General features: G+C 44.4%; 1 long non-coding RNA gene across 1 annotated transcript; it reads right to left on the reverse strand.

Annotated features, from left to right (window-relative positions):
- Window positions 1-1,624: 1,624 nt before the first annotated feature.
- LOC137756866 (uncharacterized) lies at window positions 1,625-28,658 on the reverse strand. Its single transcript, XR_011072272.1, has 4 exons — window positions 28,457-28,658; window positions 22,055-22,133; window positions 7,813-8,089; window positions 1,625-1,906 (listed from the first exon to the last, which is right to left on the reverse strand). It is a non-coding gene; the product is annotated as an uncharacterized lncRNA (long non-coding RNA).
- Between the last annotated feature and the right edge of the window lie 43,431 nt (window positions 28,659-72,089).

The raw sequence follows: 72,089 nt of genomic DNA on the forward strand, positions 1-72,089 counted from the left end.
TAAAAAATGTTTCTCAGGGACTTCCCTGGTGGTCCAGTGGTTAAGACTTTGTCTTCCAATGCAGGGGGTGTGGGTTTGATCCCTGGTGGGGAGCTAAGATCCTGCATGCCTCAGGGGCCAAAAAACCAAAACATAAAACAGAAGCAATATTGTAACAAATCCAATAAGACTTAAAAAAAAAAAATTTCTCAGAGTGTAACCTACAAATTTTCTGTGTCAAAAATCACCTGTGATACATTTTGTTTTTAATAAAAATGCAGAGTCCTGGGTTTGACCCTAAATCGACCTAATCAGAACCTCTAAGCTGGGCCCTAGGAATCTGCATTTGTAAAGCTCCTAGGCTCATTGTCTTGTACACTTAGTCCTCTGGTGCCCAGAAGAGAGGTCACACATGGGGGCTGCTCTCCTCACAGAGCAGCTGTATTTGCTTTGTCCCTAAAGTGTTTTTACATTTTTGCCATTGTTTTAAAATCAGGAACACACACACACACACACACACACACACACAGATTTTTTGGATTCTTTTGAAAATGCAGAAAATCTATAAACTGGGGCCTGCATTTCCACCTGGCAACAACTGGCTAGAGGTGACCAGTGGGCATTCCTAGAGACAAGAGCTGGCCAGTTTGTGACTGTCCCAGTTTGGCCCATTTCATTCCTCCAAGTTACATGCTAGCCCCCAAAGACTTTTAACATTTAGTTTTACAGTAATTTTATACTTATAGAAAAATTGCAACAATAGGTCAGAGATTTCCCGTACCCTCTTCACTCAGCTCCCCCTGGTGTTAACATCTTCCGTAACTGCGGCGACTTCGTCAAAACTAAGACCTTAACATTGGTGTAAGACTATTAACTAGACTGCAGACTTGATTCGGATTTCACCATTTCTTCCACTCGTACCTTTTTCTGTTCCAGGATCCAATCTGGGATTCCGCATTGCATTGAGCTCCGTAGCCTTTTCAGTTGACCATCCCCGGTCTAGCGCAGTGGTCCTTAGCTGTCCACTGCGTGCCTCCTCTCCGCTGGCCCTTACCCAGGTCCTGTCAGGCCCTCCAGGGTTAGGTGACTTTTCCCAAATGCTAGGCAACCCCAGACACACTTTAATGCCACCAGCTGCACTGGCTGTGAAATAACAGCTAGAGCTGCAAATGGAGGCATGACCTTGGCATGTGCAGTGTAGAAAGAAGTCTTCCCAACAGGGGCTTGCAGACCCACCTGCACTCACTAATGGCAATGCCTGGAGTGCCATCTTCTAATAAGTAGGGCAGCTGTATGATTTATCTGGGAAGATTATTACATGTCTATTGTGTTCAGGTGGGACCAGAGGTGCTGGATTTGTGGCCACACACCTTTGTATGCAGGTACTTTTTCCAAAGAGCTCCTGAACCCAGTGTCTTTTTGACGTGTGGAAATGCTTAAATATCTGAATCTCCCATCCTAGTAGTGAAATTTAGACATATAGAGCTTTCACTTTCTTTTCTGGCTCTGCTGAACATATAAATGTTCTTTCAGTCCAGTAGGACTAAACCCCTCGAGAAGGTGCTTTTATTTCTTGGCCAACCTTTCCTTGAGCAGCTATTCCAGTTCTGCGGTGCCTGACACCACTAACTAGCATATATGCTGATTTGCCTTAAATGCAAGAGCAAATCCAATTAACAAATCCAAGAGGAATACGCTGGAACACAGCCATTCTTCCAGGTGGAAATATCTTTCTGTTAGACATGCTTCTTGTACTCTTCATGCCCTGTCCTCCGTTTGTACATATAATCCATGGCCCGACTGGGGGAATTTGGAGTCTCATAAATCCATCTTCACAAGCTCTGGGGGGCAATGGCTAACGCGATCAAAGACTTTTTTTTTTTTAAGCTTTATCATTTCCAGGGCTGTCTCCCTCTGATTCTGACACCTGAAATAATTCAATAGACAATTTAAAGGAAAAGCTTTTTGCACACAGTGAAGTTCTGGAAAGGAAGCCAGTTAAGATCACATAAAAGCCAAGATCCAAACAAACCAAAATAACTCAAGGCTATCAGAGGGCTAGTTTGGGCTACTGGGATGGTGCCATAAAATGTCTTCTATCTTAAGCAGCTGTTAGTGCAAACCCAGAGTCACTCAGTTTCCTGGATGATTGTCTGGCAGTTTAACCACTGGGTTTTGTTGTGTCTTGAAGGAGACAAGACCTCCTAAGAATGCATGTACTGTTTGTAGACAACACTCTGCCTTTTAAAAGCATCAGTTCACTTCCAGTTTACTGGTTGGTACTTGTTCAACCTCAAAAGGTCAGCTCTACCTTGCACAAGACAAGAAAATTACCTTAGAAAATAACAGCTCAGATTTGTAAGAGTCTTGGGTTTTCAAAATACTTTCAAATCTATGATTCCACTCTATTCTCTCAGTGGCCTTGATTGGAGGATAAGATGTAGGATATGTATTATCATGATCTGTCAGAGGAGAAACTTCATTCCTAAGAGGCATTAAGTAACTTTCCTAAAGTCATAACCTTCCTAGCAACAGTCAGTCTGGAAATAGAAAAACTAGGTTTGTCTCAAGACTTCTGAGCCCTATTCTTCTGTCATGGTGCCCGTGGGCCACTTGGGCCCTTGTGATTTCTCCCTTCTTCCTAGCAAAAGGCCTCACTTGGGACACTTAAAGGTGTTACCCATTCTAGAGCTATTTGTATCTTAATGGAATTCAGAACTTTAAACTGAAGCTACAACAGTAGAATTCATAGCAAGTCAGAGAGTGGAAAGGGCCTCTCTTGATTCAAGGAGTCAGGATAATTCTGGCCGGATGCAGACATGCTTGTTGTTAATCTTCCAGAACTGGATTTCAGTTCCAAAGTCAGGCTCAGTTTCCAAAGTCAGGGTCGGCGATGAGTCCTGATTAATGAGCTTCTTAGATGTGCGGAATCAATTAGATCAAAGAAAATTAATTGTCCAAGGAGTCTATTGATTCCAAGCTAGTCTTTGTTTTATTTTTACTAGCTGAACAAAATCATTATACCACTGCTAAGTAAATGAATACACAAACAAAAGTATTTTAATTTTCTGCTAAAATAAAAACTTAATGGTTCTACTCTAATTCCAAAAACAATGCTTCCTAAACCAAACAGAGGGTGTTGAGATTGAGAGAAAAAGAGAAAGTACCAGAACCTGAATACATTTTGCTCTCACATTAATTCATTGTTAGAGAAATTTCCCAATGTCTGCCTACCTCCCTCTCCCTAGGGGTTTCCTATGGGTCCTCATTTTCCCAAGACCTCCTAGCACCTGAGGTCCCACTGATCTCTCTTCCTCCCAGCAGTGTCTTTGGGACCTTGGGGGAGGGGTGGTGCCTTGCATCTTGCCTCCAGAAGCTAGTTGCCCTCATGTGGTTTGCATGTGTTCATAATGACATGCTCGGAGCGTGTCAGCCAGTACCATCTGGGGCGCCTCGTGCAATGTCTGGGAGCCCGTGACAACTCAATCTCAGGCCAGAGGATGGGGAAATATATGGGATGATTACAATTCCCTTTCAGGCAGAGAGACTCTCTGGCATTAGGATGTCCACATCTGCTAAACCCATTATAGTCTCTGTTCCTCATGAGTATTACAATAAGAATAGTCATCAATCTGGCTAAATCACGGCTCCTTTCTGGCCACTATTCTCTGGTCTGATCTAGTCTGTACCTAACCACATGTTAGGGTGCATCAGTCTCTAATGAGGGCTGCTGGCCAGCCTTCTGCCTGCTTATGTTGGAAAAGTTAAACCAGGCCACTTGGTACTGAATTAACAGTCCCTGAAAAGTCCGAGGCCTCATATCATCCTAGGGGCTAATTGCTGGGGAAAGGACCTGTATCCTGAATTCAACACATCTGGCTCCTAAGCACTTAATGTCTGTACCAGGACTTCTCAATCTTTAGAATGCATAAGAATTACCTGGAGAGTTGGTTAAAACACCATTCTGGAGCCCCATTCCCCATGAATTCCGATTCAGTGGGTCTGGGGAGGCACCTGGGAATCTGGTGACCACACTTTGAGTAGCACTGTTCTATCCACTTGCAATGAAAAGTGTAGTCCCCATACCACCAGCATTGCTATCACCTGGGAGCCTGTTAGAACTACAAGTACTGTGGTGCCACCCAGGTCCACTGAATCTGAACTTATTTTTTAATAAGGGCATTCTTTGCACCTTAAAGTTTGACATGCACTGGTCTATACCATTCATTTAGCGCTGAACACGGAGTGGCACATCATGAACTTGGAAAGATCCTTAGTTCAGATGCTCTAGGTCCTTGCCTTCAAAATGGTAGGTTATTAATTCTATATTGCTTTGATTTATCAACTTTCTATGGATATCTGTGCCTTTCACCTAAATTGTAATAACCTCAAAAAGCAGTGGCCTTGTCTTAAAATCCTTGCACAAAATATCCTGCATATAGTAGGCACGTATCAAGCATTTGTCGGTCAATTGGTTGATTGTGAAAATATTGCATAGCCATCTCATAAAAGGAAGGTATGGTCTCTGTTTCATTCATAAAGAAAGCTGTATCACCAGCTGTGATCTGTGTTTAGTTTTTCATGTAAATTTACAAAACAGAAAGCTGAAGAACAATCTCAGATTTAGTGTCTGAACTCTCACTGGCATAACACCCATGTTCTGAGGCTGTGTTTGTGGGGAAGGTAGCTACAGTAAATAAAGAGTTGGCTGGGAAGTCCTTGTTCCTCTCAATTCCAACTAGTATTGTATTTGAAAAGGTTTACTTCAAGGAATGATGTAAACTCTAAATCAGGAGAACTTTAAAAACAAACAAACAAACCAAACCCCACTTGAAAACAGTAACTGATTTTGTCATCAGTCATTTCAAACAGACTAGATTATCATTCTTTGGGCATTTTGAAAAAGGATGAAGGCCTCATCAAACCTTAATGCTTGCATCAGAAATACCTTCCAATGCTAGCTGGCTTGCTCTCACCCAAAGCTGGAGACTTGGCTCTTTCATGCCCCTGAGAGCTGGGAGGAACAGAAGATATATTCAACAACAAATATTTATTGGTTGCCTACTAGGATTCAGTGTGGTCCACAGGCCAGCAGTATCAGCATCACCTGGGAGCTTGTTGGAGATGTAGAATTTCAGTTCGCAGCCCAGACCTACTGAAACAGAATCTGCATCTCAATTATTTGTATGCACAATGAGGTGTGAGAAGAACTGGCACAGAAGACCTCTATAAGGACAGGATGCAACATTAAAGTCAAGACCTCAGTGATAAAAAGAAGGTACCTGCTATTTGGCTGGTCAGGGGCAGAGCCATCAAGCACAGGAGATACAGTTTATTGGCCCAAGACATGAGTGGGGAGAATAGAAAGAAGGCCAGTGTGGTTGGAGCATGGCAGGAGAGGGGCAGATGGTAAGAGCAGTGAAAACCATAAACAGGAGGCTGATCTAGCATTCAAGAAGGAGCCTATCCTTCCTTGAAACCACTGCTGGGGGCTCGGATATTTTTTTGAGAGCAGAACAAGACAACCGATAGTCTTCAGGCAGGGAAGAATCATGATCTGATTCAGATTTGGGACATGTTTTTGAGATAAAAATGCCCAGGCTTAGTTGGTGAATTGGATGTGGGGTAGGGCTTCAGCAAGTGGGGTATGAGGAGAGGAGAGAACTTGAGAATAATTCCTTGACTTTTGGAAGATTATGAAACAATGGGTAATAATTAGTCAAATCCATTTCCCCTGCCTTCACTGATCAAGTTCGTTTTAAGACTTGCCTGTCCTCCAAGAGGCAGGTGGCCTAAACAAGAAAATGTTTGCCTGAGTTGTTTTCCAGGAAGTGGAGTCAGCTGTGTCTGGTTGGAGCTGAGCTGGATAAGACTGGAGAGGACCACGACCCTCCAACTGGGCACGGGCGAGTGTCCGCTCCGTGACCTTCTGACGTCAGAAACTGAAAAGAGGCTGAAAACTCCACCTTCAGGGCGTGCTAAGCGCCTCCATTTAGAACGGGCAGAGGCCTGGAGCTTAGTTACACTGGAGCAGAATGATGATTATTGCACCTTTCCCCAAGGTCCCCACGCCTGAGACCCCACTGCTTCTTTATTCGTTATTCTATAAATACCCGTAGTCCCTTGCCTTTGCGGGGGCAGCTACGAATCTTGTTCTGCCGTCCTCTTGGTTGTCGCCTAAACCTCGGCATCTCAACGTCTTAGCTTGCTCTCCAGCAGACAGAACAAACCTGCTCACAGCACTACTTGCTAAGATGGGGAATACGGGAAGAAGAGGGTGTTGGGGGGAGGCAAGGGTGAGGGGTGGAGTGGAAAGTTAGACTTCAGATGTTATGAAGGCATCCACGTGGAGAGGGGGCTTGGCAGTTAGAGCAAATCTGAGGAGGAAGGCAGAGCAGGCCCGGAGGCGTGTTTGGAATCTCTAGACTCTCAGATGCCAGCCATACTGTCCTCAATTTTAAGTTGTAGGCAAAGGGCCCTTCGGCAGAATGTCAGAAAACAAGTTCTAGTGATGTTGAGTCATTTTCCATATTATCCTCAATATTCTGTGAGAATACGGAAGCTCCACCTTTTCAGAGAGCCATGGAACCAACAAACCCAGTGCTTGGGGGTCACTCAGAAGTAAACAGAGGTAGACTCTGAGCATGCAGTGTTCTGAAATCCTGTTTATCCTTCATTTATGTGTAACTCCCCTAAGTATGATTATTCACTCTCCCAGACCAAAGCAAATTAGAATTGTGACCTTGTTTAATTGTTTGCCTCTCCTGCTAGCATATGGCTGCTCCATGCGGACAGCCTCTTACCCACCCGCGGGCGTGTAGTGAACGCTCAAAAATAGTCCTTGAATAAGAGGATGGGAGTGGGGGAAGGTTTCTAGAGACAAATACAGCAAGACAGGGACACGTAAAGGTCTGACATCTAGGAAATCATTAGAAAAACTGGTAGCGCTCAATAAATCTAAGACCCCCAAGACACTGACCTAGGAATTTTCCCAGCGCAGCTCATAACTCACCAGGCCCTGACGTCATTGCTTTACCCGTCATGCAGTAAAATTATACGTGCTGACGAAGATGACACTGAGTCATCGAGAAGAAGCTGAAATATGTTCAGTCACTAGATTTAAAAAAAAAAAGGCAAGGCATATGAAATCTTTAAAGTCATTTTTTTTCAAAATAATGGTTAAGATGTATATTTTGGACCTGAAGTCTTAGGATAACCCAACAACACATATACATGGAAAACTTTAGCGCCGACTGATACTATCTGTATAAAAGAGACAAAACTGCACTGTTCTTCATAAACAATTACCTTCTGCAAACTCTAGTATTTAGTTTTGTGATGACTACATGGTTCTAATTACCTATAACATCACCGAAGATGAACAAGGCTTTTCTGGAAAAATTACAGACTCTTGTTTTGTGCTAAGGAGGGCATTTTCCTTCTGAACATAGTTACCACTGCAAGCAGAGGAAGGCTGGAGGTATCTGCATGAGAGTAAACAAAAGCAAACCACCACCTGGGGATAGATGAAGGGATAGAATCCATGTGTGTAATTACCACTTGGAAAGCCTGCTGGTTATTGACGAGGCTGAGACACCAGGAGCACAAGCTGTATTCCTGTAGGTCTCAGTGTGGAGCAAACCCACACGTGCCTTGTACGCCATGGGTGCCCAGTAAACAGGAGAGAACAGATAAAGATACATTTCTGTCCTACTTCCTTTGGAAGGGTGAGGAGTAGAGGTGGGGTCTCGGGCACCTTCAGTCCTGTGAGCTTTTTCATCTGTAAGGGATCCGAATGGCTATGTTAAGATGGCCATCTCTGAAGAAACTTACCTAAGACTTTGGCGTTGTGGAAGTGTTGGTGCTGAGTTTGGGATGGTGGTCTAATGTCAGGTTAGCACAAAAGAAACGAAGGTCCTCTTGAAAGATGTTTACTAAGTTCTTTTCCTCAATAGCATTAGGCACAGCACACACACACTTCTGAGGGCTGAGACCACGTTCTACTGCAGGAAATCTAGGCTGCATTTGGGGGCTGAAGGTGAGATATGTGTTTGAGAAGCAGCTGCTTATTTCTGTCGATCTGACCTCGTGACAGTAGTTGTGAGACAATCTGGAAATAAAAATGTTTGAGATTCAGGCCCATTGCGCAGCATGGGGATGTGTTTCCCCAACATCCCTGCCAGGCAGCATTAGGTACAAGCACCACCTAAAAAATGCATGTAATATGCAGTTCAGAATGACTACTTCCCTAGCCACAGTGACTCACTTAAATCAAAAATAGAATCTCGAGAAGAACTACATCTAGGGGGAAAAGATCTGTCAACTCCCAATAAAAGAGGCCCACTGGAGCATGAGCTATAATCATAATAAAAGGTAATGATAATCCCCAGTAAAACTTTATAGAGAACTTCTGTGCTAGCACAACGTTAAAGCACCTTAATGGACCATCTCCTCTAAACTCCACGGCCCCATGAGGAAGGTACTATTAGCTCTCCACTGGCAGCTGGGGAGACTGGGAGGCCAGGTGAAGGCTCCTGCGGCAGTTTAGGTGAGAGGATGGTAGCTAGCAGAGTGGGCGTTGAGGCTTAGAGAGACTGAGACTTTCCTAAGGTTGCAGGACAGCGGCTGGTAGAAGCGGCAAGTGCTACGACGGCCTCCCTGTGCGGAGCCTGGGCTGGGCTCATGGTGGGCTCCGTGATTGTATATTGAATGGGTCAGGTCCCCACCCCTCCCCCCAAGCCCATCCCTAAGCCCACTGAAGCTAAATAAAGAAATATGGAAGACAGGCAATTAACAGGGCAAAGAGAGCCTTTTCAATTCTTCTCGTAACAGCTGGGCCAAAATGTCAAGTTTTATACACATCAGAATATGGTGCTTTGAGTATTAAAATACCTCCAGATACACAGACATGTCTTTATGGCTACTCAGCGAATAGAAGTTTGATAAGAGAGAGCCACCACGCCCAGGAGGAAAAAAAAAAGTCTGAAACTCTAAACTTTTGTGAAATTGGCTCAGAGACAAATGTCAGCATTTTCACCTCTTTTCCCATATGGCAGGAGGCATTTCACACTACTTTCCATAATAAATCTGGTAAGTGATATGAGTACTCTGCATGCCAAGAGACATATAATATGTGTATCAAAATAGATGTCTAGGTTGGCTTGTGACATGAACCAGATTTCGGCAACTGAAGTGAACAAATCTGGCCTGGCTCTGGCTCACTGAATGGGTGCACAAGATCCAGGATCTCTTTCTGCTTATATTCTTTTTTCCTTAATTTTTTATTAATGTTTCTCTTAGGTTTGCTTATGCTCTAAAAACCTCTGACCATCTTGATAATTTCTTCTTATTAGCAACCCCTTCATCACTTACAGCCTTACTGGGCATTGTTTCCAGCTGATGGTAAGAGCAGGAAGACCCAGGAATTTACTCCATCCAATCAATATTTAGTGAGCTCCAGCTCTGTGCCAGGAATTGTTTTAGGTACTGGGGACACTGTTGTGGGCAAAAGAAAACTCCCTGCTCACACAGAAAGGCTGACAATAAACAAATGAACAAACTCATGCAATATGTCAAGTGATGATAAATAATATAAAGAAAACAGGGGCAGGATGGATAGGGAGTGACTGGGGGTATCAAAGGCCTCCATGACAAAAATGCCATTTTACCAGAGACTACAAGGAAATAAGGGAGCCATGCTAGTGAGAGAGCACAGCAAGTGCCAAGGCCCTGGGGTAGACTTGTTTATATTCAAGGACTTGTCAGGAAGCCAAGGAGGCCAGACCAGTAAGAGAGAAGGTCAGAGTTAGCTAGGCCTCGTGGGCCCAACTAAGGGCTTGGGATTTTACTGAGTGAGATGCGAAGCTATTGGTGGGTTTTGAACAGAAGAGGGACGCGGGCTGACTTACATTTTCAAAGTTTATTCTGGCTCCTGTTGGAGTATCTACTGATTTGGTTGGGGCAAGTGTGGAGGCGGGGAGGCTTTTACAAAAGTCAGCCTAACGACGACAGTGACGGGGGCTGTTTTGAAGGCAAAGACTACAGAGTCTGCTGATAGATAAGATGTTGAGTGTGAGGGAAATTAAGATAATTTCACCTTTTTATTTTGGGGGGAACTTTGGTTACAACTACAAACTTTGCAAATACAATGTATTGCCTACAACAAAAAGATGGTTATACCCCAGCTGACAACCCATTTTGTGTTGCATTTTGTGCACATTTCAATCCATCAACAGGGTGATTGGAGCCCAGAGTATGAAGCAACGGGGCTGTGCTGGTGCTGAGCTCTCATCACAGGTTGTTCTGGAGCATCCCTAGGAGGCCCGTCCCTTTTAAGTCTCCATAAAGTAATTATTAAAAATGAAAATGGTATAAAAAAAATGAAAATGGGTGGCTCTTCCCTGGAGAGCTTTTAAAGGGATGACTCTATGTTGAATGGTCCTGTTGTAACACTATCCCTATAGAAAAGTCAGGAAAGAGCAAGCCAATTTTCAAGTGAATTTACAAAATTGTCCATTTGGGTGTCAACCGGGCAAGCTAAGCTCTACGGATAAGCTGCCTTTGTTTCTCCAGGGAATGGCACTACTTTTCCATGTGTTAAACAATACACAGGCCGAAGGAAGAAGAGGTGAACACCTTTGCCAGTGCTTGTCTACACCTTAAGCCAGCTTAGAGGCTTGTTGTCCATTTTCACTCAAGCAAGTAGCCTGGAGCGCCTTAGAGGTGGGTCCTGTATGCTGCTAATCATTTAGACTAGACCAAGGTCGATTGTTCCAGCTGGCCTTGATTTTTTCCTCTGGGTGATTGCACACACGCCTCCCCTCTGGGCAATTACCATATGTTCCCAGGAGCAGAACTAAGCCATGGGAACGCAGAGTGAAGTGAGTAGCTCCTGGGGACCACCTCGCCTTTCCTTGCCACTGCTGACCTCTGCTGCTGCTGCGGACTAGAGCGCAAGGCTGCGGAAGGTCCGTTACCTGGCAGTTTCTAGCTCTCCCAGCTCCCAAGGAGAACTGTGAATAGAACCAGCATCCAGAGGTCCCCGGAACTGGATTTTTCTTCTCTCCCCAAGTGAAGCGATCAGAACAACACAGGCGGGGTGCAGAGGCAAGCTCTCCTCGGGGAGCCTATTATTTTGTCCTCGCACACCTCTCCCTTGATCCACTTCATGCTCTGTCTCAGAGAGTGCAGACATAAAGTGGTTGGAGTTTCAAAATGCCATGGGGCAAACTTGGGATCTGGACCACGATGTGGGAACGGGGGTTCCCTGGGATACACCATGTGCTGACTCAGGGTTGGTTCCACTTAACGTGTTCTAGAACCAGGTATAGTGGCTTGAGGAAGAGATGACAGTGGTTGAGTAGTTGGGGGAGGCCCAGGAGGAGGTGGCCGGGAATGGCTCACAAGGACTCTGACAGCGTGACTGCCCCTGAGGACCTTGACAAGACTACACGGATCTCGGGGGCCCACGTCCTTACTTGGGCAGGCACGAGAAAGATGCAAGGAAGTTCCATAACCTTTGGCCCAACATCCTAAGGGGACGCTCTAAGAACACCTAACCACCAGGTCATATGCTAATAATGCAACCCAAGTATCTGCCTCCCTGATAACTTCCAGGTCGTCTAGTTTTCTGAGGTCCTTAATGTTCAGATGCATTGGCTTGATCTTTCCGCACCTAACTTACTGTGGCAGCCCAGATCCACCCCGTAACCCCTTCCTTATTTTCTCCAGTATCCTTTCTAGAAGGGGGTTGGTCCTGAGCTAGTTCACACCATGCCCCGGTCCTTTGCTGTCTCCTGGCTCCCAGGCATCATTCTTGGCTCCTGAGGCTGCTGTCCTCACTTGGTACCACTTCTGCCAACTCTGGACCCATCTACTCTTCCTTCATCCCTCAAGACACCACTCACTAAGGTATCCTGAAAAGCAGACACTGCTAAAGTTCTGGGGGAGGGGGGGAAGAAGGGAATTACAATGCAGAAAAAAAAAGTCCAAGAAAAAAATGTCAAACCCAAGAGACCTCAAGCGAACCGCCCTGTTTTTCAGCTCAGCCTCCCTGTCCTAAAGCTTCTCTCTCCTGAGAACCTTCTTCTCCATTCTGCTTTGTCACTTGTTCTGGACTGCCTGAAAGAGCCGAGGTTCTGTTAGTGTAGTAAGAAAAACAATTAAGTCCTCTGGTTCAACTTGGACTAGACTCTAGCCCAGGGAGGCCAGGGGTACTCACTGCCTGTGACCACGAAAGCTCATTAAGGCCATGGTGGACATGGAATAAAGCGCCTGTCTTGCCGGACTCACAGCGTGTGCTCTGGACCACTACCCCATACTGCTTGCTTCCTTTCCCTCCCTCTCCAAGCTCAGCAGGGAAATGGAGAGACAACAAAAGAAAGCTGAGGAGGAAATTCTCTTCCCCCCAGGAGAAGCAAACATTTCATCCAAGGGGACACACCCCATGCCTGTACACAGTCATCAGGTCTCTGCCTGGACCTTTATTTGCCTCGACTCCAGCCGTGGTCAGACTCGGGGTTCAGACCGAGTCTGGCTCTGGTGTCTCTTGGATGAACTGCATGGAGCCCAATCGGCTCCAGCTGAGTCGTTGAAGTCCTAGCGTTGGCTGCAGCCCCTCCCTGGTTACCGGGGGCTGCCAACAGTGTCCTGCTGCTTCGTCCCCGGACTCTCTCTGTTCAGTTCCCATGCTCCAGCTCTAAGAGTTTGTAAATGTTTACCACACACAGACCGAGCAAATGTTTACAATGAACCTTTACACAGAGCCCAGAAAAGCTCCCTAATCCAGAAAAGTGTCCTAGCAAAAAACAAGCCCACTGAGTTCCAGGTGTGCCCAAGCTGCCTGCTGCCTGCACGTTGCATGGCTCCTTGCAAAGGCCAGGAGGTCCGGCTGCAGCAGACAAGTGTCCGTGCCTGTGGTCTCTGTGAGGCTTTCACAGTGAGGACCTTCATTCAGAGAGAGTACAGTAATCTTTCATGATTCCCATAAATCAGAAAATTGCATACGTCAAAGAGGGTTAGGTCACTCTGGGGGCTCCTGTCTGGATTTTAAGAAACAGGAAAAAAAAAAAAAAAAAAGGCATGTTCTGTACAGTGAAAGAAGCAGAGGAGTGGGGGGGAATGTTATGAATTGTGTTCTGAAAAATTCAGCTCAACAGTTCTAATAGGGCCAATATCTAGGCTACAATATTTGGCTGGATGTGTTATGCAATTCATCTTCAGCAGGCAGACACACACACATGATCTGACCCAGAGCCAATTAGTTTTTTTATGGAGTTAAATCAGTCTGTTTATAAGCTGAAGAGGTTTCAAAAAGGCTATTTAAGGAGGGGGCCATGACTTTTCCACTGATATGTTTGCCTTTCCATCATTCTGGGTTGCTTTTGTTTGATTGCGGTTTCTAAGTCTAAGAGTGGGCAGTAATGGGCAGGACGATCCCAGCTGTCTGAGTGCTTGGATCATTCATCCTTAAAATGGGGGTGACAGATTGGGAAACCCTAGGCTGGGCAAGGGTATGTGGGTTGGAGGCCCGAGTTAGCTGTGCAAGTACAACCAAATGTCACCTGGATGTGGGTTTTAATTAGTGGCAAGGGAAGAGAACTTCATTTCCCAGCATGTCTTGGATCCCTTTCCCATATTTCTCTCCCCATTGGATCTAGGTCTAGAGGAAGAGATGCTCCCAAATTACCTGATCCAACACCTGCCGTGACAGAGATGCTACAGTTACCTAGAGACCCGCTCCTTGGCCTCCCATGCCAGCTTTTCCAAAATTACTCATCCTTTCTTACTCCACTATCCAAATACATCTTCAGCAAACAAATATTAGTGACCCTAGGGAAGAACATCATAGTGTTCAGCTGAACGATCTGAGCGATCATTTGTTAAGTAAACCACTTTTTACAAAGCGGAAGGCAAGAGAAGTAGAAAGTTTGCCCAAGGCCATAAAAAGGGCATCCGAGTTAGGGCTAGAACTCCGCTCCCCATACTCCAGCCTCCCTTATGGTCTACCCAGGAGGGCACAGCCAACAGTGAGGCACTGGTTTGTGAGGGTGGGAAGTGGATATGGCAGGCTGAGCTCACCACCCCAGTGTTAAACCTCCTCTCTTCCTAGTCACCATTCCTAGGAGAGGAAGACCAAGATCACCTACCTACCCATCCTCAGTCAAAGACCAGATCACAGAGCTTCTCTCCCAGGAGAAGGCTGCTCCAGAAGCAGGAGTTTCTGGACTATTTCTCCCTGCTCACCTCTCCTCCTGGCTCCTGAATGGGTAACGATGCCCTCTCCTAGTGCTCAGTAACCAGAAATCACTTATGCCTCTACCAAAATGCCTGATTTGTATCCAGATTTTATCCTACCATCTAGCAGGATTCATCCAAATGCTTGTAAATTATAGGACTCAGGGAAGAAGTAACTGACAACTTTGCTGACCACAGGAAAAATAAGCCCCCTGCCCCCCATCACCTGCCCTCCTCCCAGGTACTTTCTCTAATTGCCATTACTGTGCTTTCCCAGTACCAGATCTGGTCCAGTACGCTCCCCCTTGCTCTCTGCTCAGGATCTCCACCAGACCGGGACCCACAAAACTTCCCCATTTGCCCCCTCAGAGTTACGTGACAAATTTACAAAGGGCAAAGAGCCGCGTTGTTTAGATACAATGTCTTACCTCCTGTTCTGCATTCCAAAATGCTGATTGCCAACAATAAATCTGAGCACTGATTCAAATCAACTTTTGTCACCCATTGTCTCGAATCTGCCACTAATTATCTGTGTGACCTTCAGCGACCTTAAATTATAACTTTCTCACCTACAAAATGGGGGTGATAATAAGAACTTATAGAGTGACGTTTATTGGGCCCTTCCTGGGTCTCTGGACAGTGGGGATCCCCAGTGAACAAGGTGAGATGCTTGCCTTCAGGAAGCTTGTCCAGAGGTCTCCGTACAGAATGTGGGACTCCACGTCAGAAAAGTTGCCCACTCTTGGACTAAACTAAGAGTCAGTACCCAAGAACTCTAGAATAGTATCTTTTTGGTTGGAAAGCTATGTGTAGAGTAAAAATCTATTTTATATTTTAGGTACAGAGAAAATTGAGAACTATTTGAAAAAACTTGCACTGTTTTCCAATGATAACTTAGCAAGTTAGGGCAAATGTAGCAAACTTTGAAAACTCTGTAATATCAGGATTTGGGGGTGAAATATTTCTTGTGTTAGACCACTGTACTTAAAACAAGAATATTGATTAGGAGACAAGAAGAAACAATCCCTAAACAGCATTCTCTGAGTCAGACAAAAGGAAAAACACTAATTAAGTTCTTGAAGCTCTGCATGTAGAGCCAGAGTTTCCATGTCACAAGTATTTTCTCTGCACTTGCCAAGGTACCTAAGACTGTGCCAACTGTTATAGGAAATAAAGGAAAATGCTACCCATGGCTTTACTATCACTGAGCAAGAATCCGGATGGGAGGTGAAGACATACACAGGAAATGATACAATTCATTGTGGCAGCACCAGAAGAATTAGGAAGTAATGAGGGCTCCATGTCAGGAAGGGGCTTCAGGAATGGCTATGGCCAAAGAAGTCAGCAATGGCTTAAAAGAGAAGCTGGGTCTATAGGATGGTGGATTATGGATGTTTGTACCACAAAGGGAAAGGAAGGGGAAGTAGATGGTGCCTGACCCGAGGAGGCCTGTACAACCTGGTGTCTGGCTGCCTCTGACCTCTTCCCCACCAATCTCTCCATTGCTTATCACAGGCCAGCCCCACCGGCCTATATACTTTCTCGCCCTCCCCAGACATTTGTCTCAGGGCCTTTGCACTTGCTGCTATCTCTTCCCAGATTATTCATTCCCAGTATGCACGAGGATATGCCCTCCCTTCCTTCAGGGACTTGTCTGAATGGCACCTTCAGAGAAGACTTCCCTGCCCTGTCCTACCTCCCCTCAGCTCTCCCTCTCCCCATTCCCTGCTTTAGTTTTCCCCGTAGCATTTGTCACCATCTGACATAGTCTATAGTTTATCTATTTTTTGTCATTGCCTATCTCTCCCTCCCAAAATGTGAGAGTAGAGAATTGTGTCCTCTGTGCTCACTGCTCCTAAGACACTGTGGGGCACACGGTAGTCTCTCCCTGAGTATCTGGGGACTGGATGAATGCTGCTCTCTATGGAGCTGGAACTAAACATCAGTCTTCTCCCCAAAGGTGTTCAACGGCAGCATCCCGGTGAATTTTTTCCATGGCAACAGAGCCTTGATTATCATAAAAGTCAACTGGAAAACATCATCTGCTTTGCCAGCATTTGCTCTACTTCCAAGCCTGCTAAACAGCATCTATTCCATCAATCAAGAAATATCCTTATTGGCAAAATTTCTGCAGAATAATCACTAAGTATGTCATCAGCTACATAAAAGCCTCTTATTCTCCAGTGATTCTGTAGAGTGTGTTTTGTCATTGTACAAGTGGCCTGCATTCCTAGGCAATTTGGTAAATAAGGCACTTTTTGGAGCCAACGTAGAGACTACTACCCCCTCGAAGAAAGTCCAACAACTTGCAATATCATGGTCAAGTAGCCCAGCTTTCACCAAGTTCCTTGCAGACTGGGTCCTCCATTCTGTGGTAAATGCTGTTCATCAGGGAACCAAATTTTCCTCGAGACTTCCCCAGCAAGCACAGATAGGGCTCTATGGGGTTCTTACAGCAGGGCAAGCATCTGCCTTAAAGGGTCAAAGAGTTTGGGCTGCAGGCACACAGGAGGTGCCAGACCAGTTCGGGGGCTGTCTGCTGACCCTGGTAGCATGTGTCACCAGGACCAGACTGTGTTAGGGGAGACCACTGGTTAGTATCTTCACGTGGAAACATGAGGATTCCCTGGGTGGTTGGCTTAAGCAAATCCAAGAAATTAAAGGGGGAGAAAAAGGATGCATTCTATGAAAGAGCGTAGAGTTTGTTTTATAGTTCTAGAAAGTACCATGACGTTTCCTCTTCCCCTCCCCGAGCGCTGCTCCTACCCCTTCCTTGGCCATCTAAAATCAGGAGAGACTTGCAGAGTTAGAAGAGCTTCAACCTCTCCCCCCAGGGGGTGAGGCAATTCTAGCTCAAAGGACTGTCTCCCCAGGAGTTAATTCTCTCCGAGCTCTATGCTAAATCTCCACTCCAGGGAGTAGTTTCAAAGGCAGTGTGAACCTTTCTCAGGGATTTATGTAAACCAGCTAGTGACCCAAGATTTCCTGACAAAAACTCCCATCCCCAGGCTCAGCTGTGCTCACAGAACTTTGCAATCTCATCTGCTCAGCAACAGCAAAGTCAAGGAACCCTAAAGGGGCTTTCTCAGCCAAGGGGAGCTGTTGGCCTCTTGTTGCTCTTTCTGGGCCCTGCCAAGAATGACATCATCTCTCTGGATCATTAGCAGGCCCTATCAGCAAACACTATCCCATCAGTCACATCAAAGCTGCCCCACATATGTTCATGCTGGTCAGGGAGCCAGTTTCTATCAGCTTCGTGCCCTGCTTTAAAAAATCCTGAGATGGTCTGATGAACTGAAAAAGCCACTGCTAGAATAAGTTTTTAAACACAGAGGGAAGATTCAGCAGGACACTATAATAACAGAGTATATGAATATAGAGTTTCAGATATACTGCTCCTCAAGGTATTCCTTCTGAAATTTTAAACATTATTTATGATAAACACCTGCATTAGCCCAACCAACCAGTAAGGTGAGATCCGCCACGAAGCTCATAAAGAAATGGATATTACCTCTCTTCTCTGGGTCAAATATCCCCACTTGTGGTGGGAATAGCCCAGAGAGTAAGGGGTTCACTGTGTGGTTTTTCTGGGGTAGAAAATAGCAGAAATGATGTACTGCTGGAAGACATTCTCTATCCTGTGGACACCCTGTAGATTTATCTGGGCTGATCGGTATTGGGGCCAAGATGGGCACTTCAGAGACTATTAGCCCAGAGAAGGACCCTAGAGATCACTCATCCCTACCTTCTCATCTGGAATTCAGTTCAGTTTAACTGCAAAAGGGGAGTCTGAGGCCTAGAGAAATTCAATGCCCGCTGGACATATAACTAGCTAACCAAAGGCCCTGACCTAGCATGAGGGGGTTACTAGCAAGATGAACGGTTCAGCTGGTAAAAAGAAAAGAGGCAAGGGGTGTGATTCATTATTTAATAATATAACCACCCAGGCTACCAGGTTACCAGGGAGCAGTGTTCCTGCCTCTAAGACATAACTGACCTCCTTCTGAATCCACGGGAACCTCTGCCATCTCCAAGTGCAACCAGACACACTGGGCTAGTGCTTGGCTTTCAAGAAGGGGCAGGTGTGCCGGGAACACAGCCAGGGCCTCGTCGTCACCCTGGTCTGCTTTCTCCTCCCACCTCCTGCCTTGGAGGGTCTGCTTCCCTCCTGCAGCCAAGCTCATTGTAGAGAACGCCAGGGGACAAAAAGGTCTTCTACCCCTGAGGTCAGTCTGTCTGTCAGTCCGCTGCTGAGGGCCTACTCTGTGCTGGGCTCTGGGGATTCTGTGTGTTTCGGCAAGGACAAAATGGAACCGCATTAAAACTGCATAAGCGACATCAATTTCCTGAACCTTAAACAGGAATGCATCTGACAGCATCACTAACCGTGAAAAACACAGTGGGTTTATTGATTTGTAGTGTTATAGTTTTTTTTTTTAATATTTATTTATTTGGTTGTGCTGGGTCTTAGTTGCAGCAGGCGGGCTCCTTAGTTGTGGCTTACTGGCTCCTTAGTTGTGGCATGCGAACTCTTAGTTGTGGTGTGAGGACTCTTAGTTGCAGCACGCATGTGGGATCTAGTTCCCCGACCAGGGATTGAACCCGGGCCCCCTGCATTGGGAGCACGGAGTCTTATCCACTGCGCCACCAGGGAAGTCCCTCTATTGGATTATTTTTATTTTTATTTTTTTTAACATCTTTATTGGAGTAATTGCTTTACAATGGTGTGTTAGTTTCTGCTGTATAACAAAGTGAATCAGCTATACATAATTAGTGTCATAGTTTTAAAAACACAGACGAGCTAAATGAATTTGAAGCTATACTTTCTGAAGCTTTTGAATTAGATAGAATATTGTGTTCATCCAGGACCTCCAAGACAGGACCAAACATGCCAGGATTTATGAGGGGGGAGCTGGAGACAGCTGGGAACACCGCTATCAGACGGTGAGGCAGGCCTGACCCTGAGGGCAGGAGAGGGGCAGGCAGGGGGCAGGTGGCGTAAGGAAGGTCTGGCAGGGAGGCCACAAGCCCCACTCCGGCTGCCACAGGAGTCAAACGACGCCAGGGAATGGGCACTGACAGGGGCGCCAGCGGGAAGCGTGGCCTCAGTGCAAAGGTGGGGCAGGACCTCAGAGGGCAGCAGCTGGGCCCCTGGTCAGTTACATTCCCTCTAGAGGGAGGTCAGTGAGGCACGTTCCCCTGGCCGCCACGAACACCAAATACAGTGGCTGCACTGAAGAGTAGTTGCCAGAACCCAGCCTGGAACCTGTTTTTGAGTTCTGCCTCTGCTTTTAGCAGTGCCAGCTCGGGCACAGTACTTAACTCTGTCATGACTCAGTTTCTTCAGTTCTAAAATTTGGATTCAAATGGTACTGAATTGAATTCTCACGGCCCTATAATTAATCGGCATAAAGCACTCGGAGCAATGCCACATTCAGAGCAGAAACGCTCAGGGAATGTTAGCTTTTCTTATTGGATTCCAGTTTAGTTGTTGTCTGTGATGGGTTGAATTGTGGCCCCCCCCTTACACACACCAAAAAGGTGTGTTGTAGCCTTAATCCCAGCACCTCAGAATATGACCCTATTTGGAGATAGTCCTTACAGAGGTCATCAAGTTAAAATGAGGTTTTGAGGGTGGGCCCTAGTCCAATACGACTGGTGTCCTTATAAAAAGGGGAAATCTGGACACAGGGACAGACACCCATAGAGGAAAGGCGATGTGAAGAAACACAGGAGGAAGCGTCCATCTAAGGCCAAGGAGAGTGACCTGGAACAGATGCCCCCTCACAGCCTTCAGAAGGAAACGAGCCCGTGGAGACCTAGATCTTGGACTTCTGGCCTCCAGAACTGCAAGACTGTTTCTGTTGTTGAAGCCACCCGATCTGTGGTACTTTGTTATGGCAGCGCTAGCAAACTAACACACAGTCCATTCTTACATTCTGAAACTAGCCCTTTCTGACAAAGTTTTGAGTGAGAACACCTGCCAAAAGTGGGTGCATCAGTCCCTGGCTTAAAGGGACTGCATCTCTTCCAGCATCTTTAGCTGGGTGAGCATTTCTGGGGTCAGACCCCATCAGGCAGCACCCACTTCCCTGCAGCCACACATGCCCCCGTGTGTGGGTCCCCGCCCCAAGGGACAGAACAGGTGCCTTGCTGTTATTTTCAACCACGTACAATTTAACCCGCACTGGCAGACTTGGAAACTGACATTTGCCCATAATTGCTGTGACGTGGCGCCAGCATTGCTAGCGAATGACAGTGCTGGGCTTTATCAGAATTGGATGCTCCAGGCAATGAGATTACAGAATTCAAGGTGAAGTTTGCTGTGATTTCACGAACTCAGCCCGAAAACGTGTGGCCAGATAAATTGGATTCATTCAAGAGATTTGGGGGCACTTTTAAAACCCAGCCAGAATCTAATTTCTCCATCTGAAATTCAGTATGATCTTATTTCTTGTGAACAGTTGTCTCAGCGAAGAGACTTGGGGTTGAGGAGGATAAAGAAAAAAAAAAAGTAACATTTCTCTGACGTTATCTGTGGTTGTCTAAGAGGCGGAGCAAGTTTAAAGAGCACTGATCCGAGTTTCAACCAATTTGATTCTTTGCATTATTGGAATCGGGTTCTCACTGTGCCTCCTATACTGTTTAAAATAAGGATGCTTTACTCCCCTGCGGTAGACTGGAGACACTCCTGAAGATGTCACAGCAGAGGTTAAGGCTGGAACCACCTCTGGGGACCGTGGCCCACCCCTCTGTTTGGCTGGACTGGATGTCTCCTGGGAGAATCTGTCCAATCCAAGAAGCTTGTGAGCAAAGGAATAGGTGGCCCTGATGTCACTTTACCCGTGGCAGCTCCTGCCCAGTCTCTTAAACTGATGAGTGCCTGTCACTCTGGATGAGTCATGGGGTAAGAAGCTAGTCCAAGTGGGGTGGCTTTTTTCGTTTCAAGAAGATTGATTTTTCAAAGGGTTTGCAGGAAGAACTGAATGCATGAGGTTGGAGGATATCCTGCAAACATCAGATATTTCCAGGATAAAAGAAAATGCCTACAGGAGCAGACCCTCTCAGTTAAGTAGGTCTGGCCACGGGAAGGTGAAGCTGTGGGCGCATAACTCTTCCTCCCTTCCCACCTTAACTGTGTCTCCTGGCTGGGCTTCCCCTTGATAAATTTATTACTTATTTTAGCATCTGAAGCCAGAGAGTGGATGAGTAAGATCAACCCCTGTGTCCTAACAGATTTAGAGCAAGAGGGTGTGGACGAGAAGAGAGTAAATCATTGGTTCTCAATGCTGGCTGAACTTTAGAATCACCTGGAGAGCATTTAAAAACCACCTTTCCCAGCTGGAGCTCCAGAAATTCTGATTGAAAAGGGCCGGCTGGGGCTCAGGCAATGGTAGCTTTGAAAAGCTCCCCAGGCTACTCCAGTGTGCAGCCTGGGTTGCAGACCCATGAAGTAGCTTCTCACCTGAAGCAATGAGGTAATGACCCAGAAAGACTGGATCTCCACCCCGCCCCTTGCAGCCCCAGCCCAGTTGGCCCTCACTGATGGAGAAGCTTCGAGAAATGAAGGGACCCAGCCTAGCTGAGGGAGTCCCTGAGGCTGCCAAGGGAGGGGCCCTTTAGTCCAGTCCTGGTACCACTGGAATCAGGAGGTCTGCAGGGACTCCCTCCAAGGGCAGGGATTGGGGTGAAAAGGGGAGTGTGGAACTTGTTATGCCAGAGAAGAGAGGCCCGATTGTTTCTGCCAAAAAAGAGGAAGGTCGAGGCAGATGTTACAGAGTTTGAACCTGAAGCCAGGAATCTGTGCAGCGGCAAGAGGGTGCCGTGCTGTGGACCTTACCTCACGTCCCAGCACCACTACTCAGTGAGGGGCAGGTCACAAGTCACAAGGGTACAGTAATGGTGGTCTTCTTTCCCACCTAAAGAAGAAACAGAAGGACGTTATTTCCCCCTTTGACGTGGATGTTTTTGCATATGGTTCTATAGGACATCAGTTGCAAGCTGTGTCGTTTCTCTCTTCTGGAAGTTGAGGGGCGTTTCTTTGTCATTGGCAATGCCCTTTCTGGGGACTGCCCCACCCAGCTGGGCTTACGCTCCCCATGCTTCGGTGTCTGCGAGGGCTGGCTCTGCTTGAAGCGTGGTCACCCAGGCTGAGAGAGGATAAGGGTGACGTTGATGGGTGCGGGGCCGGCTCAGTCATTCAGTGCACCATCTGAGTCTTGCCTCAGAGATGTGCTTTCTTCTGCTGACGTGAGATCTAGGTGTAACACACAAGCAGTTAATGCCTCAGATGTGAGAGGAGCCATCGGTGGAGGTCTGTGGACTGCAGCCTTGCCTTCTGTATTGCATTTAAGCCCCATCGTGGGAAAATAAAACCAGATTGGCTGTTAAGTGCTCAAAGAAGGATTCCCGAGGAAGCACCTAATCCCGCTGCTTTTGTCAGCCAGGCCTTTAATCCTTGTGCCTCTGAAGCCTTGTAAATGAGGGGAGAGAGTGTCCTCTGCTCCCTGGCTCCCACCTGGGATAGATTGGGAAGAGGCACTGCATTTTCTCACCTGCTTGTATTTTGCTTCTGGGGGTAGTTCCTTCTACCTTATCTGGATTGAATATTTCTTGAAGCTAGAAATGCTTTTGCCACCTGCCCTGTCAAGGCATTCTAACTCAGATGGAACCACCCCAGAGAACTGTGTAAATGCCTCCGCAGCCCTCTGTGTCACAGGGAGAGAGGCTGACCCCTCGCCGGAGCCCTCCAGTTCTCCCGGAGGGCATCCCTGGCCTCTTGTCCTCCATGTAGACTGTGACTTGAAAGAAGAGGCATTTCCTATAGCCGGTTGGAAGAGACACTCGGGAATAAATCAGAGCTCTGTAAGAGCAGGAGTGCAGCTTTGAAACTGCCAGTCGCTAATTTTCCGAAGGAGACAGAATTGGTTTGGCTAAGTTGTTGGGCTCCTATTGGCTGCACCCATCAGAGTGACCACAACTTCAGAGGGGAGAGACAAGCCATGGCAATGACAGCTCTGGAGAGGGTGTGGGCCAAGAGGGCGGAGCTAGAGGTAGAAAGCCACTCTCTCCTCTGTCCCTCCTTCCTGTTGTCAGAGAGGTTCAGGTCACACTCCGTCCAGCCACGTGGACCCACCCAGCCGGCCTTCCACTACTATTCTAAGCCCCCGAGTCAGCCCATAACCCACGTGGGCCACAAACAGTAGAAAAGGAATGACCTCTGGGGAAGTAGAAAGGGGTATGAAACCACAGGACTGTGCTTTGGGAAAGCAAAGTATTAGAATAAATCCTTAAGGATCTAATCTCATCCTCAGAAACAGTATTCCCAAACCATATAGGCCTCTGACAAGTGTTGGCTCCGTCCCCACTTATTAAAGCCGGCTGCTGGCCATATCATCAGGTTAAAGGCACAGCGAAGAGGTGCACTTGGAGATGGGCCACCAACAATTTCCTGACCGTGGAACCTCACGGAATTGGCTCCAGCCAGACCCTCCTGGGAGAGAGGGGGCTGCAGAAGTGCCATTAAGTAGCTCAACGCAGTTATGTTGGATGACAGGGAGGGCAGTGGGCCCAAGAGGGCTTGTTGGGACTTGAGCAGCAGGGACCCCAGTTATACAGACCAGAGTATGAACTGGTCCCACAGACTACGAAGTAGACTAACTCGGGCAATGACTTAATCTTCTACTCCCCATTTTCCTCATGCAAAATAGGAATAATAATGTTTCTATCTCATAGAGCTGCCATAAGAATTAGTGAAGTAATCTGTCTAAAGCACTTTGCCTAGATGTAGAAAGTGCTCAATAAATATTAGACATTAATATTATCAAGAATGAGGCACAGGTTGGAAAAGAAAATCTATACATTTCTAAACACCCAAATTAGCCCCTTTCCAAGTGATTACATACATGAAATACTGTACTATTACACATCTCCTTTTATAAAAATGTCCTAAAATATGCTCACCATGCCTGCACACTGGTCCCCACGTGCTTTCTTTCATACTCCCTGGTAAATGAGGTCTGGTTGCATGTTTTCAAAGCCGATTTTTGCTTTGAAATTATGCATTTAAGAGAACTATTGGTAAGGAACATTTTGGGTAGTTTGGATACCACGAGTCAGCAGAAATTTGAGTTCCCAGGATTATTGTCTTTTGTGTTGTTGAAAATTCGAGCAATTCATGAAAAAGTCTCTTTCAAGGTATATTCAGGTCTGGAGGGACTAAAGCATCAAGTGTATTCAGGTCTGGAGGGACTAAAGCATCAGGTATATTCAGGTCTGGAGGGACTAAAGCATAGTTTGTCTAAATGATATGTCTTTTAGGACATTCCTTAAATAATTTGCTTTGTTTGAGGCTCTTTTAACAAACCACATGTAATTACGTTCAAGTATTCAGCAAGTTAAGCCTCAAACTAGCAAATGCCAAGAAATTCGAGGTTCTGATTTCCACCCCAACTCTAATTCAGCAAACGGGCCTTTGTTCCTCCCCTAAAGCATGATGCCTTCAGAAAAGAATGCAAGCTGCAGTGTCCATGGCTTCTGGCTTCTCTCTGTAGCATTCCTTTCCATTATTTGGGCAGGTCTTTTGATATTAATCAATTCTAGTATTTATAAACAGTCCTGTCTAGGGGGAAAAGGCATATACATATTTTAAGACTGTCACTATGTGCTAATGATGGGGTGTCATGAGATTTTTGTTCAAAGTCTAAGGATGAGTCAGAAACGAAAAAGATTCTAAATCCCAGTCCTCAATGGTTTATTATTCCTTATTTTGACTAACTTGCTTCTAATGTGTATTCATGCCTCCTGCATGCAGAAATATTGCTCTTATTAATCGCGGACTAGATCTCCATTGAATTCAATATTCTTCTTTTAGACCATTGCGACCCCAGATGTGGTTTTCTTCCCCTTACAGTTGCTTAAATGATCACCAGTGTATAAGGCAAAAACTGAAAGAAATAAGGCCATGCCTACAGGAAATCAGACTTCACACAAGTGTGATGTGCAATTAAAGACAAAATGTGTAACTATTCTCTCCATGACCAGTCTCTACGCTGGATTCTCCTGAGCATTTGGTGCTCAGGGAGTAATGTGAATAGAAAAGCAAAGAATGGCTGGGAGAAAAGAGCTTCATCCATCCATTCAGCGAACAGTTAGTGATGTCTAGTCTGAACCAAGTACTCTTCCAGGCTCTGAGGATACAGACAATGTTTGCCCGCATGGAGCTCAGGGTGTAGTGTTGGGAAACAGACAATAATGTAGGTGTGTATGACGTTTGAAGGTAAAGTGTGTGTTATGGCAGGTGGACATGATATGGAAAAATAAAATACAATGAGGAAGACGGATAGCGGTTTCTGTGAGCACAGGACAGTTGACTACAATTTATAAAAAGGTGGTCAAGGTAGACCTACTAGTATTTGAGCAAAGGCCCGAAAGAACTGAATATATGATCCATGTGGATATCTGAAGAAAAAAGCTTTCACAGCAGCCATGGAAACTTGCAAAGAAGAGGCCAGCATGACTGCAGCTAGGGAGAGGGCAGAGTGGCAGCAGTTAAGGCCTGAGAGAAAGGAGGGGCAGTTTAAATCAGGCACCACAGGCCATTTGTAAGGACTTGGGCTTCTATTCCAAGTGAGATAGAGCCATTGCCGTGTTTTGAGCAGGGGTGCAGGACCCAACTTCTGCTTTAATTACATCCCCTTGGATGCTATGTTAAGAATGGGCAATATGGGGCAAAGGCAGAAGCGGGAAAACCATCTAGGAAGGCTCTTTAAAGACTTGGACCGGAGGTCTGAGAAGCAGCCAGATCGTGGATTATTTTAAAGGAAGAACTAATGGGACTTGCTAAAGGATTAGATGTAGGTTGTGAGAGAAAGACAAGAGACAAGAATAACTCTAAGACTTTTTGGCATAAGAACCAAAGGGTGGAACTGTCATTTTTTGAGAGGAAAGAAAGTGAGAAGGGGGTGAGGATTTGAAGATGGATGTGTTAAGTGTGAGATGCCTATTAGACATCCAAATGGAGATGTTGAGTAGGCAGTTGGAGAGATAAATCTGGGATTCAAGGGAAAAGTTGAAGCTTGAGACATATTTTTAGGTTTTTATCAGCATTTGGATGATATTTAGACCCATGAGACTGACTGAGATCACTCAGGTAGTGAACGTAGGTGGAAAAGAGAAGATGTCTGAGGACTGAGCCCTGTGGCACTTTTTAGCATTTGGAAGTATGTACACGATGCAACTCTGGACAATGGTGTTATTCGTGAATGTCTTGTCCTGCATAGTTCAGAAAACCCTCTTTTGTCAAATCAAGCAATTTAACATGGTCTTTCTCCAAATATTCTCAACTAGAGTGCTCCTGTAATAAAATAGTGCTTAACACTAAGATGACAATAACTCTAAAGTTTTCCATCTTGCTGGTACTGAAGGAGTCTTTAGTCACTGGCTTTCAGAAGCAAGTTTCAAAAGCTTCTTTGTCAATGACTAGGCTAGTGTTGCTTATCAAAGCAAAGACAGAGCTCTAAATGTCTTTTTCATTGTGTACATGATGGCAAGGGGACACTGTTACAAAACCAAGAGTGCAGATGCCAATCTTATGTTTCACTAAGAGATAGTGTATTAGCTATCTATAGCTGCCTAAAAAATTGCCCCCCAAACTTAGTTGCTTACAACAACTATTCATTATCTTACAGTTCCTGCAGGCCAGGAATTCAGGTACTTTTAGCTGGGTCTCACACAAGACTGCAATCAAGGTGTGGGTTGGGACTGTGGTCTCATCTAAAGGTTCAACGGGGGCATGATCTGCAACTGGTCAGAAGCCACCTCAGTTCCTTGCCGCATGGACCTCTCCAGCTTAATTGATTAGAGAAAGCCTCTGGGAAGAGCCAGAGAGAGAGTGCTAGCACGAGAGTAAGGGTGAGCAAGAAGGTAGTCACAGTCTTCTGTAAGCCAACCACAAAAATGACATCCCGTCACTTATACCGTATTCTATCAATCAGTCTCAAGTCAGTGGGCCCAGTCTATATTCAGACTACCAGGAGGCAGGAATCACTGGGGGCCATCCTAGAGCTTTGTCTACCACAGGTAGCATGGATAATTTTTAACACCAATGAATTTAGAGTTACACCATTCCTTTCAGTATGGTAGAAGCCGTTTGTCCTTTGAAATTGGTTATGATATCCCAACGTTTTTTAAACTGCAAGTTGCTACTATATATAAAATAGATAACTAATAAGGACCTACGGTAGAGCACAGGGAACTCTACTCAATACTTTGTAATGACCTATATGGGAAAAGAATCTAAAAAAGAGTGGAGATGTGGAGATGTATAACTGATTCACTTTGCTGTACAGCTGAAAGTAACACAGCACTGTAAATCAACTCTAAGCCAATAAAAATTAAAATAAATAAATAAACTGCAACTTGTAACTTCTTAGTCATGAAATAAATTTAGTAGTCATGATCAGCATTTTTAAAAAATAAAACAGAATGAAGCAGAAACTGTCAGAGTACACTGCAAGTAAAAAGGTTTAGAAGAGGTTCTAGGTTGTGATATAAATTATATCTCTTTTTAAGGGTCATGGTCAGAATTAGTGATTTCCATAATACTATTAAATATGAATGGGCCACCAAAACAGAATCTGGTAAAAACAGCCACCCCCAAAACTATACAAAGGAAAGAATGTCGGAATCAAAAAAGCCCCAATGTGCTCAGGTGAGCTAAATAAGCGTGAGCTTGCAGTTCATGCTTAGAGACCCCAGTTCCCTCCTGGGGTCTGTAAAGAAAAATCAATAAGAGACTGTAAAACCCTAAACAGACATGACAGATATGACATCTCGCCTCTGCAGAGGCAAAGCAGACACACCACAAACTCATGAACATACCCTATACAACCCTACACATCTTGAAAGTTCAAAGGCAAGAATTTTTCTGACCAAAAAACCAGCTGTGAGTGGCCTAAAAACAGTAGGCTTGCTCAAGACGGATGAGGCCAGTTTTCAGCTGAATCACTCCCTTCCCTCTCGAGGGAGGCAGCACCACTGACAGGCACGGTCTCCCTGCCACAGACAGAGCGCAGTCAGTGCTTTCCCAAGGCCTTGACAGGTTTGGAGACTGAGATCCAGCCGCTCTGCGCCTGCCTCCTCCCCATCTCCAGCCCCTGGCCCATCTAATCGTCCAGGCAGCTCAAACGTTAGCAGTGATTCCCAGCAGGGTAGAAAACAAAAGACTGTCCAGCTTAATTACCTCTTTCATCTGAAATGTCCCTTTTGAGATGAATGCTCAGATTCTGCCGTGGAAACAGCAAAGCGAAGTCTTCATCTCTCATCCATCCTTATCAGCCAGACAGCAAACAAGCCAAGTTTTGATTTGAGTCCAGATCTGAAAAATCTATCGTATGCTTGATGTTTCACATTTTCCACAGTGCTGCCCTGCAGATCTTCCTGGTTTCATGTGAGAGTGCTTCAGAGCAGAGCACATGAAACCAAAGCCAGGAACTGGGGAGACACGCTGAAAGTCAAGGCATCTTGGCAGTGTTGACTGGGTAGGAACGGAGGTTCAGTTAATGGCATGTGCAACCTATTAACATTGGGCTTTGAGGGAAAAGGCAAGGAGAAAGAAGAGACTGAGGAGGAAGGACTCACTCTGTGGTCTGAGTCTAAGCTTTAGGCTCCCCTAATTCCTAGAGATGAAAAGAGCGAAGCGTTTCGGAGGCTTTGCATAAAGTGAATTTGGAAGTATTTCTGCATTTTCATTTAGTATTTAATAACCATAGTCTGAACGATTTCATTTAAAGTTGGGTAATGGGCCAAAAGATTTGCTGTTCTACACATCCCACGTGTTATATAATCACAGCATAGGTGCCTGAATGTTTAACATTGTTTGCTGATATAGTACGTTATTAATTAGTTAATTCCAAAATAACTTTGACATTAAAGTGGAGGTAGTGCCTAGGTTTTAGACCAACTAGAAGTTGAGAAAAGAGTTATTCCTCCTTTTCTGAAAAATGAGTCACATTCCTGAAAGCTTTTTATGTGATAAAATCTGAGAGACATAGCAGGAGGCTTATTTTTTTGCCATGAAGTAAGATGAAAGGGCCAAGTCATTCTTAGATTTATAAATATCTCGAATAGTGTCTTCATAAATGGCTGTTTTTGATCTCATCAGAAGGGCCCCTTCTTAAAGCATTTATATTTAAATTAAGATTAGATTTAGATAAAGGGTATAGTTAGATTTAGATTAAGAAGCAGACTAAAAATAGCCTATTTAGCTCTATCAGTGAGGTATGCTTTGGGCTGCAATTAATAGCAAGACCAACTAATGCAGGCTTAAACAAGCAGGGATTTACCTTGCCTACCTTAGGATTTCTTATTATGTGATAATGTCCAGAGCTGGTCACTATGTTAAGAACCCAGGCTCTTTTTACCATCTGCTCCACTATCCTTAGAGCATTAGCTTATTGCCCCACTATTGCAAGATGTTTGCTACATCTCTACCCATCATGTCCACATTCAAGGCAAAAAAAAAAAAAAAGATGTTGCCATTAGAAACATTGGTCCCTTTTGTCAGGAATGCTAACAACCAACAAAAGGTCTTCTTGTATCTCATTCTCCCAGCTCAGCCTCAAAGCAAAGCCTAGCTTTGAGGCAGGCTGAGAAAGCAGGTAGATAGCTTTTCCATTCTTTAGCATGGAGATGGGTGGGAGAGAAGGGTCTTGGGACTGAGGTTGGGTCAACAGGGAATCCATTAACAGAAATGCCATTGACCCAAGCAAGAGCAGCAGTTAAGTCAGCTCTAGATGACAAGGCCTGCAACCTCACCTAGGACCTCTGCTACTGCCCACATGGAGGACAGAGATTTGCACCCACATAGGTAGAAATAGAAGTAGAAATCTGGACTGTTAAAGGTCAAAGGGGAAGTTCAGTACTATTTGTGGTTTTTGTATGGGACACTGTTATGTAGCCTAAAGTTGAAGACCCAATTTCATGGTTACAAATTGAAAGTTACATAAGTTATCAACCAAATAAAAAAGAAATCAAATGATGTTCATTATAATGATTATGTGCAGCAAATGAGATAAGCCTGTTTTCAATGAGAATTGGTTTAAGCCATGACATTTCTTATAATCATTTCTTACAGTTCCCATCTATGCACTCATTCATTCAAATATCAACTGGGTCATTTAATTATTCATCTAAATCATTCAATATATATTTGTTTGTGCTTTTTTCCAGGTGCTGGTCTAGGCACTGGGAATACAGGTGTGATGAGCAGCAGCGGGCAGTCCTTGCCCTCATGTTCAATCACAACCAGAATCGTTGATATAAAGTACAAGGTATTATGATATCAAGCCTTAGGAGAGGAGCAGGGGTAAGTCAGAAAAGTCTGCCTGAGAATGTCAGGTATCTTGAGTCCCGGGAGACGGCCAGGAGTTGGCCAGGCAAAGAGAGATGGAAAAAAAGCAGTCTCCAAAGGGGAACAGACTCTTTCAGAATCTGGAAAACAAGCAGGAGTGCAGCATGATTAAGATTTCAGAAGAGAGTTCCTGAAGAATGTTTCTTCAAGCTCATTTTGGGGAATGTTTATTTTTTTTTTACTACACCTAAACTATAATAAAAATGATTGAGAGTGTTAGCATGTCAAAAATATATATAAATATGATTATCACATTTTACATTCACATGGAAGTCTATCCCATTTACTGAAGATGAAAGCTCTTTCATTTCCAACAAAAGCTCTAACTATCAAAATGTGGTTCTCTAAGATTGACGTTATTTATGGTTTAAGCATGAAATGAAAATAAGTTAATGAGTAAATTAATCTCAGGAGGTTTACCTTGAACATACTGTAACGTATTCAATTCATTACAAAGATTCATTACAAAGTCAGTATGGTTCTTACAACCTAACAACTTGGGACATCCTGCTAGGGCCATAGTGGGAATCTCAGTAATTATAGTTACTTTTGACCATTAATGTTCATGCTGGTTCAATAGCCAACTAGAAACTTCAAAATCTAATAAATGAATGATAACATTGATTATGTGCTAAAAACATTCTAAAAGCCAGAGGACATGTGACTCTGAAGACTTGGATGGAAGGAAAGGAGTTTGGAGACTTAGAAAGGAGCTCAAAGTATTGGCTTAAGTACTAGAAGAACAGAGTTGAAGCAAGCAGCAAATACAGAAGTTATGTTTTAGGAAGTGGAAAGGGAGGAGACAAATGGGAAATCAGAACTGAATTGACAAGACCACAGAGGGAGGTGACGTGGGAGGACGCAGACATGGGGAGGCTGAAACCCAGCTGCTCTGGCCAGGGACTGTCTCCAGGCAGACAGAGAGAAATAAAAGCACTGAGAAAGGAGAGGAATTCTCACTGTGTGCCCAAGGGGAGCAAAGAGCAGGGTTAGGAGAATCTATACTACTCTCCTAAACACTAGTCTCTGTAGGGTTGGGCTCTTGGTTTGGTGACATATAAAGTCAATATTTCTGGAAGAACAGGGCTGTTGAATCTGCTCATGAATGGCCTTCTTGCCTAGAGCAGAACTGGCTTTTCAGAAGGCCAGGCTATGAATCTGGGCCGAAATCTGTTGCCACCAGCTGGCTTCATGCTACAGAGCTGAACCGCCAGGCCCCTGGCACTGCTGCCAACTAACTCCTTCAGACTCTAAGGAATGAAGCCAGCCCCACCTCAGACCTACTCCACTCCCTGCTCCCTAACAGAAGCTGACTGAGAAGTTGCCCTTTTCTGAGGGTTTATTTGAGACTTTAAAAGCATAATTTCAAAGTTTCAGCCAGGTCTTATGTATAAAACTGTACATGGTTAACAACAGGTCAATTTCTAATTTCCTGCAGTCTCGGAGAACACAACTTGGAAAGGAGAGTGCGGAAGGGATAAGAAATGAAATCTAATCCCTATACTCAGAGAGGTCATGCAAATTCTGGGACCATTAGGACGATATTTCCTCTTCTTAGGCTTTTAACCTCGAATGCCTTTAAGAATAAATATTTATTCTTGAAAGGCCTATGTGTGTGTTCGAACAATTACCAGCAAGACAATAAGAAAAATACGAGATGGATCTCTAACTCACATTGATGGGGATGCCTCCATGTGGACTGGATGAATCATTCCCGAGTGTGTCTCTGAGACTCAGAACACCAATGGAAGGAATCTGGAGAACCCAAGCCCACTCTGGTGATAGTGGTGGACTATCCCTCTGGAGTTCCCTTGTGTATCACTATGGACTGAATAACTCCAACTTAAGGAAATATACTATTAGAGAAAGAGAACTCAATCTCTTGAGTTTGAGTTCAAACTCAAAACAACTTCATGGGTAGAGTTGGAATTTCTCAAAAAGCGAATGAAGATTATAATGCAGATTTTATAAAGGAGGTTCTCAAAGAGATGAGGGAAGACATGAGGGCAGACACATGTGATCTACTCCCTGTTAACCCTTTGGAGACTTCCTTTGTAATCTGGGCTGAGTCAGGACCATAATGTAGTTTCAAATGACTTTCTTTATATATTGCCATTCCTTTTGGTTCTCTCAGTGTTTCACAAAATATGATGAATCCACACAAATGTGGATCATGCTTTTGCCAAGGGATGTAAGAGACAGGGCCTACCCTATGTTGCCTTCCCTCTCCATGCAGGCCGTTGTGGAGGTAGCAGAATTACAACATTGAAACCACAATCCATTATTGGACACCAAGATCCTCAGCAAGGGGAGCAGTGACCTTCAGGGGAGCTGGAAAAGACACACTTTATGGAGGAGCAGCTGGTTGTTTTGTGGACAATTTGGGAGCTGAACTGAGAGAACTTCCCTTTCTCAAGAATACCAGAGGGAGGCAATCCTTAAGGGAAAGAGAAAATTGATCCTCGGTGTGGCCTTCTTAAGACAAGGCCACCAATTTCTTGACATTCCTCCCATTGAGAAGTGGGGTTTATATCCTCTCCCCATGAATCTGAGTGGGCTTGTGCTGCTTTGACCAATGGAGTATGGTGGAAGGGATGTTACATGACTTCCAAGGTTAGGTCATGCAATGTCATGGGATTCTGCCTTGCTTGCTGGCTTACTCTTGGAATCCTGAGCCTTGCAGAGAGGCAAGCCTTGCATAAGTGCTCTGGATGACAGTCCCAGCTGAGCCCACCCTTCCAGTCATCCCAGCCCAGGCACCAGTCGTTTACATGAAATCTCCAGGTGATTCCTATCCCCAGCTGTGCTAATCAATCTCAGATGAGGCCCCAGATATTATAGAGCAGACACAAGCCATGCCCCACTGTCTCCTATCCAAATTCCTGCCCCACAGAATCTGAGCGTATCATAAAATGGGGGTTGCTGGATGCCACTGACTTTTGGGATGATTTGTGTGGTCGCAGTAAATAACCAGAACAGTTGGGTTACACACATGATTTAACTACCTGCCCTCCTCTAGTTTCCCAAGTTTTGCATTCTCTGCCCTATTAATTTTTTCAGGTCCTAGTCAACTATGCCTGTCCTGGCCATTGTCTCATGTAACAATCCTCTCAAAGGGCAATTTGACTGCATCAGTTTCCAGTGAAGTGTGTACTGTGCTAAAAGCATGTTAATAAAGTTTTGAGTCAGCCTGTTGAAAGGAGGAATTAGTGTATTGGTCACACCAAACCTCAGAAAGCCTGACATACCCACAATGTCCTTCTAATGGGTTACTTCAGCAAAAATCACCCCAAATGAGTTCCACTGTTTTAACCAATAGTAATAAATCAGGAACCTGACCTAAGAATAGCTAAGAGCAAACTTTAAATTGGCTGACAGTCTCTAAGCTAGACATGTCAAGAAGAAAGATGATGGCTAACTGGTCCAAGGAGATTCTCTGGGAACATCTAGACTCAAGAGAGAGAGAAAGAGAGAGAACACTTGGGAATTGACAGTAGTTGGTAAATATGTAAAGACACAGAGAAAACAATACATAGCAGCCCTGAGATATTAAGAACCATCCGAGATGGACACCAGAGTAAATGAAAGTCATGAGTAAGCAGAATCTGTAGGATAAAGAAAAGGGGAATCAGGTCAGGTGCTGGTGTCAGGAACAACGGAGCAAAGTAGGAAGATGGCACTAGGAACAAGTGAGTACTGATTTCAAAGGGTGTTGCAAGACACACAGGTCACTAGAGCTGCACTTTACCCAAGTCTTTATTCAGGGATATATCTCCGGAAAATAACGCTGTTCTCGTGGGAAGTGAATTTCCATTCCATCAGTTGGTGCCAGGATGTATTATGATGCCATTTCTAGGAGTCAGTTTAGGTGTAAAGCACACACTGTATATTTTTCCCACCCATTTTCCCATCTCATAAAGGGACACTATAGAATCTAGTATGGGTTTGATAAGATGCTGTAGGGGTCCCTCAGCAACCTCTCCTGCAGACACCATTGCCAGAGCTGAATTCCCACCAAGCTGCAAGTTCCCAGGAAGCAGCAGTAGCCACAAAGGCCTGACCTGGGAGATGCTCACACAGCAGATTCCTTCATCTTTCCCCATCTGGTTTCTGTAAACCCAGCATAGGACTATCACAAAGCGGCCAAGGAAGGGCCATGGAGGCCCCTGGACAACTCCCCAGACCCCGTCCTCTAAGATGGTCAGCAGCCCCAGCAGAACAGAGTTGGGAAAAGGCCACAGCTAGTCAATCCGACACAGCACCACCGGGAGAGTCCACTATGGAGAGACTTAAAAAGGGACGCCAAGTCATTTTGAGACTGTCTTTGCCCTGAACTGAGCTCGTGCTGACACCTCAGAATACAGACCAGCTCATCCCCAAAGATTTTCCCTGAACAGCGTCCCATGTAGCCCGTACCACAGCCTTGGTCTCCTCCAGCAGCTGTAGGATGAGTGCTCGTGGAGTCGAGGCTGGAGCAGGGCTGTCCACTTCCTGCCCTGAGGGCCACATCCCCCGGCGAGTGTCGGAGAGAGCCCAGGCCTTCCCCAGAGGATGCCGAAGGAAGAAACTCTGCCCATTAGCAGCCTCAGGGTAACTAACAGAGACACCGATTCTGCAGCACTGTACTGTGCCAACAGGGTAACTAACAGAGACACCGATTCCGCAGCACTGTACTGTGCCAACTTTCTGCTCACTGTGGACCCGGGCATAAAATAAACAATGGGGCCTCTTCGTAGAGACCTTGTTGTTTGGCAGCTGTACCTCCCTCCTAAAGGTAACCGGTCCCTCAGTCTGAGGACAACAAGGGTGTGTCTGAAAACGCTCAGCTAATGGATAAGAATGATTTGCCCAGACATGCTGTTAACCAATCTGGTGGCTTCATGTGAGTGAGAAGAAGGGGGCTCAGAGCAGAACCAGCGCTGCCAGGTGGATGCGTGGAAGTTTGGGAAACAGGAAGTAATCCGTGCCTGCCCATGTTTCCATGAAAAACACGATTTAGTAACAACAAACACGTGCCCCTGGAGATAAAGCAGGGCAGGGCCTGACTGTACATGTGCAATGCACAGGGTTATGGATGAGGAGGAGGAACCAAGGAAGGGCCAGTTAGTGTTTTGGGCAAACAGGGTGACTGGACAGGTGTGGTGCGTGTTGTGTACACACGGCAGTGGACGGGGCTGTGACGGCCTCCATCAGCTTCAGGCTTAGTAACTTGAGCTGTGCTTCCAGGACTGATTGGCGTTCGTTATTATATCCTTTGGCAACAGCGCTCCCTTTGTTAATGTCCCTGGAGGAAATAGGAACCCTCTCCTGGTTTTGACTGCTTTCACTGACCCTTTGCCCCAAGTCAGTCATGGCAAGGTGGTGTGTATCTCGGGTGCACTTTCGCAGTTGTGACCTGAAACTGAATGCTTAATCTTCGCGGAGCGCAGGAAGGAGACTCACGCTGCGGGTTGTAACCTGTCTCGGGAGGCCGAGCCTCAGATGTCGAGGGCTGGGGGATGGAGGCACATCCTCGCTGCTCTAAACAAATGGCTCCCGGTGCGTTTGTCCTCAGCATGCTCTGCTTAGACTTGTGAATGAAGCTCCACCCCTGCACTCCTCTGCAGGTTCCCTTTGCCACAGGATATCATCTGGCATACCCTTCCTCGGAGGACAAACCTACCTTACTAGGGTGAGAGGAATGTGGGGGGCTCACAATATAGTCATTACAACTTCTCAAAGAGCCCTTCCTAAAAGGAGAATTCTAGGTGGGAGGAGTTCGCTGTACCAATCTCCCCCAACTCCTGTTTACCTAGAGACTTCCTCCCAGGAGACTTCTGCTGTTAAACCATGGAGCTTTGTTCCCAAGAGGAAGCAGTGCTGGCAGAGGACCCCTTGCTCACGGTGACAGTCTTGGAGTCAGACCCCGCTTCCCTCTGCTGCTGCGTCTCCCTGCTCACTCGCAGGCCAGCAAGGGCCATCTCCCTTAAGCTTTGCATGTAAGGCCACAACGTGCACCTGTGCTCTCCAGGCTCTGCCCCCAGGATCCAGCCAGGACTGTCGCTGAGACAACTCTCTACGCTCAGGCACACCGCCCTGCCGTCCTCACCTCTCACACCCGGGGAACCCTCTCCACCACCTGCCCAGCCAGCCTCCTTCCTGAGCACCATCTCCTCGGGCCAGTGCATATGATTTTATCAGGCCATCTCTGACTCATTTCATTTTATTTTATTTTTTGGCCACGCCACGCGGCATTCAGGGTCTTAGTTCCCCTACTAGGGATTGAACCCGCGCCCTTTGCCGTGGAAACGCGGAGTCCTAACCGCTGGACTGCCAGGGAAGTCCCAATCTCTGACTCATTTTAAATTGTTATTTACGCCATGTGCATTTACAATTAACAGCAAAGGGGACTTCTTTGGGAGTTGTGGCAGCCACCCAAAGCAGATGTGTAAGACCTCAGGGAATAGACGCTTCCGGGCAGTTGACCTGCAAGAATTATAGTTTATGTTTAGGAAGAATGAAATGAGGGAAATGAAGTAGAGAAAATGAAACAGCGGGGGACAGAAGCATGAGAGTGGTTGTCACAGTATCAGGTCCCTACAACTCTCTGGCTTGAGAAAGGAAATGACTTAACTTGGATTTGCCTACATGATAGTGCACATAACATGGAAGTGCTGATAACTTCCTGTATATGGGATCATTTGATTCTCATTCTGGCCTAGCCTCCCCGGAGGGAACCCTGCCCTGACAGCCTGGCACCAACGCCCAGCCCCAAACAGGCTCCAAAACACAGCAGTAGACCTAAATGAGGCAGGGTCTCTCTCATCAGAGTAAACCCTGTATCAAAACCCCTCAAGATTTCCATGGTCAGGATACAACCCTGAGAGGGATCAAGATCAAATCCTGAATCCTCTCCCAGCATCCACACCCCAAATCATGTTCTTTTGTGCTAAGGGTTTTAAAAGCATACAGCTGAATTGCTCAGACCCATTTAAGCTGACGAGGGACGTGGGCTCAGTCCTAGGACAATAATTAACTGGACTCACTTCTTATAGTGCCAGCTTGCTCCAACCATAGAGAACATTGTCAATGTCCGGGGGGAACGAGCCTAACGGCCTTGAGGAAATAGCTGATAGTGCTGGCATCTACTGGAGCTGCCGCTGTGCCAGATATTTTATATGCATGGTCTCTAATGCTTCCAATGGCACTCTAAGGTTGGTGTGTCTATCTCAATTTTGCAGATAAAGAAACAGATTCCTATAGGACGAGTAACTTGTCCAAAGTCACACAGTAAGTTACGAGGTTAAGTTCCTGTCATAGGTTGAGATCTCCAGAAGCAGTGAGAAGATGCAGGTGAAAGTACTTTATTAGGAGCGATTCCTAGGCAAAGTGGTAATAGAGTAGAGAAGTGGGACCAGGAAGGAAAGTAGGCCAAGTAAAGGTGCGATGTCAAGGAAAGTCTCGAAAGTAAGCCCTGAAGACAATATTAGTCTCAGAGTTGATCCAATCAGGGGCAAGAGAGCTGGGGTATTTAAACCTCTGAACCAGTCAATTCTCCTAAGGATTGCCCCCCAGGGAGATGTAAATTCCCAGATATTTCCCCCCTCTGCTGGCAAATTGTTCCATTAGTCTGAGGGAAAGCAAAAGGGAAACAGGGATTGGCTGCTGGGAAGAAAGCAGACTGAGAGCCAGGTGCTTGCAAATGGTGGGGACCCAGAGATGGTGTGGTGCCCAGGCTTCTCCACTGGGACATACCCCTGCCACAGACACAGTCATAAAGCTATAGGCCTTCTGCATCCAGGGACTGCCCAGTTGGGCCTTGGCTGCAGCGCTGTAGGGGACCAGGCGGGGTGCTGGCAGAGAGGAGGAGAGGGGAGTCGGGGAGTCCATTTATCTTACGTCACACAGTCATAAAGAGCCTCAATTTTAAACTTTTGCTTCTAGCAAAGATAAAGTGAGAGAGCGGAAAGATATCATCATTTAATTTTAATTTCCCAGACCCAGACTGTCTCTAAGGCACTATAAATTAATATTTTCTACATTTCCTATAATTATCTTGTAATTAGCAACTTTATATTATGTGACACTTCCTTCCGTGATGGGACATTTTTGTCTCTTTTTAGAATGTAATCAATAGATTATGAATAGAATGTAGCAATGATTTAAATCATAGTAGTCATGACATTCTCATACGTCACGACATCCTTCTAATAGTCATGATTATCAATGTTTAAAGTTACATTGTTTTGCTATAAAACTTTTGATATTTCACATCAGTCAGATATTTTTAAACCATACTTTTGTCGTGTATAAAAATCAACAAAATGTGACGTTTCGTATTAAAAGCATCATTTTCTTCAACATAACTATAAAAAAAAAAGTCACAATTCTTGTTAGCCTGTTTCGGCATTTTTATTTAACATATTGGAAACCTTGATATAAGAGGGAGGCTGAGCCTCTCAAACCCTGAGTGAGCTGCCGAGGAAGCAGTGGTGACACACAGCCATGGTGACACACAGCCGTGGTGACACACAGCCGTGGTGCAGCCACCTTCCTGGACAGAGAAAAAAAGCCACCAAGATGTCAGGCTCAGAAGAAGGATGTCCCCCGTGTATGCAAATGACCACCGACCATACACTCCTCAGGAGCCAGACTGGAAGCGCGGGAAGGTACCACACGCTCAGGAGATGAAATGATAAAGCATCCTAAAGACCCATGGGCCATAGGGGACAGTTCCAGATGAGGCCAAAGGCCTTTGAACCTGGAGGGGCTGAGCCGGCAACCTGAGCTGCTGGAGGTTGGAAGCCAGCACGGAGCCCATCCTGCAGCAGCCTGGGAACCTCCAGCTTGGGACGCCCCAGCAGCATGGCCAGGGCTGTGGGCCTCACTCTTCACGCCCACCTCACGGGGAGCTGCCTCAGACCGCAGAGGCCGAGGGGGCCGGGCATTTTGAGGGGAACGCAAGAGTGCATTTGACACTGTTTACGGCAATGATCTGCAGACTTTTGCTGAATATCTGAATTGTCCAAAAAAGAAGTTTTTAACACATCCCTAATATCGGCAGAACAAGATCTTTTGACCTAGATCTTTCTGACACGGGCTGGCAAGGTGATGTATGTGCTATGGGACACATAACACATTATCAGATTAACTTAATTTCAATTTTATCCAGCACGAGCCACTATCCCCTAAGTGCCGAGCAGCGTGCTAGGTGCTGGGATCCAAAGATGAACGATCCCTATTCCCTGCCCTCCGGAAGGTTATGGTCCAGTGGGGTAAACAGTCCATACGTTTGAGGTAGAGGTGGGGGGCAGAGGGGTAGACCTAGAGGTTAACAATAGGTCACAGAGGACCCTCAGGCTAGAGGGAAGCTCAATTTGGCCAGCTTTATAAACAGATTACATAGAATTATCATCTCAACCACTTAATGTACTAAGGGAAGTGGAAATTCCTAACTCTAAAGGAAAGACCTTCTTCTAAGGTACAGTAGAAACGTACATTTAGACAAGAGGAAAAGGAGCTCTGGATGAGAGCTCAGGGGTGAGAGAACTTGTTGAAGGAAGCAGAACTGTGTACCAGTCTCCATACAGACCCAGCAGAGGCAAACTCTGAGCCCCAGTCTCCGGTGGCTGAAAACTGCTGTAAAGCTCGAGGGGCTGGAAGGCCGATACGGGGGCCAATGTGCATGCTTGTCCCTTGTATGTGAGCTCTGCCCTCGGATCTCAGAAGAGAACCTTCAGAACAGAGTAAATCACCAACTCTTTTCCCTTCTTGGTGAACTGATCTTCTATAAGGCTTTCTTCGTCCTTCCACCCCCACCCCCAACCCCTGCCCTCTCCATTCCCCTCACCCAAAGCTTGGAGTCCCCTGCCTGTACCCATCTCAGCCTCCTCCCCAATCCCTGCCTGACACGGAAACATTAGAAAAGCAGCAGAAGCAGCAGCGGCAAAGATGGCAGAAACCCCCCCAGCGAGGGGAGAGTGCTTCCAGTTTACTCTGGTGGTCCACTTTATCAGTCCCATCGCTTCTCCTCTGGGAATGCAGGACCTCAAATGTTAGTGACTCACCCAGCAGGCTTCGTATTGCTCAGCTACGAAGAGCTGGCAAGCAGTTCCAGTTCATTGCAGCTCTATTTACAATAGCCAGAACATGGAAGCAACCTAAGTGTCCATCAACAGATGAATGGATAAAGAAGATGTGGCACATATATACAATGGAATATTACTCAGCCATAATAAGAAACAAAATTGAGTTATTTGTAGTGAGGTGGATGGACCTAGAGACTGTCGTACAGAGTGAAGTAAGTCAGAAAGAGAAAAATAAATACCATATGCTAACATATATATATGGAATCTAAAAAAAAAAAAAGGGTTCTGAAGAACCTAGGCGCAGGACAGGAATAAAGACGCAGACATAGAGAATGGACTTGAGGACACGGGGAGGGGGAAGGGTAAGCTGGGACAAAGTGAGAGAGTGTCATGGACATATATACACTACCAAATCTAAAATAGATAGCTAGTGGGAAGCAGCCGCAGAGCACAGGGAGATCAGCTCGGTGCTTTGTGACCACCTAGAGGGGTGGGATAGGGAGGGTGGGAGGGAGACGCAAGAGGGAGGAGCTATGGGGATATATGTATATGTATAGCTGATTCACTGTTATAAAGCAGAAACTAACACACCATTGTAAAGCAATTATACTCCAATAAAGATGTTCAAAAATTTTTAACAAAAGGAAGCCGTACCTTTGCTCACTTTATTTTTCAAAATCCTCTCTCATTCAGATTGTCCTCTCAATTCCCCTGAAATAGTGACCTTTATTGTCCTGTTAACATATTCGCCTCACAGAAAGCAAAGAAGTGCTGATTATGGCCCTCCTCTGACTGTGGCGAGAGCAGTGATTCAAGGTTGCCCTATGGATGAATGCTCTCCGAGTGGAGTTTCGTCAGTCATCTCGTCAGAATGATTTGGGGTGTGAACGTATTCAGATTCCTGCTCCCCCATTCCCTCGTGGGGGAGTAGGGGAAGGAGGGCGATTCTGTTTCAGTAAGTCCAGGCAGGTGCTTAGGAATTTGTATTTCTCCAAGTGTTCCTGGCAATTCTGCTATGTAGTCACACCGGGGACTCATCGCTCCAGAGCATATAATTAGCTTTCCTTCCCATTTCAGACACGAGCTGGTTTTCTTAAAACTTGTGGACTCTCAGACTCTCTGAAAGCCCTGTTCTCCCTCCGAAGGGAGTGACGCGTTGAGATGTCTCCCCCGCTCGGCGGCACACATTCCACCTCTCCGTCCCTGTTCACAGCCAAGGACAGGGCTCATCGCCCAGCTGGGGGGCAAGTTCTGTCAGCCCGACAGCTCTGCAGTCACCTTTGTAAAAGTCATCATCAAAATGTGCAGAAATGACCGTTTGGAGTCGCTATCCTGTTTCTCTGCGATGTGACACTCGTCCAAAGGGGTCATGTGTGGAGGAAACGTGCCCCTTTGACAGAGGTGTTATTTCAGTGGGTCTCCTCTTTCAAAGCGTTCCCCCTTTATCTGCACTATCAAATTGTTCCCGGTTCCATAAAAGCAGGGCAGCTATTGTGATGGAAATGTATATACACTGCGTAAATGCTGAGCTTGTTCACTGTTTGAAAGAAGCTGCTGGAAACTGACTAGATCAGGTGTGTCCTGGGCCTTCATCCAGGCGGCCAATTCAAAGCCTGGTCCTGAAGAGAATCCCTCCTCCCTCTTCCTTATTCAGGTTACAAAGGCCACCGAGGAGGAAGCCTGAGCCTAGAACCAGCTGAGCCCAGAGCGAGTCTTCCCTCACCCTCTCAGAGTCCTGAGCGGGTGGTGCTTGGTGGTGAGGGCCTGGGTTTGGGGGCAATAATCTCACTCTTCATCACCTGGGAAAATTCACTGATCCTTTTTCAAGTACAGCAACACTTTTTTGGTATTTACTTTTCCCACCCCATAGGTGGATTTCTGCTACCGTGTACCAGATTTCATAAGAGATTAAGAACTACTCCTGACACACTCCAGAGTGAATACCTAAGGTCTGGTCTGTGGGCAGCAACCCATGAGTCATTCTTGATTGAGAATGTTTCTGAGTGGGCACCACAGGAGGAGAGAAAAGAGAGTATTTCTAAATTTGGCAAGGGCTTAAAGTCGCAGTGGGAATAGAAGTGTTAATGCCTGAAGCACAAGTCTTACAAACATATTAAAGACAATCATAAACACAATCACAGCTTCAAGGGATTTTTAACTAATGTGTCCCTGTTGCCAAAACTTAAAATTAGATGTATTGACCCAAGAATAAACCACACTGCCCAGTATCTTGCCCAGAGCAAGGTGGAGACATCCATTTCTCTCATAAAATATGAGTGGGGAAAAAAAAATAAATGAGAGGACTAGAAATTGGGAGATGAGTTCACATCCCAATTCCATCATCAGATGTGTTTCTGCCCATGTACCTCAACCCCACATGTATTTCTGAATGAATGGTAACAGTGAACGAAGGCAGATCAGAAGGGAGTTTAGGGATAACTTCACCAAGTCCCACATTTGATAGATAAAGAAGCCAACCACTCCAGAAGTTAACTGTTATGACCAAGGGAACCCAGCAATATTTAACATAGCCTGGGCCAAATCCCATGCTTTCTGATTTCTAATCAGTGCTCTTTCCCATGGTGGCCTCAGTTTTATCACTCAACGCTTGAGGACATGAATGCTTATCCTACCTACCTCATAAAAGTCTTAGAAAAATCAACGGAGACAATATGTGGGTTGGATTGAATTATCTCTAAGGTAAAGTGGTATTTAAAGACTGTATATTGGCTCTTTTCCTGTTTTCCTTATCATAATGAATGGCCCCACCACCCATTCTGTTACACAAGATGAAAGCCTTGATACTTCCCTTTCTCATGCCCTCAAATCCAATCCATCACTATATCCTATTGAATTTCCTTTAAAGGCATCTTGAGTCCCCTTCCTCATACCATACACAAAAAATTAACTCAAAATGGATCACAGACCTAAATTTAAAAGCGAAAACTATAAAACTCTTAGAAGGAAATATTGGAGATCTCTGTGACCTTGGGTTAGGCAAAGCCTTCTTAGATATGATAGCAAAAGCACCAGTGACAAAAAGAAAAATTAGATAAATTGTACTACATTGAAATTTAAGACTTTTGTGCTTCAAGAGATACCATCATGAAAATTAAGAGAACGCCACTGAATGGGAGAAAATATTTGCAAATCATATACTTAATAATGGGCTTGTGTCTAGAATATATTAAAACCTCTTATAATTCACTAATAAAAATACAAATAACCCAATTTTAAAATGGGTTATGAGTAAGGATCAGTCCAGGCAAAGTATAAATAAGTCATCAAACTATGAGATTCCTGGAATAAAAATGCTCTAGGAATTCAGAGAAAGGAACAACGCATGCAGGCTGGAGGAACAGAGTTTGAGCTCTGTCCTTTGGGGGATTATTAAAAACATGATCTCCAAGTTTTAGGACCTGTGTGTCCAGTAAAAATAACAACCAGTGAGTAAGGTTTGAAGAGAGAATGATCTGGAATTCTGGGCACAGGCGTCTGTTGGAGGAATAGTTCCTACGGAGGCCTTTGGGGCAGCACAGAGCAAGGAACAGAGGGAGACTAGGAGACAGAGAGAGAAGGTTGCAGAAGCCAGATTGATTAGGGTTTTTAGGTCAATATACTGGCTTTTTTTTTTTTTTTTTACTCTAAGTGAGATGGGGAGTCAGTAGATGATTCCAAACAGAGTGCAGTGCTCTGGCTTCAGTTGACGTCAAGGGCAGAAGCAAGGATATCAGTTAGGAGATTATATACCATAACTCAGCTGAGAGATAATGATGACTTGGATCAGAGAATAATAGTGGAAGTGGTGAGAAGTGGTCAGATTTCAGAACAGTTTGGAGGTACAGCCCAATGTATCAATAGTTACCCCAGAGGACATGGCAAAAGTAGGCCGATTTTCAAGGACTGTGACCAGCATTTGAAAATGCCTCCAGGGCAGGATTTTTCAGAGCTTGGGAAGTGGGAGTTTGGGAAGGATTAGCTCCCGTGACTCCAGCCATAACCCCACAGCGATTCCCAGAAGACGCCAGGTCAGACCATCTTCATTTCATCCCCAGGCTGCTCATTATGGTCCTTTCGGCTTTCTCTTTTTTTTTTTTTTAATTTTTATTTATTTATTTATTTATTTATTTATTTATTTATTTATTTATTATTTTTGGCTGTGTTGGGTCTTCGTTTCTGTGCAAGGGCTTTCTTTAGTTGCGGCGAGTGGGGGCCACTCTTCATCGCGGTGCACGGGCCTCTCACTGTCGCGGCCTCTCTTGCTGCGGAGCACAGGCTCCAGACGTGCAGGCTCAGTAGTTGTGGCTCACAGGTCTAGTTGCTCCGCGGCATGTGGGATCTTCCCAGACCAGGGCTCGAACCCGTGTCCCCTGCATTGGCAGGCAGACTCTCAACCACTGCGCCACCAGGGAAGCCCACGGCTTTCACTTTATCTGATCTGTCCAAGCTACGCACAGACAAGCACCCATCCTAAGGCTATTCCTCATCCTTTACATGGTCATCCTATCTAACATGGTAAAGAGATTAGTATACACAGTAATTTGCTTCATGATTTAAGATGCTGAACTACTCCTAGATTGAAGAGCAAACTGTTTAACTGTGGGAGAGCTATCAAAGGCCAGATCCAGAAAGCCCACTACCAACTCAGCTGGGTTTTAAAAAACACCTATTGTTTTATAATAAGTACCTTCGGAACTTTAAAATCACACCGCATTTTCACTTCTTATAGTTCATAAACCATGTCCCATGCATCAACCCAGATCCAAAGGTTGGCCTGATAAACCCAGATGCTAATTTTTTTCCAAGAGAAAGGAACAAACCTTTGCAGATTCGTGCCACACTCTTTTATGATACCTTATTACTCTTCCTTTTGAGAAGAAAGCTCAGATTCAGAGAGGTTAACTAACACGCCAAAGGTTACACAGCAAAGAAGTGGCAGAATCGGGAATAATAGAATCAGTAGCTCTGCTCCATCACACATCCCAGATCTGTACAACATTCCTCTGCTCCTCAGAACCCATCAGCCCTTTAGCTCTCCTGGTGTGGTCAAAGGAGGTTCCTCTGGAGCAATCATATGTGGATTCAGAAAAAGCAGGTTCCTCCTAAACCCTTTGGGATATGAGACATGTGACCCCAAAGAATGAGTCATGACTTGCCTTTATTTTTTTGGTCCTGCTTGGATTTTAAATATTTGAGATGTTTTGATCCACAACTTCAAAGTTCCTAGAGCAGGGCATGTGGAGCCTGGCACAATCTTCAGCAGCAAAGACATGATCAACTACCGATTTCCATTTCCAACAAACAAACTTGTGCTTAATAATAAGGCACAGTCTTGTTGGGGTGGGCGCGGGGGAGGGGGGGGGTTCTGATTTCATCCCCATTTTACAGATGGGGAAAATGAGATTCAGAGAGGTTAATTCACCCCAAACTCACACAACTAGTAATAATAGCAGGGCCTTTGCTTCGTGCAACAGCACAGGATTATTCCCATCGCTTCTATGAATAACAAATAGTCAGTGTGCTTATCTAGAGCTTCCTGCGAAGGAGACTTATGTTAAGTAATTCAGCCCTCACAAAAACCCCATGAGCGGGGTACTAGTCTTACCATCCCCATTTTACACATGAGGAGACTGAGGCATCGTGGTATTAAGTAGCTTGTTCAAGGTCACAGACCTGGTAGGAGGCAGGTTCAGGATTCACATCCAGACAACCTGGGTCCACCGACCATATGCCATTAACCACTCCGTCATGATCCTCTCTCTCTGTCTCTTTGTCTCTCCTTCTCTCTCGCACACTCACACTCACCTGCTGTGTATTAAAATTTCCTCCATCACCTACCTTTACAAGTGGCCCTGCCAGTGGAGGAAGAAAAAAGCAAAGATCTGTAGATGTGGTTGGTTTGCAGCTGCCAAAGGGGCAGGTTGGTCGGCAAGCAGTGAATAGAGTGCACAGTCTGGGGGGTCCTGGCATTGTCCAAAGCCGGGCAACAGGGCATATTCTCCAGAGGGGTGTGAGGGTGAATGTGCGTGCGTGTGCGTGCGGGGGTCACAGCAGGGACTATGGCACCAGAGTAGTGAGTAACGCATAAGGAAATGGAGCCACACATATCAAAGGCAAGAAATGTGTGCACAGTGATTAGGAAAACACAGTCATTCTGACTTGGGGACGGAGATTGCGGTTCTCTTTCATGTGGAGCCAAAAAAACCTTAAACTTATATTGACTGTGTCTGAGAAAGCCCCAGCCACAGGGACACAGGTGAGCGTGACCACAGCAGGAAGTGCTATACTTCTAGCCGCAGAGCTGCATCTACACCCCGATGATAATTGAAGGACCTCAGTTATTAGCTGGGACCCGCACCCTCGGCCTGCTGCCCCCTCGGGTGCCCCTGTGTCCACACAAAGCCTGATGAATCCTATCGGGCAACTCACTTGGAAAGATCCCAAGGCTTCCTTAAAGAGCCAGGGAGACCTTCCATTCTGGACCATCTGTCCCGGCACAGAAATGCTGGGGCAGTGGGAAGTGGTCCTAGGAATGGCTACTGGTTAGGACAAAAGAACAAAAGAAACACAGAAGGAAGAGGAAACAAGCATAAAAAACACCTCCCAAAATGCAAACCTTGCACAGTGCTTCTGACCCAGGGGTCCCAGTCACACACTGTTTTTAGTGATTTGAGTTACAGCAGGAGGCAGGGTGGGAGTTCTAAGAATGGAGCATTAGGAGCACCCGTGAGGAGAGAACTGGTAAAGAATATACTCAGCTATAAGCGGTTTTGATCTCCTCCCAACCCCTCCCCACTCCCCACTCTAAACAGAAGAAATTCATGAATCTCGAGCTGGGCTGCTGTTACCTGCCTGGGACTGTTCACAGAGTTAATGGAGTTTTAAGGGGGCAGAATGAGATAGAACTGGAGTGTAATGAGAAGCTGAGATTCTCATCGGACAGGACAGAAAGGGACTGAAGGAGAAAGGGACAGTTCTGCTAAGGAGCTAAGGAGCGGGGAGGGGGAGGAAGGAGGGTGGGAATCACACCCTGGAAGCTGAGTTGAGGAGTCTGCATGTAGTGAGTGGAAGGGAGGAAGGGCAGGACTTTGGAAGCAGGAAGGGGAGGTGGGACGTGAGGAGAGTGGAGTGGGGAGGGAGACCCAGAGAGAAATTATGCTCTGGTGATGAATTGAATATCCTTCTCATAGTTTTTTGTTTGTTTGATTTGTTTCATTGTTTAAAACCTCAGTAAACAGTTAAATCCTTTTTCTTTTTTAAAAAATTTATTTCATTTATTTTTGGCTGCATTGGGTCTTCGTTGCCGCACGCGGGCTTCTCATAGCGGTGGCTTCTCTTGTTGTGGAGCACGGGCTCTAGGCGCCCGGGCTTCAGTAGTTGTGGCACGCAGGCTCAGTAGTTCTGGCTCACGGGCTTAGTTGCTCCGCAGCATGTGGGATCTTCCCGGACCAGGGCTCGAACCTGTGTCCCCTGCATTGGCAGGAGGATTCTTAACCACTGCGCCACCAGGGAAGTACTTAAATCATTTTTCAATTAATTTGCAGATTGGGTGGATGTCTTCAAATGAGGGAGTGAGTTCAGATGAGTGACAAGGCAATTTTATTAAGGTTTCATTCCGTTTCAAACTCCACGGGCTTCCTTGGGGTGTCCGGATAGACAGGGAGCAGGGCAAGGCTAGCAGACGGAGTCTGGGTCCTTCTTGATCTCAGCCAGAATCACTACACTCCATTTAAAAAAAATCAATTTCATCAATAACAATGATTTAGTCTGTGTCCCTTACCCTATCGAGAGATAAACTGAGCCCTGGAGGCTGTGATTCACCCAAGCTCGAGCCGCTTAGTTCTCGAGGCAGCACCAGCCCTAGGTACACGTTCCTGCCTCTGGACACACACATATTTCCGATCCATCCTATGCTCTGCTGCCTATCTGGGAGTGGGCAGTTCAGGCTCTCACTGGGAATGTGAGGGGAAAAAATTAAAACCTAGAGTAAAACTATTCCACAACTACTACATCTAATATATACGAACGCCACCATACAAAATGGAACGCGAGCTACTAGAAAGAAAAAGTGCACCGAAATCCAGCACACTTATTTTTACTCCCAGAGCAATAAAATTTGAGTCTATATATTTGTTTACTTAATTCTAAACTCAACCATGATCTTCTTCAGACAATTCCCTACTTAGTCCAGTGACAACCTGGAAGTAAATGGCATCTTTCCTTGACTCCCTGGCTGAGAGCTCAGCTTTACAACCAGCCCCAGCAGCTCCTTAAAGACACCTGCTCTTTCCTTCCTAACGTCTCAGATCCAGCAGCTGCTATCAACCAAATGCCATGGAAGCTCCTTTCCTTATTTAATAAAAACAGAGAGTTATGACTCTGAGAGGTGACCTGACCAGCCCCAGGCTTATTAATCTCTGACTCCTATTTCTCACCTGTTCTCTTCTTTTTATGGAAAGGTATGTGCTGAGGCGTCTCTGCTCCCCAGCTGTTTCTAATTATCTTCAAAGACTCACTCAGAGTCAATGATTCAGCACGACTCAGGAATCTGATTTTGTAAAAAGGTGAGATTGTTTGGAAACACCACCAGCCTACGCTAAACAAAACTGCAGCATTTAACGTTAATTAAAAGTTAAGGAGAAGCAACAATGAAACAGCTTTCTTCACACTAAAAAAAAAAAATCCAAAATATGCAGGCAACTCAAACCAAATCTGAAATGTATCAATTTAATTTCAACCAGCATCAATCAGTAGGTTGAAAGAATTATGTCCAATTTAAAAATACCCATTTGACCGATCCAAAAAGATCAGGTTTGACTCTCATCTTTGGGCACCTTGTACCTTACTTTCCCTCCTAGCACCATGGCTGGGGGTAGCCTTTTTCTCTTTACATTCTACGTGGGCCAGTCTAACCCCCTACCCCACGTCCTGTGCCGGGGACTGGAGGTTCCCATGTGATTCTGACTCACCTGCACTAAGCTCGCAATCAAGGAGGGAAATAGAGCCATGGCACCTAAACAGAATAGAAATACAATCACAGCATATTGAAGTGTGCTCAACTGTGACAGCAAAGATGAGGAAGTAATTTATTCTCCCTAGAGGCATCGTGAAGATTCTCTGCCCTCCTTAGAGGACTGGGTTTTCTATGAGTGGTAGGATTCTCTGGGGACTTGGGGCAGAAGGAACAACATGTATAAAGACATAAGCTTATGAGAACACAAGATCCAGCTCAGAGAAGGCTGAGATTCTCTTCTGCTGCGGCAACACTGGGCAGGTGTTGGGTAGCCAAGGGAGGTGAAAATGGAAAGGAAGATGGAAATAGTATTTGCCACATTTAGAAGATATGACTTTGTTCTGTATGGATCATTTTTAAATATATGCATTTATCTTTTCTTTCCAAATTACAAAAGTAATACATACTCAGTGTAGAAATTGAAGAATTTTTAAATGGTGGGAAGAATCACCCATAGTCCTATACCTCCAATGAGGACAGCTGTTAACATTTTCACTCAGTATTTCAGATACACACACAGTCAAGGGACCAGATGTACAGATGGCCTTGTAACTTGTTCTTTTCATTTAACCACATATTGTAAACATTTTTCACTTTCCATTATGGGATATTAGACCATTTGTAATTTTGCCATGTTTTAATGAAGCTATAAGGAGCATGCAGGTACAATTCTGTTTGTTTAGTTGCTCATTTATTGCCATAATTTAAAATCACAATTTATGACTCAAAATGAATACACATTTTAAGGCCTTATGTATTTATTGCAAAATAGCTCCTGAGAAAGGCTGCACCAATAACTTTTTTTTTTTTTTTTTTTTTTCTGGAGCATCAAGTTCATTAACTAGAATTGGAAGAACCAAGGAGTTCTTGGAACAAGAACTATTCCCCTCCCCCACCAACACGGAAGACAGAAGAGTAGGGGAGGGGAGACGTGCCCCAGGAATGACAGTCCAGTCTCTCAAGTTTCACCCAGGTGGGGGTTGAGGGGCAGACCTGCAGCCACGGTGGCCTCGCTTTCGGTCGCCCGGGCTGCTCCGGACCATCCTCTGAGCTGGCCAGGGTCTTGGATACGATGCTTCTGAAGGCCGTGCAGAGAACACACTCCTCTTCCCCTGCACCGGGCCCCAGGGAGCGCGGCGGCCTGACCTTCCTGCCTCGGTCTGCACCAATAACTTAATGTGAGGAATTAAATGAGGAAATTTCCTCATCTTCTTGCATTATGGGTTCTTGCAATTTTTATAATTTTTGTCAATTTGTTGGCCCAAATGAATATATCATCAACATTTAAATTGCTTTTGATTACTACAAGGGTACATTTTTTTTTTTTAATGTTCACTGACCTTTTGATTTTTCTTCTTTTGTGAAATGCCTACTCCTATTCTTGGACTATTTTTCTATTAGGAGATTTCTTTTTCTGATTTATAAAAGCTCCTCATACGTTAATGATAGAAACTTTTTGTCTGTTGCAAATGCTTTTTTCAATTTGTCAATTCTTTGTAATTTTGTGTATGGTAATTTTAGACCTAAACAAGCTTTTACATTTCTACATAAGCAGAACCATTAATCTTTTCTTTTATGCTTAAAAGGGCCATTCCCTTTCTGAGATCAGATGACTATTTGACTTCATATTCTTCTATTTAAGAATTTAACACATTATCAATTTACGTGACGTATAAGGTGAGATGAGAATCTAATTTACCCCTGTAGTAGGCTGAATAATGGCCACCCAAAGAGATGAGGTCCTAATCCCTGGAACATGTGCTACCTTGTAAGTAAAAAGGATCTTGATGATTGAGATTAATTTAAGGATTTTGACATGGGGAGGTTATTCTAGATTATCTGGATGGTCCCTAAATCCAATCACAAGTGTCCTTATGAGAGAGAGACAGAGGGAGATTTGACACACAGAGAGCAGGAGAAGGTGATGGCAGATAAAGGCAGGGTGTGGGGTGATGCAGCCACAAGGCAAGGAATGCCAGCAGCCGCCAGAAACTTGGAGAGGCAGGGAACAGATTCTCCCCTAACGCCTCCAGAGGGAGGGAGGCCCCAACAACACCTTGCTTTTGACTCAGTAAAACTGATGTCCAACTTCTGGCTTTCAAATCTGAGAGAAGAAATTTCTGTGTTGTTCTAAGCCACCAACTTTGTGGTAATTAATTATAGCAGCCCTAGGAAACTAACACAACACCCCACCAAATAGTTTTCCTAAAACAATAAATATCTATCATTTTCTCACTTGTCTGAAATGTCATCTCTATCACATATAAAATATTTTTATCTATGTATATGTTTGGGTTTTATTCTTTTTATTCATTAGTCTACTCTTACGTTAGTAAACACTTTTAAATATCACATCTTTTAAATTTCATATCAGGCAATACAAATATCCCTTTACTAACAAATTAGTCTTTCGGATAATAGAATTAAGAATAACTTTTCAAGTTCCCTAAAAAATTTCATTTACGATTAAATGCATTAAATTCACAGATTAATTTGGAAATTGCCTTTTTAAAATATTACTTGTTCCCATCCCCATTCTCTTGTTATAAAACTCTTGTTTTATGTCCTACAATAACTCCCCAAATTTCCTTCCTATAGTTTTTGTACATTTCTTAAATTTCTACTTAGTTTTTCTGTCCTTCCTCCCTCCCTCCCTCCCTCCCTTCCCATCCTCCTTCCCTTCACGCTCCCTCTCCATCCCTTCCCGCCTTCCTCTTTCCTTTTTCCTTTTTTTTCCTTTCTTCTGTTGCTGCTTATATAATGCTCTTAAACAGAAAAGTGACATATGATTTCTTCTTTGGCAGTTAATTTAAATGTCTGACTTTGTTTTGGTATTCTCTTTGGCTAATACCGAGACTCGTCCTTAGGTTCTAACAGATGCCTTGTGGGTGGCAAGAGGCGGTGCAAGTGATGATGTCTGTTTTATGCTGGGGCAGTGGGGCGTGCAGTGTGCAGGCCGCAGCAGCGCCTGTTCAGTTTCAATTAGCTCCCCATAATCAAGGGATCATTCTTCACATATTTGAAAACTGGGTACGACAGGGCCTTATGACTTCTTAAAAAAAGAAAAGGATGCCTCCAAGGGCCATAGTTAGAAGCTCTCCCATAAAGACCTTAAATTCTCATTGATTGTTGTCAGCCCTTTGCTTTAGATATGCATCCACAAGAGTTCTGAACCTCAATCTAGCCCCAATCATGTTTGTATCTGCATAACGCTTTGGCTTCCCAAAACCCTGGGTGTGAGGGTGAGGAAGGCTTTCGAAGGAGAAGAGTTAACCTACTATTCAGGTCTGAGAAATAGCCCTCTTATCACATCTTCCAGACCAAGACAGTTGTAAGATAGAATTTGGTGAAGACTTGCTCTGCAAAAAGAGAGAGAAGGGGAAGATATGATTCCATTTTTACCAGGGGGAGAAATGAGAAGGAAAAAAAAACAATCTCTACTTCATTTTCAGCACCTAACGGAATAGAAAATGCTGGGCAGCAAGCTGAGGCAGTGGTTTCCAGCCTTGGGAATAAAACGAAGCAGATGTTTTAATGGCACCTTATGAGAAGCACCACATTAATAATCACTAAAGATTGATTAATGATGGTGATAATGACTGGAGTATTATTTTTATTAAAGGACAAGAGCAATCTGTAAAAAAAAAAAAAAAGATATCATCTTCTTAGCTAGGCAGACATTTTATATTCTTTAACTAATCAACGTTCTGCCAAGGAAAAGGGAGTGCTCTGCCAGAATTTACACTGAAAAAAAAAAAGTCCTCGGACAAGTTTATATAAAACCCAGGAAAAGTGATACGCAATAAATTAAATATACTGAAATAAGCAAAGCATGAATATTTAACCACTTGACTGCTTTAATTTAAAAGGGAGCCGTGAGACCAAGGCTCGCTCATACAGGATGAAAAGTTTAAGGCCTGGTTGGCAGTACCAGAAGCTGTCCTGCATCTTTCTTTATTTGGGAGGCTGGCAAAAAAAACATGGCACCAATGTGAAATCCAGCTGCGGGCCAAGACAAACGTTTACCAAGGGCTGACCGTGTCCCAGAATCTACATGGCTAGGGAACTTGGACACAGAACATCCTGCACATGTAGCTGCTTGCACCACTCAGCACCATCACCTAAGAAGCCTGCAGGCGCCAAATGACCAGCCAGAATCATTTTGTTGGGGTCCTGGGATGGGGCCAGCTCCCCCTTATGGAGACCAGTTCCGCTGGGTCAAACCCCAAAGCAGGGGTAAGTGAAAATACGTGGAAGCACTAACCAGCCAGTGGGTTGGATGGGTGAGGAAGAGCCTTGGGGTCAGAGATAGCATTTGAGGAAGGGCCCAGAAAGGTAAAATGAGACCCCACGGCCACACAGAGGGACATCTGTTCCAGCCTCAGGAAGAGGAGGCTCTGTATCCGCAGGGACGTTATCCTCCCCCTTTGGCCCCAGTTTCCATCTCCGTTTGAAAGCCTGCCCTTTGATATATATACAAAATTGATTCTACACCACCCCATTCTGTCCCCTGAGAAGTCCCAATATTGCTCCCCAATATTTCTGTGCACAAAGCTAACACACAATTCTCTGCCCTCGTGGGTTTTACTATCTGGGAAGGAGAATGGATATAAGACACAATAGCAGGGCAAAACCGAAGAGGGCAGATGGACTGACCGGGTTGTGTTCTGAAGGAATATTCCACAGAGCTGCAGAGGGATGGCAAGAAGCAAAGATGAGTGGGAGGCAGCATTGCAGACCATGGGGAGGGATGCCATTGCCTTACGGTCTGGCAAAAAAGGTTTAGGACCTAACATTATAGAATATTTTCTACCTACCTGTCCCCGTACTGACAACTTCACATGCATGCTTTTATTTAATCATCACACAGTTCTATGAGATGTGTTATTATCACCACCCCATTTTATGCATGGGAAAACAGAGAGGCAGGGAGCCTGCAAAAAGGAAAAACATCACGAGCACCAGGACTGGCACCCAAGTGCCAGCCTGCACCAAAGCCCAGGCTCTCCGTATTCACGCTGTGCTGCTTTCTGATGCAGGGGTGGAGGGGTGGCGGCGCAGATGCCAGCCCAGCATTTGAAAATGTTCTGTGGTCCGTGTCTACATAGTGTGCAGGATGGAAGGGCCAACGTTCTTTTGGGCTGTGCTAGGGCTGACATATATCTACCATAGACGTGCTTAAAATGCCAAAAGGTAATTGATTCTTGAAAACTAATATTATAGTCTGGCAGGTAGTGCCAGAAGATATAAACTAAAGCAACCGATTAAAGTACCTAACGGCATCAGCAAGAACAGACTTTTCTCTTAGGATTAGCAGAACACAATAAAAATGCTTCGTGGTTCTATAGCCCTTTCCGCCCAGTAGCTAGTTTCCCCAAACACTTATAACCCCCATATGTCTTCCTTCTTTTGAACTGCCCCAGTGTTTCTTAGTAGCTTGTAATGTAATAGAAACATCTAGAAAATTGTTCTTTTCCCCCTCAATACTATCATTAGAGTTTTTCTTCTGTATTCACTTCATATTCAAGGAGAATGAAGCGTAGAGAAATTGAGTGTGTCCTGAATGTGCACTAAGGGACCAGGGGACAGAAAGAGGTGAGGATTCTGATGATCAAACCTGTCTCTTCTTTGAGAGTCAAGTCATCCCTTTGTGATCAAGAGGCAGAAAAATTCCAGGTTTCCTAGGAAGAGATTATTTACACAAACAGATTCTTATCAGCGCAACCAAAATGCTTTTCACACAATAATGCAAACTCTCAGGGGATATCCATGCAGGCAGCCTTTTTTCCTGGTGAGCTCTGTAAATGCAAAGGCAGGGGGATAAATGAGAGAGAAGCAAAGCTTTCTTAAAGCATTATTCACTGCTGGAAAAAGTACTGATTTTGTTGGAGCTTTATAAAAATAGCTCAGGTCGAATGTAATGTGAAATTTGACTTGAATCTTGCACCTGTCAGCCTTCGGAGAAAAGATTTTCATTCCTAAGTCTTCCGTGTAAGCAGTTCCTCTTGGCTGGGCCTTCAGAACCATGGCCAGCCTTTCAATTCCAGGGTTGAGTCTTGCGTTTGAACTCCCTCTGCCTCACATTATCTTCCTCCCAATCTGTCAGTGGTATGCCTCTTTGGGTGGAACTACAAGGTTCTGGGTTAAAATGTGACCAGCCACACTGTGGGTGTTTCTCACGCTGGTCAGAGTAAGCCAGGCCTGCCTCTTCTGTTACTACATGGTTTCCTGACTTGTAGTTAGGCCCATTCAACTAAGATAATAAGCAGTTATTACACTGTGTTCAGATACTAACTCCATTGGTGTGTGTGTTTAACCATATCTGGATTGTGTTTATGAAAGGTGAGGGAATCTTGCCTTATTTTTTTCCCTTTGGAAAATAATTTAGTGGTGAAGGAGGATTTTACTTTATATAATTATATTCATATTATACAATATATATAATTATATACTTATATATTTGTTATTTATACTATTTATTTATAATTACCGTATCACTAGAATTTTTACAATTAGAATATATCCATGTACTCTTGTGTCATTTAAAATACATTTTTTAAAGCTTGAATGTCACATTTACCTTCAGAATTTTAAAAAATCGTATGAATATGCTCATCGTAAAGAAACCTTAGGATACACTGATAAAAAGACTCAATTACAGACCATCCATAATCATATTTTTTTGAGGTAACATCTGATAATTACTTGGATGTATAGCATTTCATTCTTTTTTTTCTCCTGGACTATATACATACATGGAAATGCGGTAGTCTCCCTTTATCCAGGGTTTTGCTTTCCGAGGTCTCAGTTACCTTCGGTCAACTGGGGTCTGAAAATATTAAATGGAAAATTTAAGAAATAAACTATAAGTGTTCAATTGTGCGCCATTCTGAGTAGCATGATAAAATCTCATGTGGCCCCAACCCTGTCCCTCCTGGGGATGTGAATCATCCCTTTGTCCAGCGTACCCTGCCCCTTGGTCACTTGGCAGCCTCCTGGGTTATCAGATCAACTGTCATGGTATCGCAGTGCTTGTGTTCAAATCACCCTATTTTACTGAATAATGGCCCCAACGCGCAAGAGTAGTGACGCTGGTAATTCAAATATGCCGTAGAGAAACCCCAAAATGCTTCCTTTAAGTGAAAAGGTGAAAGTTCCCAACTTGATAAGGAAAGAAAAACAATTGTATGCTGAGATTGCTAAGATCTATGGCAAAAACCAATCTTCTATCTGTGAAATTGTGAAGAAAGAAAAAGAAAATTGTGCTAGTTTTGTTGGTGCACCTCAAACTGCAAAAGTTATGGACACAGTGCATGATAAGTACTTAGTTAAGATAGAAAAGGTGATAAGTTTGTACAATAAGGTATTTTGAGAGAGCGAGAGAGAGAGAGAGACCACATTCACATAACTTTTATTACAATATATTGTTATAATGGTTCTATTTTATTATTATTTATTGCTTTTAACCTCTTACTGTGCCTAATTTATAAATTAAACTTTGTCACAGGTATGTATATATAGGAAGAAACATTGTACACATGGAGTTCAGTACTATCTGTGGTTTCAGGCATCCATTGTGATCTTGGAACTCATCCCCCATGAATAAGGGGAGATTACTATATTTTCCTGGAGCCATGTACAAACACACACATATAAAATTATATTACATTTACTCTTTTGAACTGCCCTATGCCTTTTCACTTAAAAATATATTATGAACCTCTTTCTACTTATGGATATATATATATAAAATAATTTTTAAGGTGGCAGAGTATTCTATTTTAACCACCATTGTCAATTATAAGTTTTTCTAATATGGGCAATACTGGAGCTAAGTGCCCATGCATTTTCATAGGAAAAATCCCCAGATAAGGAATTGCTGGATCAAAAAGTCATGTCTTTTCAAAGGCTTCCCATACCTATTGCCAAACTGCCCTCCAGCAGTGTGACAGCACGTTTCCCTATGCTCTGGCCAATGTGATATTATAATTCTTTTTAGTCTTCACCAATTCGACAGGCAAAACTAAAATAATGTCTCATTGTTTTTATTTGATAGGCAAATATAGAATGGTAAACCTTTTTTTTATTGAAGAAATTATTAGAGAAACTAAACAACTTTTCATTTATTTTGATACCTTGTTTTTCTTCTTTGGGGATTAGCTATTTATTCCCCCCCCCCCTTTTTTTCTCCTATTTATCCTTTCTAATTTAGTTGTAAAAGTTCTTCATGTATTAGGAATACCAATTATTTGTCTCTCATAATGTTGCAAAAGTTTCTCAGTTTTCATTTTTCCTAATTTAGCTTATAGTTTTTTGATGTGCTGAAGTTTTGATTTTGCCGTAGTCAAACCTGTTAGTCTTTTTCTTTATGGTGTCTACCATCGGTGATCTTTGCTGCATATTGGTTGAGATTGCTTATTTTATGGTATATCTCATAGATGGAATATGGGCTAGTAAAACATACCCTAAGTCAGCTCAGATGCCAAGCTGAGGTCTAGGTATGCCAAATATGCTTTGGCAGAATAAGGCATGAAATTTTTTCTAGAATCAGAGTAAAGAACCTGAGTGTTAAGAGCCCCAGGAATATTCAAAGGTATCCAGAGATGGTATAGTTTTACACTGAAAAAAAGCTTTGCAATGTATCTCCAAAATGTTATGAAACATCATCACTGTGGCAGATCATATTTTCTTCCTAACGTGTGACTTTGACCCACCTTCCATGGGGAAGTGGGGTCCTGTGTTCCTTCCCCTTGAATCTGGCATTCCAGGGGAAGCAACGCTATGTGACTTTGGAGGCTAGGTCATCAAAAAGCAACGTAGTTTCCTCCTGGTTCTCTTGGGACACTTGCCTTTGAATCCCTGGTCATCCAGGTGAGAATCTGATGGCTCTGAAGCCACCCTGGGAGAGAAAGCTCAAACCAGCCGAGGTGGAGAGCCCACAGGGAGAGACCCCAAGTAAAACTCCATGAAGGAGAGATACACAGCCAGCCTCCAGCTGCTTTCGCAGTTCTCTCCCCACCCCAAGCTGTTCCAGCCCCAGCTCCTTTCAAATCTGAGAGTCTAATAGATACGAAAAATGTACTACCAGTTCTCCTCCCCCAGCTTCTTCCCTTCCCACTTGAGAGCACACCAACCTTACTTCCAACTGCTAGCACCTGCATCTTCCAACTAAGGGACTTTCTCTGACCCCCAAAGCCCACTCTACATGCCCATTCAGTGGACCAGAAGTGCCAGGAATTCATTCCATCCCTCTCGCTGAGATTAGCCCTCAACCAATGGCTAATGCACATGGTGTATCAATACCCAAGCTCCCTCACCCTCAGGTTGGATAACTGCAGTGCATATTCTAAAATGGCCCACAGATTCCCCAGAAGGGTCACATTCTGGTTACCCACAATGATAACTTACTTCATAAAGACTCCTTTATTTCCCACCTTTCTTTTTCTGTCTCACTTCCCTACTCCCCCGACAATTTGGGTTTTTGTTTTATCTAGGATCACCTCCCAAGTAAACTACCCACACTCACATCTTTGTCTCACAGTCTGCTTCTGAGGGGACCCAAACTCATTTTGTAAGTGACAGGAAATTATCATGTGGCATGATAGGGAAAATACCTGATATTCAGATAACGCAGATGGGAACCTGACCTAGCCCTGGAGGTCAGAGATGATGCAGGGATTGAGTGAAGGTCTGAAGAGCAAGTAGGAATAGGAGTAGGAGGGACAGCTCAGCTTGGAGGGAATTCTAGTCAGAGGGATCAGCATGGCAAAGACCTGGAGGCAAGAGCAAGTCTGATGTATTAAAAAAAATGGACGAGGTTCAGTGAGGCTGAGACATGGACCAGGAATGGTACAGAGATGAGGGATGAAGCTGGAGAAGTAAGAAATGAATAGATCGTGAAGGACCTTGTTTACTAGGCTGAGAAGTATGGGAAAATGTACCTATTTTCAGCAGGAATTTTTAACATTAACATTCCCAAGCTTTGCTGGGATTTAGATATAAAATGTGGGACTTGGATAGTCTAAGCATTTTCCTATATATTTTTCTCAAAAACTAATTCTATCCATCTTGCTCTGCTCTACCTTGTGGCAGTTTTTCTCATTCTACCAGAAGCCGTGCCCTTGTCCTTAAGCTCTGGTTTAAAGCTAAGCTTCTTGGTGTGGGGAACATGTCCTGCTGTCCTTTGTATACCCAGAGTACCTAGCACAAAGCCCGGGTCATGGTAAATGCTTAGGCATCTTGGTGTCTTCACTTGCCCATCCCTTTCCTGCCTCCCTCTATCTCTTTCTCTCTCTGTCCCCTCCTCCCCGAATTCAAAACTTTTTTGCAGTCAACCCACATGTGTGTGAATCATCAGTAGCACCTCCCAAAGGGGAAACCCCCTCTGCCAACCAGCTGGTCCAGCCTCATTCCTTGAACATTGCTGAGTGGGAACATTCCTATTACACAACCGTGATGCAGCCAAGTGTGTGCTGAGCATTCCTCTCCCATCTCACCAAACTCAGCTTTTCCACCATCTTCCATCTTGTCTTCCTTTTCCTTGAGGGTCTGATTCTTTGCTTTCAAGTCCTACTTACTGTCAAGTGGGTATGTCTTGGCCTTCAGAGGGAAAATAGTACTTATCCAATCATGAGACACAGAGAAACACTTAAAGAAAAAGATTAGTTCAAAATATAGAGGAATTGTAGGGTTTAGAGTTTGAATAATAGAACTCCTTTAGACCTGGTTGAACAAAGGTTTCCAGTAAAAGACCAGATACTAAATATCTTAAGCTTTGCAGGCCATAAGGTCTATTTTGCAGCTACTCACCTCTGCCTTTGTAGTGGGAAAGCAGTTACAGACAACACCTACATAAATGGCCGTGGCTGTGTACCAATACAACTTGACTTACGGTAATAGGTAGTAGGCTAATTGGACCCACAGACTGTAGTGGGTCAACACCTAATCTAGACCAATTCTCTCATGCGAATGAGGACAATGAGCCCCAGAAGCGATGCGTTCCTGTTCACCCTGATAATTAATGGCAGTGCTGAGCTGAGGACCTGGGCCTCCTGGGCGGCTAGTCCTGAAGACTTAAGTCCTGCTTTTTCCACTTCGACTTGTATTCCTCACCATCACTCATGCCCAACCAATTTGTCCCATCCTGACAGTTTGATAGATCCTAATACTCAGGAACCAAAGACAGATATCAAAACTTTAAAGGTTGTGGACTCTTTCCCAGGTTTCCTGTCATTTCTAATATAATGTCTGTCTGCTTTGGGAGTGATCAACCTCCAAGTTCAGTGGAGTGTGTGTGTGACCCAATGTACAGGAAAATGCCCACTTACAGATAGGCAAGTATGTAGACAAATGGTCAGATGGATCTTGCTCAAATTAAGGAAACTTTTTCTAGTTTGTTTTTTTGGAACTGAAGTGTGTAAATTTTTAGGAAGAAGGATTTTAAATAATACAAATTTGAAGAGGTTGAAGTTGAAAAACCAAGTGAGCAAAACAATAAAACCTAGCTGAATCCCTGGTAGGCCATTCCAAATTGCTTACTGTGCTATTCATGACTCTAAAAGACAAGAAGGACAACAGAACTGGTTCCCACAGAGAGGATTGTTTTGTCTCACATCTCAGCCAAAATTGGCCCTGTGACTTGAATGGTCCTAAGCATGTTCTCAGTTATGGAAGAACTGATCTGTCCTTTTAAACAAAGGTGCTTTGAAGCTGTTCCTTCAGAGTACAAAAGAGGGTGGGCGGGACATTCTTAAAGCCTTAAGCAAAGGCTCTGTTGGCCCTTCTCTGACCTAGAAACTTGACAACCAAGGGTTTGGCTTGAGAGGACAGCAGACAGCAATAGATAACAAAGTCCTTCTACTCCCTTCTAGTCCTAAGGGTTTGTTCTAACTATTAGATCATTTCCAACACTCAGGAACTGTGGTTACAGATGTGTAGCTAAGGACCAGTTTTACCTGTGCACCCTGGTGACTTTTGTTTCTCATTGGCCATTTCAGCCATTCTCCCAAAACAAGCCTTGATAAATTTCAGTAGGGTCGTCTTCAAAATGGCTCAACAGCACTCCAAAGTATTAATTAATAAATTAAATGACATGGTTCTATAGCTGGAGGGATCATGTTTATTCTAATGATGACTTAGTAATTATAGGAAGTTACTGTCCTGATAATTAACATTGGCAGCTGCTGCAGTGGTAATAACAGACTCTCCTTCCCTACTCTTTGCTCTAACCACTTTTTAAAATTTGACACTCAGCACCAAAAATCTCCCGCCAACCAGGAATTCGAAGAACACTGATAACGGACCAAAGGTAACAAAACTCATTCTTGAAAGTGAGGGATTTAAGCTAATGCACCTGACCTCCCCCCAACAATCCAGGTCACCTGCCCAGATTTGTGCCAGTGTTGCCTAGACACTTAAAATTTATATCTACTTTCATGTTTATTTAATAAAGGAAAAGCTAAATTCCCTGATGTCATTACAGCATCAAGAGATACTCTCATCCCCACCTATCTCCCTGCATCAGTTTCCCTCAACTATTCCTAAAATTTAATGGGCAATCAATATATGTCTAGTGAAGAAATAAATAAAAGAGTGAACAGAAGAAACATAGGAAATATAAAAAGAATCACTCTTTTCACTATGCATGAACAAAGAAAGCAATAATCTTTCGTATGTTCTTGAAATATTTCCATGAAACAGGATAGATTTTTTTCTCCAACCCCTCAGAAACTATTGATAACAACATGTTACATAGTATAGTAGGGAAGGAAAACTATTTCCTAAGAGCCTGTTATGCCAGACATTTTGCTTAGATTACTTATTTCTCATCAATTCCCTGGGAGATTATTATTATCTCTATTTCATAGATGAGGAAATTGAAGCTCACAGAGGTTAAGTGTTTTGACCAAGGTCACAAACTAGGAAGTGATGGACCCCAGATTTAAAGCCAGCTCTATCTGACCCCAAAGTCCTTGTGCTTTCTGTAGCATCCCTTACTCTGAAGTAAGGGAAGAAACGTTTCCTGTACAATGAGATTGCCGTAACACTAGTATTAAGAGGGAAGGAGAACAAATTCAGTGTTTAGAAAACAAGTTTTAGTTCCATTTCAAAGCTATAGACCCCAAAAGCACAGAAGATTAAGGTTCCACTAGAAGTCCCAAGTGACATCAATAAAAACTCAAAACTCTAAGTTCCCAACTTTCTTTTGTCATATCGATTTAAACATTTTGCAGAGATCTGATGTGAACAATAGACTTGGAAAATTTTAAACAAGGTGAGTGTGATGCTTGATGAAAGTATTCTTAACTCAAGTCTCAAATGGAGAATGCTGTTAGTGCCACTGTAAATATTAATGAAATGTAAAGTATTTACTAGAATACAGTGATCAATAATGCAGCTTCGATGAATGGGCAATCATAAATAATATTTTTATTAGCAGTGAGAAATTTCTTTTATTATTTAAATCCATTAAAGAATGACTTGAGCACTTTGGAACGCTGGTCTTAAAGCGTTACACCGTGTGGGTGAAGAAATGGCCTCACTATTACTGTTTCTATACAACTCACTGGAACTCACACATTGATTTTTACGTATAACTAGCCACAAAGTCTTTTTCTTCTTTTCTTGCTTTTATGCGACACTGATCATGCCTGTAGTTTAATGGACTAAATATTATGTATTTTTTTGAAGTAGCTGGTAGGGTACCTCGTCCACAACAAGGCTCATATTAAAGTCTCTATTTTGAGCAGAGGTAGGAAGATGCCCATTTGTAAATAATGACAATGAGAACTAACCACTGGAATATTTAAGCAAAGACACTCTAACACAAATGAAAACTAGTTCTATGACCAACTTTACATACGTAAGACTCCCAAATTGCCTTGATTTAACTAGCCACTGGGCATTGTATAGATAAAACCTAAGTCCACTGTCTTGTTAGGATGAAAGAATAAAGATAATCAAATCATCTAAGTTTTTCTCTGTGTAATAAAATGATGCCATACTCAGGCTTTTGTAGGGAGGATTAAATAATGTAATGGATAGAAAATGATATAGAGTTCTCAGAAGTAGCCACTGAAATGGTTGTGGTTGCTACTGTTACTACTATTTCTCCTTCTATTGTAATCACCTCACAGCCCTCATTCAGTCACCTAATCCACCCATCAGTATGGTGCATGCAATGATTCAGGTTCTTTGGGAGGATGTCATAGGGCAAGACAGAATCACTGCTCTAAAAGGGACCATGGTCCAGAAAACCAGTCAGGAAAGCACAAACGCTGCAAGACTTTCTTTCTCATATTTTGTGTGGTCAAGAGTTCTCAATTCCATTCTCCTGTTACTAGTCCCTAAAAACTAAGAGAACAGCTGTTAAACCTCAAGAGGTATGCTTTGAGAAGGGAGGGTGCTCAGAAACGCAAAGTGTTTTCTTAAACCTAAATTGAGTAAGAAACTGTAATTCAAAACATTTCCAAATGGAGGATCTGTGACTCATGCACAGGAACAAATTGCTTGCATTCAAGGCAAAGACCCTCGTTGTAGTGACCATCTTCAATAGGTTGCTGATAGGGTCATTCCAAAGACATTGTCCTTCTCAGTCTGTTCCCAGTGGCTCATCACTCAACACAGACACTGAACTGAAAAGTGGACTCCTGGGCCAGTCAGGATCATTGACAGGCTGGCCATACTGGGTTTGAATGGAAGTGTGATTTTAATTCATATTCAAACTGGTCCAGAGTGCTTTCTGGCCTTGTATCTTTCCACCTATACTCAAAATTTTCTCCCATCTACATCTTTCTAAAGAGATTGTCCAACCCATACATATCATAAATTTCTCCTCCCCTCTCTCATCTTCCCAGCTCCCAACTGTGGTCACAGTATTAGACCAGGATGACACTTGATCCAAGCAAGTAGACCAGATCTACTCTTCCAGGGGCTTGGAGTTGGGACCTAGAGATTGGGCCAATTAGCTACGGGGACAGGATGTAGAAGATCATATAGATTCAGAGAATGAGATGGCTATTGCCAGTGGCCATGGTAACTGCCTCTAAGTTGATGAGTGAATCAGAAAAAGGGTCTGCAGATAAAGAAGATGAAATGAACATGAGAAGACAAGGAAAGTAAGATGCAATCTTCCAGTGATTTTCCTATTCCTAGGAGGCCCGGCTGTCCTTCCTATACATGTGTTTCTGTAGGATTCCTTTGCATCCTGTAATAAACCTCCTATTCACTTGAGCTTCCTTGAAAGGATTTCAATTACCAGAAACCAAAAGCACCCTGGCTAAAACATTCTCTAGCCACGCTGGCAGGTTATTTTGAACTAAGCATCTCCCTGCCCTAGTCTCCCAGAGGCGTCAATCACTTTTCAGCTTAGGGAGTGCCCAACCGGTAGACGCTGTGCTGGTTGTTGATGAGAAACAGGAAGGTGGCAGACACAGAAACTTATGTAAACAGTGAGTAGCACTGAAGAGAAGATCAAAGTTCTGTCCTGCCCTAAACAAGAAGGTGGGGCACCGCAACTGCCTTTGAAATGTAGGTTGTCTTTTCATATCTGCCTTGGGTAGGTCTTTGGTTGTTTCCATAACATTTGGAGTAAGAACTAAAGGAGTTCCTATGACACGGCCCCATTCCTTTATTCTGAGAGGAAGACTGACAGCAATCGACCCCCATGTGTATACACACACACACACACACACACACACACACACATATTATTTTCTTTGCTTGACTAGATAACAAATCTCTGTGGTGTTTAACCACTGTAGGTAATTAATAAAGTCTTCCCTAAAGAATAAACAGAAGCATTCATGAATAAATACCACCCCAAAAGGGACCTAGGGCACCAAAGAGAAGGAAGAGGGTGATTTCAAAGTGGAAAGGGAAAAAAGCTGTGGTTTTTGTTTGTGTGGTTTTTATACCTCTACAGAATTTGAAGACTTGAAGACAGAGTATGCGGCAGTAGCTTTCCTTTTCCTTGGACTTGGAGTCAAGAAGCTTCTCATTAGGAAGAGGAAGAGACAAGGGCATAAAGAGAACCACACAGCAGGAAAATGACAAATGCCCTAAGAGGAGGCAAAGAGGCGTGGGACCTTGGAGGAGGACAATACTACTTCCATATGGGAAATAAACAAGGAGGATATCATGATAAAGAGCAGAACCAAAGGAATATTTGGGGGCAAAGTAGGGGGACTGTGGACTACAAAACCTTGGGGCAGAGCGCCTCCAGTGACTGACACCAGAGGAAGCTGGATGTGGTCATTCCACAGCATATGTCTCTGTGGTCATAGCAACTCTGGGAACAAAGGATTGGGTATCTGAATATACTTGTTCCCACGTCTAGGAAAGAGAATAGGAAATGCGTTACTATCAGGAGAAAGGGGGACGATTAGTGGGCTGTGGCCATTTTCCTGGGCATGGCAGGGCGGGGGTGGGGGCCGTGGAGGGAGGGATGGGGAAGGGGGGTGGGGAGCGATCCAAGACCTCAGAGGCTACACATCTCCACAGACCCTGCAGGCTTCCCCCAAAGCACCTGTGAGTTTATGCAGCGGGGGAGCAAGCCTGGGAGGGGGTGCTCTCCCACTGGTCCCTGAGCTAATTAGTGGGTGATTTAGAAGGGTCCCTATGGTTATCTGTGCCTGGAACCCACAGAGTTCTCCGGTCCAGGACAGGTTTTTCGGTGGGTCTCTGGGTTCCCACACTCCAGGATTTCCACACTACACGTGACACAAGCATTCAGGCCCCAGGGGTCATCATGTGCCACAGAACTGGGGTATGACTCTCTCTCAGTTAACTCTTTTTCCACCCATGGTCTGGGGCAAGGAGCCCAAGTCTGTGCCATTCTTGGGATGGGGTGGAGACTTTCTTGTCCCCATTCTAGAGAAGCTTAATGGTTCTCAGCTTTGTCCAGAGAAGCCAGTCCTGTCTCCCTCTGACTCATGAGACCAAACAATTGCCGTTCCCATGTCGGTTGTAAAACCTTTTCCTCTGAGCCACGCATCTGCTGTGTGTGTCACCACAGGCCATGTGGCCTCAGCCCTTTCCCCACTATGGCTTCTTCTTTATCACGGCTTCTTGAAATTTCCCTCTCTTGCTTTTGAATTCAACCAGGTATGTTAAATTCCTTAAGTTTTAAAGCATTTGTATGCATTCAGAATGGGATGGAGGATTCCCATGTAAGCTCAGTGTACCGTCTTCATTGAAAGCCCTTCTCATCTAATAAGCGACAAAGCTGGGTTTCAAACCTAGGTATTCTGAATCTAAAACCAGGGGTAAGTTTTTTATTTTAACACATTTCTTCCAGAGCATCTCAACAAGGTTGAAAGACCTAGCCAAAGTGAATTTTAACGGAGGAAGAATAGAAGTAAACTCTTGGAATTATTATGCCCCAAAGCTATTATAAGTTAAAACCATACATTTGAGAAAGTTTTAGAAAACCGCACGGAATGAAACTCTGCAGTCAATTAGGATATTCTAGAGGCTGCTCCTGACCTTCTGAACCTGGCATTGGAGGCAGCTGTGTGAACAGGGGTCTAGCCCAGCCTGGTAATCCCCATGTCCTTTCTGGCCATAGCAAGAAGGAATCACTGCTTGCAGGTGCTGATTCTCATATACAGATCATCTCCGCCCATCTGCCGGTGAACATAAACACACACATACCCAGGGCAAAGCCAATAAGACGATGTTATGAGCATGGGCTTTGCTTTGGGAAGAAGTGAAGCTTGTCATGCAACCTGGAATGTTTGCAGAAACAGGCTGCAGGAAAAAACAGGAGCCACAGACACTCCTAGAAAAAGGGGACTTTTGCTCTTTACCTGCTACAGCCCTCAGGTAGGCCGTCATGTTCTTTACACCAAATTTCCATGTACCTGGCAGCAGAATTTCATCACAGACATAGCTGGATTATCCATAGTTTCCATTTCCACTCATGCTACCTCCTATAATGCAAGTAACTGAGTGGTGATCGAGTATTGACTGTACAATAACAATTCAGTTAACTGATCTGGCTGGAAAATGGAACCATTGGTTAAGTGAGTTTCCTCTTTCTAAATCATTTAAGAGGTTAGAACCTGTGTCTGAAATCTCCTTTATGCATATGCAAACATATAGATTGACTTAAATTAATAAATATTTATCAAGTACAAAATACAAAAGCTTGGGTTTTGGCACAAGCTTGGGTTTCCATCAAGGCTGTACATGTTGTGGGCTGCATGATCTTGGGGAAGTTACTTAACTCCCGAGCCTTGGTTTCCTCACCTATAGATTGGGACGATAAGCCCCATTTCCTAGGATTATTGTGGGGATTATGTGAGGCCCTGGACACAGAATGTTTGGCATGGATCCTGATGTAGAATTCATGCTCACTAAGTAGCACCTATTATTGCTGTTATTATTATGGAACTGAAACTGTGTCACTGCCGAGGAGCCTCTCACAGCATGACGATCAGGGATAGACTCAGAGCAACCCACAACCAAAGTCACTTGGAGAAGGTGGGGTTGGGAAACAAAGCCAACGATTGGCCTAGAGATCTGCACAAGAGAAAGTGGGCAAGTAATGACTAGTTCCCGGGCACCCCGGCTGGTGACTGAGCTCACGCTGCCTGAGTCAGTGCCCTGAAGCCCATGTGGTTCGCTGCTGACAGAGAAGAGAATTCCTTGTCCCTATAAGATGCAAATCCCCAAGAGGTTCCCTTTAAGAGTCATTTTTGGACTGCTGCTGTAACACAGCATTTGGAGCCAAGATCGTTTTTCTGTGTGATGATAGCTCAGTAAAAAGAATCATGGCCTGGAGTCTAGCTGAGGAGATTTAGACTGTTGTCATTTATGGAATTCCAGCTAACAAACTCTCACCCAGCAGGACACGGTTTAGACAGATAGGGAGACATTTACTCTTAAGAAAAGCCACCCCCTCTTTGGCCTCTCCCGTCCCCCTTCCAGAGCCCCTGTCTGGTTTCCCACACACAGTGTTCGTTCCTCTGGGCATTGCTTCTCAGGAGGCTGGGAAAAAAGGGATTCGGTTTTCCAAGGTTACCAAACTTATCTCTTCTCCTTGGCTGTACAAACAGCTCGTGTGAAGGCCACCCAGGTTTCTGCAATTAAAGATAAGCTTGCAGAGAAGGGGATGGCCAAGGCTGTTTCATATTCTGCCAAGTTGAGGCTCAAGTTGCCTCTGCGGGAGAATTCCCCTGCCATTGCTAACCAAGCCAGCTGCCTGGCCACGGGGCAGGGGGTGTGGAATGGGGAGTGAGAGTCCCAAGTCACTTTTCTGGCTTCTGCGCGATGTTCTGAGCTCAGCCAGAGTCTGCTCGTGGACCCCAAGTTGAAAGTGATTTCACATTAGCAAGCCAATTCTTGGACCCCACCCCATTCCTGTCTACTGACTGAGAAACTCTGAGGATTCGGCCCCAGAAGCGGTTTAGAAAGCCCTCCAGGTGATTCTGATACATGTTATAGTTGAGAACCACCGGCTTCTGGAAACCCCGGCGATGGGAGTAAAGCAAACCATTCTAGAGTCTTATGAGAACCAAAGTGTGGCCAGACAGGTACGCCTGTACTAATTCCCACCTACCATTTCCCCCATAATGATATAGGAAAGGAGGGGCATGTGGAGGTAGGAGATGGTTTGAACAGAGCAAATAGACGAGGGGGACACACCTGAGCCTACGTGAGTGGTGGTCAGTGTCTGTTTTCAGTTGCTCATTTATTAATTAATGTTTTCAGTGGCATATTAAAGGTTTCTGTTTATCCTTCAGAAATAGCCATCATCATGCACAGGATTCTCAAACTAGCAAGGTGGGGAAATGACCCAGGACAGGCAAGGAAGCAGGAAGAACATCAGCACCACCAGTCCTGAAGGTCACTACCAGAAGTCAGCAAATCCCAGTGGTATGGCTTAGAGGAGAAGAGAAGATGGGCTGAAAAGGGAAGAGGAGCACAGAAAGAAAATAGAAAGAGGACTGGATGTGAACAATCGCACCCCAACATGGCAGGGCCAGGGGCCAAAGGACAAATAGAGATTCATATACTGTATGCCTGAATTTTTTAAAGTTATAAATTAATTGCACATCAAGTGAACAGACTATTAAGTAAAACATGTAATATCCTCCTACTTTGACAGACATGTCTTCTCAGCAAACTGAAAGTCCAGGGTTGGTAAATTCAGTATTCTTGGACTCCTCAGAGTTCCAGAATGCAATCATGCAAGGAGAATGGGTACCCATCCTGGCCTCTGGTCCACGACTCCACTCCCTTTCTCTTCCCATCCTGGCTCAGTCCCCAAACCACCAGGGGCTTCATTCATACACACAGATAAGCTGCCAGTGAGTCCTGACCCCATCCACACCCCCTTGTAAATAGCTCTTCTTGGCTACCACTCCGACCTAAGAGGAGAACCACAGCAACAGAGGCTGGACCCAGGGAAGATGCCCATAAAGGCTCTGGAAAGACTCAGGGTCTTTGGGGCAGAGAACTCTGCCTGACTTCTTAGAGCAAGGTCTTGAAGTGCAGGCTCTAGGTTTCACGTGACCCCTTGGCTGGTGAATTCTTCATCCCCTGGGGAGGGGTAGGAAAACAAGAGCCGGTCCCTGGAAGCATGGGTCCAGGACAGGGGCCATCTTGCTCAGGGCTAAGGATGTGACAGAGAGGAAAGAGGAGGGAGAAGGGAGGAAATAGCAGGTGATAAAGACCTTAGAAGACATCCTTCAAAAAGTGGCTTTTACTGTTACCCATACATGAGGGACCAGGTATTCTTCTGGGTATCAAGCTATGAGTCTTCGTCTAGGCTGAATGAACCACCCACACCGTGGAGAAAAGTGAGTGCCTGTGCCTGATTCATGTTTTATTCCCCCACCTACATGACTTCTCAGAGACTAGGGACACCTAATTCTCCTGTGATAATAACTGTAGATCCCTAATAATTTCCTGTACTGCACACTGGGGGCAAGGGAGGAAGGAAGTTATGATCACAGACCAGAAGTTTCTCTGGGTGAAATAAAGGAGTATTTCATTAGATAAACAACTGAAAAGCAAGATTACACAGAAAATTGGTAACTTGATGCAGCATTTTGGGCTCTGTGTTGTGGGCTGGTTACTACTTGGCTTAGCTTCTGATGTTGCAAAATTTTCATTTGTGAACGTTTCTGTGGGCAACTGTTTTGATGTAGTTTAGTTGAGTTTTGTTGTTTGCTGTTTAGCAGACATGAAATATGATGCATTTTCTCGGGGAATGTTTCATTTCCTGGAGCTGGAAGTGCAGTGGGCTTAGGGGAACTACTCCATTTCTGAACCGTGTTCATAGTACTGAGGGCCAGGGCAACCTTGATCACAACATTCTCGTGCTTTCCAAACCATTCTTTACAGTATTGTTTTTTGGGAGAAAAAAATACTTTTTAAGCATAAAATGAACAGAAGGAATCACAAAGGAAAAATTGATAGAAAAGCATCTTGCAAAAAATTTAAAAAGCAAACAGCAAACTGGGAAATAGATATGTAGCAAATATAGCAAAAGGAACAGTTATTAATATATTAAAAGCTTACACATATTTTAAAAATCATTAGTGTTCCAATTTTTAAAACGTACAAAAGAGTGGTAGAACATTCCCAAAAGAAAAATTATAATGACTGAAAATATTTTAAAATATTCAAAGGAATGTACATAAGATGAAAATGATAATTGATATAATTGATATAACTTTTCTGGATGCAGCTTTCCAAATGTGTCAAGAGCCTTAAAAAATGTCCATGGTCTTGACCTTGGCAACTTTGTCCTAAGAACATGCTAGAGATGTGGGAAAATATTGATATAAATAGGTGATCTGTGCAGCAGTATCTGCAGTAGAATTAAACAAAACAAAACAAAACAAAAACACTGTCTCTTCTCCCATCACCGTCCTCCTGTGCTCTAGAACTTACACTCTGGCACGACTCCCTGTGGCTTTCATTGCTTCGATTATTCCTTCTCTCTCCTTTATCAGCAGTCTCTTTTTTTCTTTTTTTTCCCACTCTTCCAAAATTTTATTAAGACTTTGGAAGAACAAATGTGAAAATTCTTTAAAATGAAATTTAAACCACAAGTTAATTCATGTGCTTCAAGAAATTCTTTCCTAATTCAGATTTTATTGGTTGTTTTGAGGATCAGTACACGGACATTTCAATTTGTACACAATTCTCAACATACGTACCAAAAACCAAAAAAAACATGTAGTTGTGATTCTTTTCTGAACAGTTATTCCAGTGACTTTCCAGCTTAAAATTTGGGGGCAAATTTTCCTTCACAGGATATCAAGTACCAATATCTTCAAATATTGATATGCTCTTACGTCGTAAGTCCCACTAATTCACAATTTACTATCATATACACTACATACCCAACTTGTCAGTCGTTCACAGCACA

Source organism: Eschrichtius robustus, chromosome 2 (assembly GCF_028021215.1).
Source record: "Eschrichtius robustus isolate mEscRob2 chromosome 2, mEscRob2.pri, whole genome shotgun sequence".
NCBI lineage: Eukaryota > Metazoa > Chordata > Mammalia > Artiodactyla > Eschrichtiidae > Eschrichtius > Eschrichtius robustus.